General features: G+C 40.9%; 1 protein-coding gene across 2 annotated transcripts; it reads left to right on the forward strand.

The window, feature by feature from the left end:
* Positions 1-38,695: 38,695 nt before the first annotated feature.
* On the forward strand, positions 38,696-54,613 carry PAPD5 (PAP associated domain containing 5). 2 transcript variants are annotated; one of them, XM_004690329.2, is made up of 11 exons: positions 38,696-38,814; positions 40,376-40,422; positions 41,756-41,876; positions 43,356-43,463; positions 45,612-45,740; positions 46,717-46,930; positions 48,384-48,510; positions 48,608-48,711; positions 48,956-49,002; positions 50,759-50,923; positions 52,044-54,613. In XM_004690329.2, the coding sequence occupies exons 1-11, from the start codon at positions 38,725-38,727 to the stop codon at positions 52,218-52,220; spliced, it is 1,329 nt and encodes a 442-aa protein (XP_004690386.1). In that variant the 5' UTR covers positions 38,696-38,724; the 3' UTR covers positions 52,221-54,613. The 2 variants fall into 2 exon arrangements, with proteins under 2 accessions (XP_004690386.1, XP_004690385.1); XM_004690328.2 differs by having other exon boundaries at positions 48,815-49,002; positions 52,044-52,397.
* The last annotated feature ends 11,283 nt before the right edge of the window (positions 54,614-65,896 follow it).

Genomic DNA, 65,896 nt, shown 5'->3' on the forward strand with positions numbered 1-65,896 from the left:
TGAAAGGAAGGGTGGGGGGAAGGGCTACTAGAGAAGTTTAAGCACTGGGGAGAGTGTGTGAGAACAGTTCTGGTCCTGGAGTGCTAGCTATTCATATATCACAACTTCTTGCATGAAGCTCTATCAGTACATCCTCGTGTTGGGGATCCAGAAGTATCCACGGAGAGAAAATTCAAGGGCTTTCTTGATGCTACTGGCCTGGTCAGATAGTTGTAGTTAGGTACCTGCTGAAACTGGGGAAATGTGTTTTTTCTATGGAGACTAGAGCAAGCAGTTGTGTGATTTTGCTGAGCTTTCTATTGTTCCTTCTGTTGAATCCTTTAGAGTAACATTTAGTAGAAGAAATTAACTCAGATCATACCCACTGTACTGGAGACTGTATGTTTTAATCACTTGCAAACATATAGCTATAGAGAATTTTTGAAGGGGCTGTGAGGAAAAGAGGATGCTTACTTGAAGAATTAGGGTCCACTTGCCAGCAGCTGGCCTGAGATTTCTGTCTGTTCCCCCTATAGAGCTGTCTGGACGACTCAGAGCCTGCTTGAAGGCTGCAGAGGACTGCCAGTAGAATATTCTTTCTACCTCGCCATAATATTAGAGAGTCAGCAACTGCAACACTATAAAGATTCACCTTTACCTCTTTAAAGATGACATTAAATTATTTTTTTCTACAAGAATATTTATTAAAATCAAGGGTGGCTGTGATATAGACTTCTCAATAATTTAGATCAAAACAGCAGTTGATAACATTCCCCCCCCCCCATTTTATAGATAACTATGAGAGATTTTTGTATATTAAGGGCTTTGGACCTTATGTAAATTTATCTTTCTGGAGAAAATTAATATGGAGCCATTTTTGTTGTGCATGAGCACCTTATTTATTATTCACTTGAACAATTTAAAGTCTGAAAAAAATCTTGCCATGTGCTTAAGAGATTTGATGTAGTACCTAGTAACTAAATGCAGGAATTCTAGCTTAAGTCATATTTTCTGGCGAAGAATTTGAGCATTGTGTAGAAACCTGTTTATTCAGCTAGTCGATTTATTTAAAGTACTCAATAAAAAGTGCTCATGCGTCTTTCACCATGTTTCAAAGTCTGTTAAACCTTTACTATTTGTTGTATTAACTTTCTCATACATAAGCCCCATCTAATTTTTTTTTTTTACTTTTTATTTTGAAATATAGATTTAAAGAAAGTTGCCAAAAACTTAAGCACAGAAAAATCCCATGTCCCCTTCACCTAGTTTGGAGCAATAGTAACATCTTACATAACAATAGTTTAATAAGAAACCAGGAAATTGACACTGTTACAATCCTTGGCTTAGTACAGCTTCAGCAGCCCTCATGCACTCCTTTTATGGTGTGTGTGTGTGTGTGTGTGTGTAGTTCTGTGTGGTTGTGTATAAATTGATTTGTATACCCACTGTCACAATGTGTGTGTGTGTGTGTGTGTAGTTCTGTGTGGCTATGTATAAATTGATTTGTATACCCACTGTCACAATCAGGATGCCACCTCAGCTTCATTTTCACATATCTCTAATCCCGGCCAGTGACTAACCTCATTTTCATCTGTATAATTTTGTCACTTTGAGACTGTTCTATAAATGAAATCATACAGTATGTTGCTTTGACTTTTTCCGCTAGCCGTAATTCCACTCTGATCTCTACAAATTGTTAAATGGACTAATAGTTATTCCTTTTTAATGTCAGGTAGTATCTGTTGTATGGATACACCACAGTGTGTTTAATGATTTACTACCCCTTGAAGGACGTTCCAGGAGAGTTGTTTCCACTTTTGGGCTATTACAAATGAAGCTGCTGTCAGCATTTGTGAACACATTTTTATGTAAATGAAAGTTTTCTTCTGGGGGATAAAAGTTCAAAAGTGCTGGCTCCTGTAGTAAGTACATTTATTTAGTTTTAAAACCTCCCTTCATCTTTTCTTACTCTTTCCTTTAGCTTTTCTAATACTGTGCATTTATCGTGTTAACCTCCTCAGTTGTAACTCCACCGAATTTAAATTTTTCTTTTACAAACTTCTTGACAGTATTAAGGATTTCCTGACTTTAAAAAATCTAAGGAAAATTGCAGCTTAATGGGACTTTAATTTCCATGTTTTACTTTGGTTTTATTCTTAGCAGTGTCAGTTTAACTTATCTTTCTAGTGCTTTGTAGTGTGTTTATGTATTCTTTTTTCTTAAAAGCTCTTATGAAGTAGAGCTTTATTTTAATTTTCTGAAGGTTTTTTTTTTTTAAACTGTTTTAAAGACATGGGTATCGTCTTCACACTGTGTAGAATAAATACCTTCAAGTCTTTCATAGAATACGCAGATTCATTAGGACCATTTTCAGGAGCGAGGACTGTGGGACCTGGGACAGTTGTTCCCTGTTGGCCCCTTGCAGTCACTGTTTTGATTCTGTCAAAATAATTAGCAACATCAAGTATTATAATTTTCTGCCAAAATAAGAATAGGAACCCATTTGGATTGTGGTTTTGGAATTTTAAAAGTTAATTTCTAGTTATTTGGATTTAATAAAGCATCAGGTCTGTGATGAGGTTTAAAATGTTCATGTTTTTATTCCTGGAAATTAGTTCTTTATTCTTTATTTTATTCATGCATTTCTCTTAATTAATGTGAATCCTTAGTATGGGTATACTTTTTTTTTCCACAAATAATTTTTTTTAATACAAATTTATTCTCATAGTCTGGAGCCTAGAAGTTATAACCAGTTTTTGTTCTAAGATTGTTTTCTTCTTTGAGAGAAGGGCATACCATTTGACTTCACAGAGTTTATAATATTACAGGCATCTTTTCATATAAACTGTATTTCTGCAGCATTACTGGTTACATCTGACTGGTTACCTACTACGAGGGCATGCTCTTTCATCACTTGAATGTATCTTATTTCATCCCCACTTGGATATTACAGTTTTGTTTTCAGTATTGGGCTGCCATTTTTTTCTTGAGTTGTAAGCGTTCTTCATGTATTCTGGAGATTAGCCCCTTCCAGGTAAATGATTTGCAGATATTCTGCCATTCAGTAGATTCTCTTTATTTTCTTTGATGGTGTCCTTTGAAGTTCAAAGTTTGTTTTCTATTTTATAATTTTTAATTTATTTTTTGTTTGTGGTTCAGGTGGCACAGCTAAGAAAACATTGCCTACTCCAAGATCATGAAACTACACCTGTGTCTCCTTAGTGTTTCTCAGCTTTAGCTCTTATATTTAGGTCTTTGATCTAGTTTGAGTTCATTTCTGTGCACGATGTAAGGAAGATTACCAACTCATTCTTCTGCCTGTGGATCTCAGAGTGCCTCACTGCCATCTGTTAAAAGACTTTTCTTTTTCTTCATTGAATTGTCTTTGCACATGATTATTTCTTGAGGTTAAAGTTTTAGATTGGTTTTATATTTTGTAATACTTTCGCTAAATTTCCCAGTGGAAACATTGGGTCAAGAGTCTGGACTTTCCCTAAATCTTCACCACTGCTAAATATTACAGTTAAAAACAAACACCAATTGGAAAGAAAACAGTTTTATCAATTATGTAGGTGAAAAATAGTATTTTACTGATGTAATCTGATCACAGCTTCATATTTATTGGCTGTTTATTTTTCTTTTGAATTGCTTTTTTTCCTGCATTCATTGTAAGAGCTCTTGGTCTGTTCTATTTTATATATATAAATTTTAACTCATTTTCTAGTTCTTTTAATTGAGGTATAATTGACATACAACATGTTAGTTTCAGATGCATAATATACTAAATCCAATATAGTATAATTTTATGATTTTAAGTTATTATTTTCATTAGGGCTTAATTGATGTACAATAAAATCCACCCATTTTAATTGTATAGTGAGGTGACACACAGTTTTGTAACCACAACAGTTAATATTCAGGAAATACAGAACATTTGTATCATGTAAAAGCACTCGCATGTTTCTTTAGCTGATTCCCTTACACCATCCCAGACCCTAAGCTTTTTTCACCTTTTTAAGGATTTCGTATAAATGGGATCATATGTACTGTGAGGTTTTTTGTGCCTGACTTCTTTCTTTCAGCATGCTTTCAGAAATTGAGCCACATGGTTTTGTGTAATGTTGATACTTTTTAATGCCAAGTAGTATGTCATTGTGTGGCTGTAGACATGGTCATCCAATTCTTTATTACCTATGCAGTCTTTGACATGTCTTCTGCTTTTGGTATTATATCACTTGTTGGTTTTTCTGTTTGGCTCTGAACAGGCCAGAACTGACCCACCCATCTTTTTGGATGGATAATTAACTGCTATGTGCAGTTTTAAGTTAGGCTTTGTGTGGAAAATAAATACAGTAAGATGAATTTCTTGCTTTCTGGGAAATTGTGGTCTAGTTGGGTAGACAAATTTGAAAGATTGGCTAGGTTGTGGAGGATTGGAAAGGAAAAACTGATTGTATTGATGTGAACTGATGAGCCCTAAAGGGGCAGGTCGAGCAATACAGTTTTGGTATAACTGAGATAGGTGGTGAGCAGGGTGTGTGCTCTGACAGCTCCTATGACTCTGTCAAAGGAGTGGAGATCTGAAATTACTCCTGTTAATTTCTTAAACCCTTTTTATTATGGAAATTATAAAATACAGTATTGAAGCAGAGAGAATAGAAGGATGAACTTTTATGTACTCGTCATATAGTTTAAAAAGTAGTCAGCTCATTTCCATTGTACCCTGCAGACTTATGTCACCTACACCCCAGTCCATTTACACCTCATATTTTGAAGCAAATTCCAGGTGTCGCATCTTTTCATGTAAATGTTTCTGTATGTGTTTCTATAGAAGGATTTTTAAAGAAACCATATCACATTTTTAGTTGTGTCAAATATCTAATGCTTGTATTTCCTTCATTTCCCCCCATAATAATTTTAAGTCTGTTCAAATAAGAATCCCTGTGAGGTTTTTACAGTGCTATTGATTGAAGCATCTTACATCTTTCAGTATACATCTTTCTCTGCCATCTGTAATTTGTGTCCACCGTCCTCCACTAATTCATTTGTCGAGTAAACCAGGTTGTTTTTCCTTTCTACGGTTTTACTTTGTGTTTTGCTGATTACTTTCCTGTGATACCATTTTAATATGTTCTTTTGTCCCCTTGTACCTTCTATAAAAGTAATTTGTAATTAGATCAAAAGATTCGTTTAGATTTGTTTCTTTTTTTCCAAGAATCTTTCATACGTGGAGGTATGTACTTTTCCCAGAAGACACATTTGAATGTCTCCCTTTTCTGACTAATGAATGACATTAGAAACCATTAATCATTGTCTCTATCTGTAATTTATATTTTCTTGAATAAGATAGTATTCTTCTATTGCTTGTTAGCCATGATAGCAGAAATTTCCACTTCTCAGGTATTTGGTATCCTAAGGTCCAGTTCTTACAGGGGAATGGGATGAGAATGAGAATGGAGAAATAACTTGTAGTTAATGAACTGTCATCCCTAAGTGAAGAAGCAAGGTGAGCTCCAGGAAGTTAAAGTGGGCGTTGGGATCAGTGCCAGGGGGGCATGTGGAAAGGGCAGTTAATTCTCCCTTATTGAACTGTGTTTGGCCTTCGGTCAGTGGCTGGGACTGTCGAGGGAGCCTTTCGTTTCCGCCATACCTGGCCTTTGCTGTCAGCTTGTGGTAGCTGTAAAAAACCACGATGGATCTAGTGGCCTGTGAGCTGCTGCAGAGCAGAGTTCTCACAGGCTTTAAACTCTTCAGGAGCAACACATTTATTTTTCCTTGAAATTAAACTTGGATTCTTTTTCTTCACCTTGTGCTAGTCTTTAACCTTACTGTGAATTATTTCTGCCCCATAACCATATTGACAGCACTATGGGAAGGATTCCTGCTGGGAGAAATCTGTCAAGTGTCCCCCATCCCCATTAAATATTTATTTTAAAAGCCACTATTTACATATAAAAACTGTGTAGCAATTGTGGTAGCAGCTGTGTAAAGAAAGGTCAGTATGGCTTTGCAAAAGAAGTTTCAAGAAAATAATTGTACTGATCCTCTGGGTCATAATTTGGCTTCAGCTTTTTTAGGAGTTTGTGATAGCCCCTTTTAGGGAAATCAGTGGGCAAGGCTGTCTCTGGCTTTGGACTTTTCGATTCTGAAGTAGCTGTTCCTCTGCTGTTTTTTGGGGTTTTTTCCCCCTCCCTAAGGTAGGCATATTTTAATAGAGCAGTTCTAGGTTTACAGAAAAATTGACCAGAAAGTGCAGAGTTGTTTTATCACCCCTCATCCCCTCCACCCCAGTATCAGTTTCTTATTATTAACATCTTACGTTTACTACAGCTGATGAGCCAATATTGATACATTACTGTTATTTAAACATCAGATTTTTAAGTTAGGATTTGCGCTCTGTGTTGTTATAGCCTGTGGCTCTGGGCACACTTTCATCATTATGTATCCTTCAGAATAGTTTCACTGCTCTAAAAATCCCTGGCACTTGCCTATTCATTCCTCCCCCCCCCCCTTACATGCTCCCCAATCCCCACTGGTCTTTTTTACTGACTCAATAGTTTTGCCTTTTTCAGAATATCTAATTGTCGGAGTCATACCATATGTGGCCATTTCACATTGGATACTTCACATAGCCGTATACACATGAGATTCTTCGATTCCTTTTCCTGGTTTGGTAGCACTTTTTTCCCCCTTGAATAATACTCTATTGTATGGATGATCTGTTTGTTTATCCATTTACCAGTTGAAAGGACATCTTGATTGTTTCAACCTTTGGCATTGATGAAGAAAAACTATGATAAATATCTGTGTTCAGGTTTTTGTGTGGACATAAGTTTTCAGTTCCTTTGGGTAAATACCAAGGAGTGCATTTGCCAGATCACACGATAACAGTATGTTTAGTTAGAAACTGCCAAGCTGTCTTCCAAAGTAACTGCACTATTTTACTTCCCCACCAGCATATATGAATTTTTTCTGTTGCTCCACATACTCAGCATTTGGTGTTATCAGTGTTTAGGATTTTGGCCTTTGTAATAGGTGTGTAGTGGTAGCTCATTATTTCAGTTTGCAGCTCCGTATGACATTGAATTTTAAGTATTTTTTTTAAAGATTCACTTATTTATGCATACAGAACTGGGCAACAGGTCAGAGGCACAGGGGTGGTGAGAGGATTCACCAGAGACAGAGTGGGGAGCAGGACAGGCAGGTTGAAAAGTACACTGCTGAGGGGAGCAGTGAGCAAGACAGAAGAGGTCTGCTGTGCCCTGTGGGTCACCTCCCTGTCTGGGGATGGAACTTGTGCTGAAGCGGCTGCGGCTAGATTCACAGTGCCTTGCTTTAACCCAGTGTACCACCAGGAAGACTGTCTTTTCTATGCTGGATTGTTTTGTCAAAGATGAACTGACTGTTTTGTGTTGGTTCATTTCTGGACTCTATCCTGTTTTATTGATCTATTTTTCTATTCTCTTCATAGTACCACATTATCTTGACTTCATATAGTAAATTTTGAAATCAGTGGTGTCAGGCCTCCGACTTTGTTCTTGTCTTTCTGTTTTGCCCAGTTGCAATTGCCTAGTCTGTGTCTTTTGTCTTTCTATTTAAAATTTTGAACGAGTTTGTTAATTTCCTCAATATATCTTGTTGGAATTTTGATTCCATCACCTGGACACTTTTCTGCAAAGCATAAAGGAAGCTGATAATCCTCTTATCTCCTAGAGATTGTATAAGATTGAGATAATTTCTTTTTGAGGCAATTGCCTTAAACTTTTGTTGTTACCAAATTTCTCTAGTAAATCCATCTGGGTTGGTGCTTTCTGTTTTAGAAGGTGATTATTGATTGAGTTTCTTGAGTAGATATAGGCCTGTTGTGATCTTTTATTTTTTTCTTGGTCAATTATAATAAATTGACAGAAAATCACAAAAATGAATAAATAATTACCTTGAGTGTGATCCCTGGCCAGGAGCTAACCCACGTATAGTGCAGCAGCTGACCTTTCCTGTCCTGTCCACTGCTCCCCTTAGAAGTATATCTGAGTAGATCTGCCTCTTCTGCTCCCCACTCTATCTCCGGTGAATCCTCTCACCCCCCATACCTCAGGCCTACACCCCGGTTCTTCTATTAAGTAAATAAATGAAGGTTTTGCTCTATTCTGGGTTTTTAAATTTGTAGGCAGTCATTCATAATGTTCTTTTATTATCATCTTAATGTCCATAGGATCAGTTGTTATAGTCCTTCTTTCATTTTTGATACTAGTAATTTTAAGGTTTTGTGTATTTATTTATTTCTCTTTGGTTGGAGGTGGAACTTAGGCTTTCTCAGTGATTGCACTGAGACCTAACTCCAAGGCCACTAGGGAGGCCCCTGTGTCTTTCTTTTTCCCCTTAAACTGATTGGAAGTTTCTAAATTTCTCTAAAATTTTCAAAGAATTAGGTTTTAGTTGCATTGCTTTTTCTCTGTTGTTATTGATTTCTGCTCTACTTTTGATTTTTGTGTGTGTGCTTGCTTTGAATCTTTTTCTAGTTTCCTAAAGTAAAACTTACTTAATTTTCCGATCTTTTAAAATATTTGCATTAAATACTAAGTACTGTTTCTTTATCCCCAGAATATGATAAGTTTATATTTTCATTTAACTAGTAATGTCTCTTGAGAATTCTTCTTTGATTCATATGCTGTTTAATCTCCAAATATTTTAATCTCTATTTTGTGTTTAATCTCCAGGTATTATATTTTGGGATTTTCCAGATATCTTTTTACTGCTCTCTCTCTCTATATATATATGTATATGTGTGTGTATAATTTTAACTGCTATATATATATATATATATATATACACACACACACACACACAAATATATAACATATATAATATATCACACAGTCACATATGCACACATGTAAAAGAAGGAAATTCTAGCACATGCTATATAACATGGATAAGCCTTGAGGACATGCTAAGTGAAAAAAAAAAAAAGCCAGTCACTGTGGATAGATATTGAATGAATTATATTATATGAAGAACCTAGGGAGTAATCAAATTCATGGTCACAGAAAGTAGAATGGGGACTGGATGGAAGGGAAAATGAAAAGATAGTGTTTAATGGCTATAATATGTCATTTGGAGAACATTTTAAAAGTACTGGAGCAAAGTTTTAGTTTTGTAGTATAAATAAGTTCACCATGCATTAAAAATAAATAAACAAAAATAAGAAAATAGGGCAGGAGGAAACTTTAGGTGATAGACATACTTCTACCCTTGATGGTGGTGATATTAATGAGTATATATCCCTTTAGTTGAGTTGGAAATACATTAATATTTTCTATGTCTATCATACTTTAATAATAAGGTTAAAAAGAAATTTTGTGGATTGGTAGTGATAGTCACATAATAGTATGGTTTATACTTCTTCCATATGCTTAAAGATGGTTAACCTGGAGAAGTTTATGTCATCTATATTTTACTACAATTTAGAAAGCTGGAAAAGTCGTTTAAAAATTAGAATGGCATCAGTAAGGAATATGTAGAGAGTTATTTAAAATTTTTCTTTTACTGCAAATGTATGTATTTATTTTGGAACTTAGGCAACCTGATTAATCTCTACATGTGAATCGATCTGATAGAAAATAATTATGTTCATTTGGGATTTTTTTTGCAGTATGATGAGGAGTAAATTTTTATATAGACCAGCACAAAATTGTTTCCAGTTAGTCCTGGGATAATATTAGGTTCAGCGTTGTTCCATCATAACAGTGGTGAGGAAAAAGGTGGTGGTGGTGGTGATGAATGAAAGGATGTTATTCGAGGACGTGCTTTCCTTGCGTGCTGTTTCCCAGGACCTACTTGCCATGTGAAGTGTGCACTTCCTGCATATGACGGTGCTGATACTTGCAGAAGAATGTTCCCATGTGCTTATTGTTTAAGTCTGCTGTAGGCTTGACTCATTTGTAGCCAGTCATCATGAGATGGTCATGAGAATCATCATGAGAGCAAAGGATCTTTGGAGGTCACAAAACCCACTCCTTTTTTAAATTGGTCACTTCAGCCTCAGTGAGCTTCAATGACTCTCCCAAGTTTTACATGTTGTGGAATGACTTTCTCTTTACCTAAAACCAGGGAGGGCTTCTTAGTCTGTAGTGGGACCCTGAGTCCGGCCTGTCAGCCTAACCCTGTAATTTCCAGTCAAACTGGGGCTTGGTGTAGCACTTCCTTCCCAAGTCTGCCCCTATGTTCCCTACGGCCTGTGTGCATTATGTTGTTCTGCTTAGTGCTTTTGAGAAGAGTAACCCCTAAACTAGTTACTTCAATGGGGGGTTTTCAGTTTGAGGAAGTAAAAAAGAAATTCTTGTGACTGGAACCCTCGTCTTGGCGATTTGATTTAATAAGTAAGGGGATGGTAGCTCTCACATCATAATTCCAAAATAATATGTAGCACAGGTTGAGGACTACTGCTCAGAAGATCTTTTAAAGCAAACCTGACTGTCAACCCCCCTGTACAACTTCATTGCTGTACAGGGTGTTCTCGTTGGGGGTCCAGGGGAGATGAGATGCTGGAGTTCACTAAGGTCATGCCAAAGAGGAAATAGCTTTTCCTTCCCACTAACTTTTCTGTGTTGAGTAAAACCAGACCAAGTAAATGAAAGAACTTCAGAGTAGTTATGTGGGTTACAGACATTGTTTTAGTGAAATGAAGCTTGGCCCAAGCCTTTAATATACTGTGTTTTGAATTTAAAGTAAAGATGCTTATTAAGGAATTTGAGATTGTGTGTAAGAAATTCGTTTATTGTCAACATTGTTGGAGAGGCTCAGGAGAGGGAGGTGTGTGCATGTATTTAAATGAGTGCCTTCAGTGCCCTTTAATAAATAGGTTCAAATCACCTGCATTCATCAGGGTTGAAATCCCTTAATGGAATATTAGATAAATCACATGCAATTATGATCACAGATTTTTCTTTAAGTTAAAAGTTATTCTGGACCCTCCCTGATGGTGCAACGGGTTAGGATGCCGCACTGCAAGCTGGCCACAGCCTCTTCAGTGCGAGTTCGATCCCCGACCCCAGAGGTGACCCACGTGGTGTGGGTCTTCACCCTCCTGCTGCTCCCCTCAGCAGTGTACTTCCTCAGTTGGCCTGCTCTGCTCCCCACTCAGTCTCTGGTGAATCCTCTCACCGCCTCTGCACTTCTGGCCTTACCCAGTTCTGTATGCAGAAATAAATAAATCTTTTTTAAAATTTGAAAAAAGTTATTCTGGAAGCAAAGCATAATTTTGTTCTGCTTATAAAAACTTAAGACATTACAGAGAAGGCAGGAATCGTGTGATCACCAGTTTTCCCGCCAACCTCTTCTTCAGAGGTGGTGATTGCTCTCACTGCCCTGGGATCCTCCCAGGCCTCCCAGACTGTCAGGTAACTGCCAAAGAAAATGCACATCATTTTGCAACTTTTGTTTTTAGCCACATAATCAGTATTGGAAATGTTTTCATGTCCATTTATTGACTGTGTAGATTTAACTGTGTAGCTCTTTTCTGATTTTTTTTTTTAAAGATTTATTTATTTATTCATATAGAACTGGGGTACAGGCCAGAGATGCGGAGGGTGAGAGGATTCACCAGAGACAGAGTGGGGAGCAGAACAGGCAGATCTATGAAGTATACTGCTGAGGGGAGCAGCGGGCGGGTCAGGAGAGGTCTGCCACACCATGTGGTCACCTCCGGGCAGGCGGGGATCGAACTCATGCAGAGGTGGCTTTAGCTTCTCAGTGCAGTGCTTTAACCCGCTGCGCCACCAGGGAGAGCCATCTTTTCTGATTTTTAAAGCCACTTTCCTATGGATGAATCAAAGGCCATAGTGAACACCATTCTGGCGCGTGTCTATGTCTGCACACACGCGTGATTGCAGGTGGGGTGTTGAGTTGCATGTAACAGACATTGCTGAGTGGGCCTTCTCCAACCAGTGCTGCTGAGGTAATGGAGTCTAGGAGGGCTCTCAGGAGAATTTGTAAATAATTTGAGTAAAGACACAAGGTAGCAGAGCATGAGTCATTTTTTCCCCTTTGTAATTGTGATAAATGTGGGAGTGTTTTCACTTTGCCAGGAGATCCTGAGTGTCCGCATGCCCAGTGCCAGACTGCTGGCTGCTGATTTAGAAATGTTTTATAAAAATCCTGAATTAGATTAGTGATGTGGAGATGATTAACAGTAACAGCATCCAGAATAATTGTGTCAAAACATCAAGAAATAACAAGAGAATTTGATGTGTACTGTGTTTTCTTTGGTGCTTGCTTTTTGTAACTGTTAGAAAATGTAGGTTGTATATTTAATCATTTTTCTTTTGTGTTTGATTAACTTAACCATAAAATAACACCAAACACGCCATCTGAAAGTTCCTCATTAGAAAGCATCAGTTATTTATCTCCATAAACTCTTATTTGTGAAAGAACTATCAACATTTTTTTTCTTGTCAACATTAATCGTCCTCTTCGTTTCATGTTACATGATCTTTTCCGTGTATTTACATGGTGTGTAAGTGCCACTTGGGTAGGAGGGTGGTAAATAGACTTTCCTGAAAGAATATACTGAAGCTTGTGTCTGTTACATATGTACCTCTACAGCCCTACCCCGTAATCAGTGTTACAGGGCAGGGAGATAGGCACCCCTGAACCCTCAAACTTTCCTGCTCTAAATAGTCTCTGCCATCTGCTGCATCAAGACAATACATGTAAGACCTTTAACAGAAAAGAACTTTAATACAAGTAATGTTCAATACAGAAAAGACAAAGAATATAGTTTCTAAATCAAGTACCCACATTCATCGTGGGTGAATGTCCAGCCAAACAGGGTTGGCCCAAAGCAAGGCCTGAAAGCGGCCACAAGTCTAAAGCACCCATAGTAGAGGGTTAGAAACAACCAGACAAGTCTGGGAGGAAAAGAGCAACATCAAAATCAAGGTAAACGCTGCCATAGTCAACCTCCCCCGGATCTCTCACCCACGTCTGTTTCACCCAGTCCAAGACCAAGAAGTAAGCGCAGTTCTTCACATGTCTGTCTGCTCCCTGTGCCTCCTCCAGGTCTCCTGGCCTCCATCCTGCTTTCTTCCCTAGTCTCCTCTGCAGCTTCTTCTCCTTGTTCAGTTCCACCCTGACATGGGTGGGGTGGGAAGAGCCCCCCCTTTTGCTAGGGACCACCCTGTTACAACAGCACATGTGCAGACACAGACATACGTCAGAATGGCCCACTACAGCACTGGAACAGAAAGCACTGGAGACGGCCTTTGATTTATCCATAGGAAAGTAGCTTTTAAAGTTAGAATATAGCTCACAGGGCCCCTCCTGGTGGCTGGTGGCGCAGCGGCTTTAAAAGCCCAGCATTGTGAAGCTGGCTGCAGCCGCTGCAGCACGAATTCGATCCCCAGCCAGGGAGGTGACCCACAAGGCGCAGCAGACCTCTCCTGTCACCCCCATACTGCTCCCCTCAGCAGTGTACTTTGACAATCTGCCTCCCACTCTGTCTCTGGTGAATCCTCACCACCCCTGCACCTTAGCCTATACCCCAGTTCTGTGCACATAAATAAATAAACAAACAAATAAATCTTAAAAAAAGAATAGAGCTGCAGTTTAATTCTACACAATACTTACATTGACATGAAAACATTTCAAATCTACATTATGTGGCTAAAAACAAAAGTTACAAAATGATGTGATTTTCCTTGGCAGTCTGCCTGACAGACTGGGAGGTCTGGAACATCCCAGGGCAGTGAAAGTAACCCCAATGGTGGGACATCTCAGTAGCTTTTTTAGTTTTCTATACTGAGAGAAGCACAGGAGTTGTATACCTGTATAGTATTATTCTCTTCTCAGCTGGTTTCTCCATCTGTGTTCCTCAAAATAAGATAGCCAGGCTCTTATTATGTGCTCTCAGGAAGCTTGTGAAGGTTAACAGTGAAGCATGAGGGAACCTGTTACCACTTTCCTTAAGGTTCCCCAATGTCATTTCTTCTCCCCCTAAGTAGGCCTGGTTTTATCATTTTACTTTTTTTTTTTTTTGGTGTAGTGGTTGTGAGACTTTTGCCTCATGAGTGTTGCGTGTGTTTTGAGGTCTGTGTAAGTGTGTTTATTGTGTTGCCATTCTGGTTTGCAACTTGGCTAGCGTGTTAATGTGCTGTTTTTTCCTCATCTTATCATTTTCTTATCTGAAAGTGAGGTAATAGTGGACTTGGCACCATTAAATTAGAACATTGGCTGTTTGTCCTTGAACAGAAGATCACACACCCAGGAACTGGGTAAGGTGAGGGAGTCAGCAACTGCAGAAATGGTTGGTGTGTCTTCCAAGGGAGAAGGGTCTGTTCAAGAATTGTTCAGGGTTATGAAACTTTAATAATAAAATGAGATAAGACGACCTTAGTTCATGGTAAATTGAAGGACACATAATACTGGCAAGGGAGCTAATGGTGAGAAGAGTGCTTGTTGCTTTTGCCTTCCATGGGTGCTGGAGACTCTGCTGTGAGAGCCATAGCATCGGGAGGCACTGAGGTGATCAGCTGTGGATAGGCTGGCGGGCTGCAGTGGCCTGGTGCCCTGGCGGGTGTTGCCATTAAGGGCTCTGAATGCGTAGATCAGTGTGACCCTGGTATTCCTAGACATCTTTTGGGTTTTAATAAACGGTGGTCTTTAAGTGTCTGCAGTATGTCAAAAAGAGCAACAATTTATTACCTAAGTCCACCTGCCAACTGAAATGTCAGGTGGTTGCGTTGTGCATTGTGTTAGTGTGACATCACCCGGCGTCCAGGCTGCCCTTGCCGAGGTCTCCGCTGCCTGCCACCGTGCTTTGCGGCAGTGCTGGTTTAGGCCGTCTGTCAGCGGCTGTGGCCGCGGCTGGTCCTGCCTCTTTCTCTTTTCAATGGCTGGGTCATCGAGATGTAACTCACTCACCATGTAATTGACCCATTTAAAATGTGCAGTTCAAATGCTCCTTAGTGTATTTCGAGGATTGTGTAGCTATCACCGGAATGCCTTAACAACTTTCTTTCAATGCAAAAAGAAACTTTGTGGCCACTGGCAGTTACGCTATCTTACCCTCGAATCCGCAGCCCTGAGACAACTGCCTCTCTACGGAGTGACTCCTTCCGTTTGCCTGGTCTGACATTTCATATCAGCAGTAGCATACAATCATATAATGTATGTCTTTTGTGCCTGCCTTCTCTCAGCATGTTTTTGGAGTTCATCCTCATTGTGTATGTGCCAAGACTTCATGTCTTTATGTAGCCAAATAGTATTCCATTGTACAGATATAAACACTCTGTTTATCCATTCACCAATTGCTGGACACTTGGGTTGTCTAATAGTCTAATAACCTAGTAGTGTCTGATAGGCACAACTGTTACAAATAATGGCTGTTATGAATATTGATGTTCAATAGATGGGGCACAGGCATGCATCTTCAGTTCTCTTTGGTAAATGACTAGAGAAATACATCCTTGAATAGATGCCTCCTTTTTTGAAGGAAGAGAAATGAGAAATGCTTCAGGGTTTTCCCACCCTAGTATTTGTATAGTCTTGATGTAACTGGAAAGCTTCAAGTTGTGGTTCCTGGTTTCTTCAGGAGTTTTTGCCTTTTATTAATGATGGTTTTCAGTTACCTGAATAATTATGAACCAGGTTTAATTCTTACAAGCCTGATAAGCCTGATAAGGTAATTCTTACCTGTACATTGATAGAAATGTGGCAGTTTTTACATTATTTCTAATGAGAATTGGCTGTTTTATTTGCAGTTTCAGAGGCAAACAAAAATTGTAGGGCCAGTTGTGGTCTCAGGGTGAGCAGTTAAGTATGGCCTAGCGGGTGTCAAAAATTCAGCCTGTTGAAGGAGAGGAGGGAAGGGACCGAGGAGAGGCATTTTATGGCATGTTGGGTGACGTTACCCTGTCACTGGTCTCTGCTCACGGTGTGAATGGCTGTTTTTCATCATTTCAAATTTTTCTTATTAACTGTTTCAAAAAACATGTGAAGAGCAGATGGAGTGACACAATGGACCCCTTAGGACCTGCGTCCTGGACTTAGCAGATTTGATTTCCACTTCCTCCCTCTTTCCTTTCTTTCTTTTTTTATTTTTAAGTTTAAGGAATACAACTTTCAGATGCCCTTGAACACCCACCGGTCTACCTCCCATTACATCTCTCCTTTTCCGAAGGTAGCACTCTTAGAAGGTAGATATGGTTCCTTCCCATCTGTTTACTTCCATAGATGTAAACATGCTCGTCTCTGTTTAAGCCATAGAATATATGCTCTTTCTTTCTATGTTTAAATATCTAAATGTTTTAATTTTTCATTCTAACCCTATAGCAGTGTTTCCCGAATTCACTTCTTCATAAAATATTTTTGTCATATACCCAGTGTTAGCTCAAGTTTTCTTAACTGTGGTAAAATGAGGTTAACATAAAACTTGCTGTTTAAATTACATTTACATTGTTGTATGATTATTACCACTATCCACTTGCAGAACTTTTTACCACCCCAACGGGAACTCTCTACCCATTAAGCAGTCTCTTCCTATTCCCCTTCCACCAACCCTAAACCCCTGGCAACTAATCTATTTTATTTTCTCAAGGAGTTTGCCTCTTTTAGATACTTCATATAAATGGAATTCTATAATGTTTACCCTGTGGTGCCTGGTTTATTATATCATGTGGCATCACATTTTTAAGGTTCATGTGTGTTGTAGCATATAGCAGAATTTCTTTCCTTTTTCAGGCTAATATTACATTGTGTGTTTATACCACATTTTTGTTTATCCATTCACATGTTGTTGGACAGTTAGGTTGTTTGTACTTTTTGGCTGCTGTGAATAATGCTGTGATGCTATGAATACTGGTGTTTAAATATCGGAGTTTCTGCTTTCAGTTCTTCTGAGTATGTAACTTCTGGGTATGTAACTATGGGGCATTGCTGGATCATGAGGTCAGTTCTGTGTTTATTTTTTGAGGAACTGCCAAATTGTTTTTCTGCTACAGCTAAACTGTTTAATATTGCCATCAGCAGTGCATGAGGGTGAGGGGCCATATCTTACCAACACTTATATTCTGTTTTTTAAATAATAGTCACCCTAATGGGTTGAGATAGTATTTCGTGGTTTTGATTTGCTTTTCTCTAATGACTAATAATGCTTAGTATATTTTCGTAAGCTTTTTGGTCACCTGTATATACATCTTTTTTGGAGAAATGTCTTTTCACGTTCTTTGTGTTTGAATTGGGTTGTTTGGATTTTTGATGTTGAGTTATAGGAACTCTTTATATGTTTGGATATTATTCCCTTCCCAGACACATGATTTGCTTATATTTTCTCCCATTCTGTTATTGTCTTTTCACTCTTTTGATAGTATTCCTTGATACCCAAAAGTTTTCAATTTACCTGTGTGTGGCCCACTTTATCTACTTTTTCTTTTTAAATATTTATTAATGCATACAGAACTGGGATACAGGCCAGAGGTGTGGGTGGTGAGAGGATTCACCAGAGACAGAGTGGAGATCAGGACAGGCAATTTAACTGAAATACACTGCTGAGGGGAGCAGCGGGTGGGACAGGAGAGGTCTGCTGCAACATATGGGTCATACGGGTCATCTCCCTGGCCGGGATGCTCTGAAGCTGTGGCTAGTGTGAAGTGCTGTGCTAATTTAACCTGTTGTGCCACCAGGGAGGGATATATCTACTTTATCTTTTATTGCCTGTGCCTTTGCTATTAGGGGCAAGAAATCATTGTCAAATTCAGTGTCATGATTCCTCAGTGTTTTTTCATAAGAATTTGTAGTTCCAGCTATTAAGCTTAGGCCTTTGATCCATTCTGAGCTGATTTTCGTGTAAGGATCTAACTTCTTTTTCTTTTGCACATTACTATCTGGTTTCCCCAGCACTATATTTTTGTTGTTGAAAATGCTCCTTTTTCCACTGGCTGCCTTTGGCATCTATTTTTAAGTATACACAAGTATAAACTTCTTATGCTTAAAAGATTATAAAAATAAAACAGATTTACAAATCACATAAAAATGACAAAGCCAATACAATTAAAATAAATTTTATGGAACAGATGATGTTTTACACAAATCAAATTGCTCCTCAGTATGAACATGGGATTGCCTGCCGCGGTGCTGGGGATGCACTGAGAAGCCCTGTCTTACCATGTGATGACTCAGCTCTCTCGTCACTTTCCGTTGTTCTGAAAACTGCAACACCTCGCAGGGGTGATATTGGCCCATCACTTAGAGTATCTGTGTTAGGCGCATGTCAGATCTGCTCTGTTGTTAATGGTTAGTGCACACCAATTAATATCCTCTTGTTTGGCCTGAGGTGGATGGTAAACACAGCAGCACACATAGGCTAGGAACATACCCCTGGGCAAGCTCTGTTTCCAGGGAAGCATCTGGATGATCCAGAGCAGGCTTATGCCTGTGTTTTTAGAGAAATATTGAAAGGAGAATTTTTAAATTCTCATACAAAATGTATGGACTCAAAGTGTCTGCAAGACCAGTTTGAGGAGAATAACTCAATGTCAAAGGTTGGTTTATTTCCTGTGCTACTTATACTTTTACTTTTTCTCCTTCAATTTTAAATAATTAAGATAGAGATGCTGACATTCACATTTGGCAGCGGAGCTTGTTTTGGTCCCCCTCCACCGCCTCTTCTTCTGCAGTAACCAAGTAGCCCTCCCCCTTCACAGCTTCCTGTATGACCACTGTCCTGCAGGCTGACGGCAGTTAGGCTTTCTTACATTTAGCTGAAGTCCTTCTCTGTGTCTTAATTGCACTGTTATTCAGTTTTTCTTACTGCTTATTTATTATCTTAGAGAGTTTTTTTTTCTCCTTAACTACAACTAAATAAAAGCTTCTTTCTTAATCTTAGATCATGATGTATGTGTTTAAAACTACTTTTTACTGCCCAAAATTTTTGTTTTGCTTTTTTGGTTTACACGACCCTCAAATACACATCTTCTCACTGTTATAGTCTCAACTGAGTTGTCCTTATTTAAAATGTGAGGCTACCAAATGTTGAAGGTGAGTTATGATGAGATATAGCTGCAAAGAAAGAACCTTCAGGTTCCTTTGAATTTGAATGTCTTTGTCATCTGTTTCTACTTAAGGATAACTTTTTCCTACTGCCTTTTTGAGCAGAGAATGTCTCTCCTCACACAGTTCTGGGGCAAATGAGTAAGTCATTGTGATGGGATGGTGGGTAAGGGGAGAGAACAACCCAGTTTGTGTGCCTTCACAAACTGTATGCTCAAGAATATTGGACACGGCCCTAAAGCAGACACACAGCGAGAAACAGAAAGGGTTTATTTACTTATCAAATTGTGAGGAAAAGGAGAATTAAGAGTGGAAAAGGAAAAGAAAATTTGTTAGCCAGCATGGGGCCAGATGCTGCCTGCCCTATCCCAGATAGTGTCTGTTGAGTAAAGACCAGCGTGCAAGCAGGAGCTGCACACAGCAAAAAAGGGGCCAACCTGTGTTCCAGCCTTCAAAGCCCCCATGGGGACTCTGCTCCAAGCCTAGTTCTGCTCAGGAAGTGGACGGGGCCGGGAAGTGGTGTACAGTGGAAAGATCCACCTTTCCCTTGGGCCTGGCCACAAGCACTAAAGGCTGCTCTTCGGACATTATGAACCAAGGCCATGAGCTGTCTCCTGTCAGGAAATTCCTTTCACACTCCCCTCAAGTGTTCCCATGTGAGTGCATTTCCTATTGGTGAGAACTCTTATTTATAGCATGGAAAATGAAATCGATACTATGAATTACTATGAATGTCTATGAAGCAGTGGACTAGTCAAATTCTAGACTAAGAGTAGATATTCCTACTAAAAATATGACAGCTTTCTAAACTTATGTCAGAAAATAACCCGAGGATCATATTTAATAAGAAAATACATTTTTGGCATTTCTTTTCACGAGGGCTAACAACATTTATGTGAAGCAACATATTGCTGTACTTGATAGTAAGTTAGGATCTAATTCCTCTAGTTTCTCCACAAGCAGACAGGACTCTGCTTATTAGCTGCATGGTAAGTGAACGGTTAGCTACTTGTTCTATAGAATTATTTATGCATGCAAAAACAGGGGTACAGGCCAGAGGTGTGAGGGGTGAGAGGATTCACCAGAGACAGAGTAGGGACCAGAACAAGAGCGTTAACCAAAATACACTGCTGAGGGGAGCAATGGGCCAGACAGGAGAGGTCTGCCCCTGCCGGGGATTGGACTCAGGCTGGGCAGCTGTGGATAGCTTCATGGTGCAGCTCTTAACCCCTGTGCCACCAGAGAGACTTACCTTTTTTTAAAAATAATGCATATTTAAATGCTTTTTAAAAAATTGTGGGAAGTATGCAAAAACAAAATATATCACTGTGAACCTTTTTAAGGGTATAGTTAAGCACATTCACAGCATGCAGCCGTGGCCACTGTGTGCTTTCAGACTATGTTAACATCCCTGTTAACAAGCCTCTCCTCATTTCCCTCATTCACCTCCTCCCATCCTTCTAAGCTAATAATTTGTCTGTGGCTTCGCTCCCTGGCGGTGTCTTTGGACTTACCTGTCCTGGACATCTCACACCGCTGGAGTCACTCGCTCTGTCTTCGTGGCTGGCTCATCGCCCAGCAGGATACTCTGTATGTTCACCCCTGTAGCAGGTGTCATGTTCACACTTCCCTACACGAGAGTATGGAGATACCACATTTGATTATGACAAGGTTTTTTTTTTTGGTCAATTATTGCTTTAATTGTAAAATACATTTAAGATTTGCCATTTTGACCATGTTTATAAATGTCACTTCAGTGGCATTAAGTGCATCCCCTCCTTGTGTGATTTTCTTCGCTCCACTCCTCTCCATTTCCAGAACCACATCTTCCCCGGTGAAACTTTGTGCCCATTAAACTACCTCCCCATCCTCTGCTCCCTATGCCATCCCTGTCTTGGCAGCTACCATCCTACTTTCTGCTCCCCGAGAGAGACTTGACTGTTCTAAGTGCCACACTCAAGTAGAATCAGGGAATATTTGTCTTTTCGTGACTGATTTATTTCACTTAGCACAGGGTTCTCTGGATCGTCCTTGTAGCCCCCGCTAGCTATTCCTTTCTTGTAAAGGCTGAGTAATATTCCCTTGTGTGCTCCCACATTTCCTCTCTCTTCATCTGCTGTTGAACACTTAGGTTGCTTCTGCCTTTTGGCTGTTGCAAACAATGCTGCTATGCACGTGGGTACATGAGTATCCTTTTAATTTTTATTTATTTATTTATCTATTTATTTTTTACAAGTATCCTTTTTAATCCCAGTTTCCAATTTGTGTGGGGGGAGGGGGCTGTGAGGGTAGGGAAAGTATGTACTCAGAGGTGAAATTGCCGGATCGTATGGATAAATTATTTATTCATGTATTTATTTTAGGGGTCAAACCTAAAGTCTGCTTTAAACATGTATTTGAAGTTTTAACTATACCTATAAATTTAATGTTTACCTAAGCACCTTAGCAATTAGTGTAATATTTTAAAAAGATTTATTTACTTATGCTTATAAGAACTAGGGTGCAGGCCAGAAGTGGGGTGTGTGTGTGAGAGAGAGAGGATTAACCAGAGACAGAGTGGGGAGCAGCACAGGCAGACTAAATGAAACACCCTGCTGAGGGGAGCAGCAGGAAAGACAGGAGAGGTCTGCTGTGCCATGTGGGTCACCTTCCTGGCTGGGGATCCAACTTGGGCTGCAGTGGCTGCAGATAGCTTCATGGTGCTGTGCTTTAACCACTTGTGCCAGCAGGAAGCCCCCAACATAATTAAATATATATATATTTACACACACATATACACACAATTAAATATATATACACATGTATATATATCTCAGTAACAAGCATGACCGTAGCTGATCCTTTGATGTGAACTAGAATGGAAGTGTGGAAGATGTTGAGGATGTTAATGCTAGTACTTTTAAAACTTTTTCTCTAATTCTATACATTTCTTTGTCCTTCTACCCTCCCAAATACATAGTGTAACCCAGAAATACATGGAGTAACTTAATAGACTTGATCTGTCAAGTTATCTTTGTATACCTCATGGAACCTACCTGTTGAGCAGGCATAAACAAGCTTTCTATCATGATAGTAAATATTTAAGCTTTGCTAGTTTTCAGGTCCCTGTCTTAGCTACTCAGTTTTGCTGTTGTACTACACAAAGACAACATTGGCAATATGAAAAAGTGTATATTCTGTATATGTGCCTTATAACCTGAACTGTATTTAACTTACACTTACCTCAGATATTGTTATTATTTCAACCATTAAAAATGTAAAAACACTCTTACCTTGTGGGGTGAGCCAAAGTAGGGAGAAGGCTAAGTTTGGCCGCTGGCTCTGGTTTATTGACCTCTGGCATAGAGGACTCTGGATATTAGAAGCACTGTGGTACTGTGTGATACTTGATTATTTGTTGAAATACTTTGGTGGAGGTTTTTTTTTTTTTTTTTGGACCAAGCAAAGGCCAAGGGTTAAGGGAGTCAAACTGCTAGTGAGGAGTAGTTAGGCTCAGGGCAGTAGACCCTGGAATCTCAGACAGAGGATGTGTTTGTTTTGTAACAAAGATTAAGGAGATGTGTTTTTTTGTAACAAAGACTAAGTGATAGAGCCAACATCTGGCTCAGAGCTTGGCCTTCCGGACTTGTATGTGAGAATGAGGAGGAGTGCAGTGTGGTCTGAGAGGATAAGGGTGGGGGTGCCTGGCAGCTGCTGTGTGAAGCAACGGGGTTGGGCCTGAATTAGGTCCCCGTCCTACCTGTCGTCACCCCAGGCATGTGGGACGTGTGAAGACCAGAGGTGTCTGAAGCCAAAGGGTCGGTAGGGGCTGTCTATTTCAGATGCAGGCACTGAAACCGAGGGCAGTTGGTGACTTTTGAAAGGTCACTCAGCCGGAAAAGTCGGCGTCTTTTAGTTAGAAAAGACCCTCTGCCTACTCTGCCTCACAGAATCACTGTGGATGAATGAACCAGGGAGTAGGTAAGAGCCCTTTCAGAAATACGAAGTGCCGTAGAGATGAGGTGTTTTGTCGTGCCCATGCTTGTATCCTCAGTGCAGCTCTCAACGTCTAGCACCAGAGCACTTGATTCTTTGGAGAAAAACCCTTAGGTTCTCAGGAAGTTTATTTTCCTTTATGCCCACAGTAGGTGGGATGGAACTCAGAGAAGTAAGAATGAGCTGACGGCACAGCAGGACAGCCTTCACTCAGACCCCCAGCCGCTCTGCGTGACCCTGGGCAGCCATGACTGCCCAGTAACCTGGTCTGAGCACAAAAGAAGGGCTTTCTGTTATAGTTAGTCTAGTGATCTAGTATATTTTTCTCTTTAGTTTTAGCCTGCAGAGAAGGAAGTTGCCAGTATTTGCGTATTTCAGTTTTTATTAGCCAAGACTTATGTGAGACATAATTTTATTATCATTACAGGGCCTCTAAAGTTATCAAAATGTTTCCAGTGTCTTCCCCAAAATGTATAAATACTTTAAACTGCTTTCAAGGGTTAAGGGTAAATTCAGTGTGAGTCCTTACAAAGTCAACAAGTAAACATTATAATGAAATGCTGTATGGCCCCATATAGACAAATTAGAAACAGTCTTGAAGTAGGAATCATCTCAGGCCTCACTTAGTGGGAGGAGGAGTCACTTAGGAATATCACAGTATTTTGCAGATACATGTGAATGTAATAATTTATGCAGATTTTAAGAGAACTTAATGTAAGTGAGACATGGTATTCAAAGTAACTTTGGTCTGAGAGATTTAACAAGATGGAACATTCCAGGGTTCAGATAGTTTTTATAATGTGATCAATTTTATTTACAGCTAGAAAACGTCTTCTGTGATATGCTGGTTAGTTTCTCCATGAAAGTATTCGATGTATTGTTTTTGTTTTGTTTTATATTTATTGGGAGTATGGAGAATATGGAGCAAATGTGTCGCTGTATTAAGGTAATTGGGTGTCTGTTTGGCTTTAAACGTTTCTCTTGTTACTATAATACCAATGGCTGGTCAGTGAGTGGCTTGTTTGTGATACTTGTTTAGAGGAATGCCACATATTTAGAATTGTCACTTTTAGTTTTAATCACTGCTATTATTGCTGTCATCATGAAAGGGAGGGGTTACCATGTTGCTTCATTCTGGCAAAAGCTGTAAGCTGTTTGTTGAAAATATCTTTACTGAGGGAAATCTTAAATGAAACATGCCTGTTAAAGAGTACAACTGTAGTCAGGTAACAGTACCACATACTTCTATGACTTGTTTTTTTTAAAAAGTGGCACTTTCAAACCAATCTAGAGCATTATGTGAACCACTAGAAGTGCTTCCTGTTAAACAGGAACAAGATAGGATTTCTTGCCCAGTATTAACAGGCCTTATCTTGGTAATTCTGGCCACTACAGCAGGACTAGAAAACTGGGTGGTTATATGGTAAACATTCAAAGGCATTAACTTTTCTGATATCAGAAGATATCATTTTAAAAAGGATTTCACTCAGTAGTGCTTCAGCCTCCCCCAAATAATTTAAAACAAAGCCAGAAATGTGAAGGGAGAAAAACTATTACTAGCTGGCATAAAAGCCTTGGAGAGGACGCTAGTCAGCCCACTAATTTGGTGACTAATGCAATCGCTTAAAGACCCCAGTGAATATCTTTTGAGGGGGTAGAGTGACTTGTTAAAATGATTCTAAAATGCATCTTGAGGAATCAAAAGGCAAGAATAGCCAAGAACATTTTGAAAACTAAAAATGAGTTTGGGGGAGGATTGGCTTTGTACTATGAACTATTTATAGATTTATACAAGAAATTTAAAGGGTACTCTGCACCCTAGAATAGACAGAAGTTGCAGTAGATCTGAAAAGAAAGCCTAACCTGATCCAGCTACACATAGAATTTAATATATTAAGTTAAGCCTTTGTGTGTAAATCAGGACTTTCTTCAAGTGCAAGGGAAATCTATTATTTTGGTTCAAGCAAAAACCAGAAGCATCATTTTGTGTCAAGTGCCTAGTGTACATGCGGAGTGTGAATCTTCTTTCAGTTACTCGAGGAGTCTCAATGCCTCGTCTCTTGGTGACTTTGCCCCTCACTCAGGACTGTTCTGTCCTGCTGCTGATGAATTTCCTTTTTGCAGCTAGAGGAAAAGGAGGTGTGGCTGTTGATACTTCCAGACTTCTATTTTTACATCTGGAGGTCAAAGAGGAAAATGACCTTCCTTAGTATCAGTATATAAAGTCCTAAGGAAGGACACCATGTGGGCTGCTGTGGTCATGTGCCAATTCCTGGGCCATGGCCACAGGATGCTGCCCTGACAGAGCCACCCCGGCCTGCTCCTCTCCAGAGAGTCAGCTGACTCTGCTGTGCAGCTTCTCCGGAGTCACATGGAACAGTGGGGACAGATGTTGTCTCCAAGGGGAAGGGGTGGAGTGGTAGAATTACTGGGGGAACAGGAGACAGGTCAGCAGATAGACTGGAGTAGTGTGAACTGGAATCATTGAGAAATAGGATGCTAATATTTTACTATTTTTTTAAAAAAAAGTTATATCCCTACCTGTCACCACATTCATTTAAATTTAAAATGAATGTGATAATTCAATAGGAAGAAATTTTTTAATAACCAAAAAAAAGGTAAAAAGAAGTAATCATTATTATTATTATTATTATTATTTTTTAGCAGTTGTAGGTTCACAGCAAACCTGAGGAGAGGAAGGTACAGAGACCTTTCCCTGTAACCCACCACCTCGTGTTATAGTCTGTGACTACATTGATACCTCATTACTACCCAGAATCCTTAGTTTACATTTGGGGTTACTCTTAGAGGTGTACATTTTGTGGGTTTGAACAACTGTGAAGTGATATATACCCACTATATCATCGACCAGAATAATTTCACTGCCCTCAGAATCTCTATGATCTGCCTATTCATCCCTCCTTCTTCCAACCTCCCCAACCACTAATCCTTTCACTGTCTTCCTGGTTTTGTCTTTTCCAGAAAATGGTACAGCCAGACTCAAACAGTATATCCCTTTTCAGTTTGATTTTTAAGAAAAAAAAAAAAAAAACCACAAAACTTTAAAACATCCTTATTCATTTTGACAGATATGTTCACCACAGTTTTCCTGCTAGCAAAGCACCCATGGCCCTGCACGATAGTCCATTGTGCTCTCCCTCTCCCCCAGCTCTTCATTCTTCTCTCTCTCCCCATTTCCCTCCCGCCTGAAGGCCACAGGTTTATGGTCTGCTGTCAAGAGTTGGTCTTAGAGGTCGTTCGGTTTCTCTAGGGTCTACATAGGAGTGAAACCATCTAGCTTGACTCCTTTCACGTAGCAATGCGTGTTTGAGGTTCTTCCCTGTCTCCTCTTCTCTGTCTTCCATGCTCATTTTTTTTTTTTTTTGCATTGAATACTATCATTGTCTGGATGTACCATAACTTAGAACAAATGAATTTGAACAATTATGACTCAAACTCCTATGAGCATTGAGTTTTGTATGGACACTAGTTTAAGTTTATTTGGGTAAATAACAAGAAGCTTGGCTGCTGGATCATACGGTAAGAGTATATGTCTAGATTTGTAAGAAACTGTCAAGCTGTCTCTCAAAATGGCTCTACCATTTTGCAGTCAACATCCCCAATGGCTTTTGATACTTGGGTTTTAGTCTTTTCAGTGGGTGTGTAGTAAGATATCACTGTTGTTTTAATTTGTAATTCCCCAGTGACATAAAACATCAAGTATCTTTTTGAAAGCCGTTTATTACCTGTGTATCTTACTTGGTGATCTGTGTTCAGGTCTATTGCCCATTTTTCATCTGGGTGGTTGAAGTTTAAGAGTTCTTTGAATATTTTGGATAATAGTGCTTTGTCATATGTTTTGCCAGTATTTTCTCCCAGTCTGTAATGTATCTTCTCATTCTCTTGATAGTTCAAAATTTTTCTAATCTCAAGGTAAAAAAGTCTCTTGAAATATAGACAAAGGGACTCTTAAGAGGCAGAGAGGCCGCTGGCCTTATGAGTTTGGATTTTTGGCTTACCTTGAAAAAGGGATGTGTGGGCGATACAGGGTTCACATTCCTAGGTGGCAGCCGTCGGCCAGCGTGAAGGGGCACTGTTTCCTTTAGAGAGGGTGTGGGCTTTCTAGGATACTTTTCTTCCCTCTCAGCATTGAAGTAGCATGTGAGTTGCCCTCTCTTGTTACAGTTATATTCATTTACTTCAGCTGTTATTTTTAGGCAAAGGTTCATAGGTGTAAGTCCACTAAAATGAGAAAAGAACTTATGCACATTCAAAAAACTTAACAGAATAGGAAGGACTAACAGGAGTATTTATGGTCTATGATGAGAAGTTAATAGCTATAATATATAAGGAATACTAATGAGCCAACGGGAAGGAAGACAAGCACATACAAAAGACAAAAATATAAAAGTTTTTAAAGATGTACTTTATTTATTTATGTATATAAGAGCTGGGGTGTAGGCCAGAGATGTTGGGGGTGGTGAGAGGACTCACCAGAGATAGAGTGGGGAGCAGACCAGATGGATCTATTGAACTAGACTGCTGAGGGCAGCAGTGAGTGAGACAAATCTGCTGCAGCTCCCGGGCTGGGGATCGAACTCAGGCTGCAGTGGCTGTGGACAGCGTCATAGTACCGAGTCTTAACTAACCCCTGGGCCCCAAGGAGACCAACAATATGAAATTTTAAAGATGAATTCCCAGCACTCCATAAACTTCATGATGGCAGAGATGTGTTGTTCAGTATAGTAATTTGTAGTATTTAGTAAACATTTGTTAACAACAATGATAGCTGATATTTATTGAGGGTTTAGGTAAACAGTAAACTCTAAGCAAAGCTCTTTCTAAAAACTCTTGGATAAAAGCACCTATCCAGTTAGATCCAGTGTGAGGGGTAATATACAGTGAGTTGATTCCAGTTCATGCACTTTAAACTGACACCTCAGTTCCATTATACTAAACCAGCTTCTTGAAATGTGTTGAAAAAGAAAGAATACGAATGTCCACTACTCATGGAGAAAATTCCTGACCTTATTAGGAATCAAAGAAGGAAACCAAAGCACTCTCCACTGGTGTAGAAGTTGGAGAAGGACCCTCACAGATTTCTGTGGGAAATAGACCAGCACACTTTCTGGAGGGTATTTCAGGAATATTCTTCAGAAGTGTTTAACTGCTGATACATGAAATCTTGGGATTTCATTTCCAAGAATTGTTCTAAAGGAAAAATTAGAGATGACGACAGGTTTATGAGTAAAGATAGTATTAGGCTGTTAATCATAGTGAAAAATGGGAAGCAGCCTACACGCTCAGCAGGGATTGGCAGTATGAGTGATGGTGTCTACGTATACTTGGACATCGTGCCGCCTTCAGAGATTTCATTTTAAAGTGTGGGGTGGCAGACACAGGGACCTGGCTCAGCCGCTGCATTTCCTCTGGCCAGCACGGCGTGTGCACAGAGTCGCGGGAGCACGGGCTCGGTGCGTGCGTGCGTGTGCACAGCCACCACTGACGGTGTCTGCTGCCGTGAAGGGGGTCAAGGTGGGTGAGTTGTATGTCTCCTGCATGCTTTTCCAAACTTTCCAAAGCTTTCAATTTCCCTCTTTCTTTCAGAGTTTATTTTGTTACTTGAAAAAGCATAGGACCTCATAAGGTTAATGTACATTGTGTTCTTTGTATGCGTGTACATGGACTCTTTGCAAAGCAATTTGTTTTCACTTAAGCTCTTAAAATTCTGTAAATAATACCAGCACTGACCGAAAAGATCTGAACAGTACCGAGAAGTAAAAAAAGTGAATTGTGCAAGTTTTTCTCCAAGTTAGCCTTGTTCCCAGTGCATTAGCAAGGTAATCACTATTTGTAGTGACATGTGAAATATGTAGTGGACCTTTGCCCTGTTCAACATTAATTGTTTATCAAGTGAATACTCACCTCTCTTAGAGTTTGGATATCTGGGCTTTTTATGTAGAATCCTCCACAGGGAGACAGCCCCTGTTGGTCCCGGGCCTCTTCAGCACTTCTCTAACAAGGGAAAGCATGCCTTTTTACCTAAGCCAAAAAAGAAGTCAAATTGGGTGTTACAGTTGCATGGGTTTGAGGCACATCCATGCTTCACTGTCATATTGAACAATACAACAGACTCCTATAGAAGGAACTATTCTCACTGGCATTTGAACCTATAGAGATACAGAGAGATTCAACCTTGTTGGGTTTTTTCAACCAACAAAAAATTAAAGAACTCCCATTTGGCAATAAATTTATTAACTAAGCTTTTATTTCGAGAGATTTGATCTTAGTTGAGGAATGCTATCAGCTCTTTTGGGCTTCCCAACTTTATCCAAATTTGGTTAGTGTATTCAGAATGGTGGCCGCGGGGCAGGGTGAGGTGCTTCAGAATTTTTTCTGGAAGGAGAAAGCATCAATGACTAGAATTAGGTAAAGCAACTCCTAGGTAACAATTTCTTCCCACTTTTCACTCTTTTCCTTTATCTGTGATCAAAAGTAGTGGCAGGATTGGGCAGTAAGTGAAAGAAAGAGTCTTGGGGGTAGAAGTCAGATGGTTTTCATTATTTTCTTCAAAGTAATAAAGAGAGGAAATCAAATGAAATAACCATGCTCTGAAAGTATTGGCCAGGAAAAATATGTTCCAGAACATGAGACAATAGATGATGGCTTTTGAAAGGAATGCTCTAATTTCTAGGAAAGCTGGTGTAGACACCTGGAAGAAGAAAAAACATGACGTCTTTGTGACCTAGGACACACCGGCGAGGACTCTCTGTCTGCACTTGTGCTCACGCGGCTCATACATGGGTTTGCCACAGCAAACGAGACAGTCCTTAACTGCGAAAAGTAGTTTTCAGTGCCTAGAAAGTTTCAAAAGTAAAGATATGTGGGCTCTTTTCCTTTTAATAATTTTACCTCATCATCCATATTTTTTCTCTTGTTTTCTTTCCAGTCTTTGGCTATATGAGGACTATGTGGGTTGTGAATACGCTTCTTGTTTATAAAAAGAGGCAGAGCGACCCTTCTCCTTTTCACTGTGATACTGGTGCTTGCTGGGTGCTCAACTTGCTGCGACATGGTTTTCCCAAGGGGCCTTGCCAGCACTCTAGAAAGTGAGGCACATTGTGCAGGCTGGAAAGTAGAGAGACAGTCGGCCATGCCATTTTTTAGATACTTGGCTTTCCAAACCCTGGCCTTTAAAAAAATTCCATGCTCACTCTGGATGTTTTCTCTCAGTCCTATCTCTGTCAGCCCGCATACTTACTTCCTTAGACTACGTGCTGAGAAGTGGAACTGCCTCTCCTGTTACTCCAAAGCACATCTGTATTTCTTCAGGCAAAGTGCCCTCCTTTCTGTTTGTCATTTTTCACCCCCATGGAAGTGTTCATTTCCTTGGGTCCTGCCTGGTAGCAAACCTCTTATGACCGTGTGGATATATATATGTGTGGATCAATGTACACATGTGAGCTAAAGTTCCCTTCCTTAAAGAAGCAATTCTTTTTGCTGCATCCCAGATCTGGGAACACAGAGCGGAAGCCAGGGAAGTGGGTATGAGTGGGAAGGCCTGTAAATGGATTGATTGCTAGGCAAAGAGAAGGTTGAGGCCATTAATAAAGTTACTGCCACTGGGAGTTTTGCCGTGGAGGTGGTATTTGTGCTATGAAAGGCTAAGAAAGAAGGCACGTGGGTGCAGGGCCTGCCTGCGTGAGGACAGGGTCCTTGGAAGGCAGGCGTGGGCCGGCACAGCGCTGCGTGGCTACTGGGGAGCCGAGGGGTCTGCTAAGTGGTCAGCGAGGTTGGTAGTGCACTGATAAGGGCTTTGGAAATGACAGGAATCGGTTTAGGAAGGGGAACCTGTCAATCATGTGGGAGACAGCCTGGAGACAAGTGAGGCAGGGGTCCCGGACACCAGCTCGGAGGCTGCTGTGGTGTCTTTCTGGAGAGGTGAAAGGACTAAGAACTCTAAGGAAGGGGCTTGAAGGCCTGTTAGTGCCAGAGGATGAGGAAGAAGGATGAACCGCTGAAAACTCTTGACGCCTCCTCTTGGGGAAACAATATTACAGGGAGAAAAATACAAGAAGGAATAGGTTTGGGGTACAGATTTGGAAGTTGGTTTTGGCTCACTGAGATTGAGGTGACATCTAGGTAGAGCTGCGTGTGTGTGTGTGTGTGAGTGAATTTCTTTGTAAAAAATCTAATTCTAGAGTCTCCTGAAGATGTCCTCAGTCACCCCCGGCCTTTCCCTTACTCATTTCTCTTGCTGCCCACATGCATTTGAAAAAAATCAAAAACTATAGGGCCCTCTCTGGTGGGGCAACGGGTTAAAGCACTGCACTATGAAGCTCTCTGAAGCCACTGCAGCACAAGTTTGATCCCTGGGCAGGGAGCTGACCCACGTGGTGTGGCAGGCCTCTCCTGACCTGCCTGCTGCTCCCTTCAGCAGTGTATTTCAGTAGATCTGAAATCTAATGTAGATCTGCTGGTTCAGCTCCCACTCTATCTATCTCTGGTGAATCCTCTCACCCACCGCACCTCGCCTGTACCCCAGTTCTATAAGCATAAATAAATATTTAAAAAAAAAATCAGAAACTACAAAATGGCATGGAGCCCTGCACCTCAGACCACAGTTCCATTCCCTGAAAGACTCTCTTGCCAGAAGTTTTTTGTAGTCTTTCAGAAACTTGTCTTGCATAAACACATCCATTTAAGTCTACAAGTCCCTAGAGAGTGAGTTAAACACCACCCGAAATTCACTATGCTCACTGCATTGGGCGCACAGGAACTTTGCACGTGTGCTGCTGGGAGGGCCTGCCCTGTCCTGTGGGCTGTGCGCCACGTCCCTTCTGTGGTTGCTCAGGTTCTTTGGTTGCCAGGTGTGTATGACCATTTGGTCTGTGAGGTCAGATTATTGGAAAAAGGAGGCTATCTCCCTTAAGTGTCTTTATGCACATTTTACATTGTAATAAAGATCTCTTTGTAAGTACATGACATTAATTTTTTTAAATACTATGATAGTTTATTTTTACAACATTTTGTGCCTTTTTCCATCTCAGTTGTAATCCCCGGGGGCTTCCCATCACCAAATCACCCGTGTGCCATCACCATAGTCCAGTGCATTTCCCTCCCTCACCCCCACTTTTGATCCCATTCCCCACTCCACCCCCGTAAAATGTCTCCGGTATATAGTTGTTCATTATTATTGTTATTTTCTCCCCTGGTCCTTTATACACCTGCTAGTGAAGCCATCCAGTATTTTTCCTTTTCTTTCTGGCTTATTTGACTAAGCATGATCCCTTCCAACTCCACCCATGGTGCTACAAAAGGCATGTGCTTTGTTTTTTTTTTTCTTTGGTTGCTGAATAATATTTCATTGTATTTAACAGGACATTAATTCTAAGTATATATATATAAGTATATACTTATCTCTTTTAAAAAAGATTTATTTATTTGTGCATACAGAACTGGGGTACAGAGGTGTGGGGATGAGAGGATTCACCAGAGACAGAGTGGGTGAGATGTACAGGTAGAATACTGAAATACACTGTTGAGGGATCAGCAGGCAGGTCAGGAGACCATGTGGGTCACCTCCCTGGCTGGGGCTCGAAGTTGTGCTGCAGTGGCTGCGATAGCTTGATGGTGCTATGCTTTAACCCACTGCGCCACCAGGGAGGGCCAAGTGTATGGTGGTTATCATGTAGATCCTTAAAAGATAGACTGTATAAATGCAAACAATTTTAAAAAGTGAAACATCTCCCCACCTTTCTACTCCAGCAATTCATTTTTCAGATTTAATCACTGTAAACAGTAGTAGGTAGGTCTTGTTCTGTGGGGTGGAGTTGGAGGAAATGCACACACGCATACACGTGAAGACATGTTCTTTAGTGGGAAAATATAAAGAAAATGATGAGTGGTCTGTAATCTCTCTAGACAGATAATAAGCCCTATTAGAAAAGGAGACAAATGGACACACTGCGCAGCATTCGAAAGCCGTGTGCGGCCACTGGCCCCGGGAGCTGACCCACACGGCGCAGCAGACCTCTCCTGACCCGCCCACTGCTCCCCTCAGCAGTGTATTTCAGTCAACCCGCTATTCTACTCTCTACTCTGTGTCTGGTGAATCCTCTTACTCCCCTGCACCTCTAGCCTGTACCCTAGTTCTTGTATGTGTGAATAAATAATTTTTTTAAATAATAAAGAAAAGCTATAGGACAAAGTTATGTGAATGAATGTTGAAGCCTCCCTAACTCCTGCCACACCCTGTCTCTAAGGTAATCACTATTAACAGTTCTCCTTCCACAAAAACTTGCAGTGCAAGTAGGAACACACATGTCTACTGCACCTAAGGGGTCCTGCTGAACATGTGCTTTTTCCTTTCAACAGAAACATCTTAGGTCTTCTCAGTACATCCAGCTCTGCTAGATTCTATTTCATGGGTTCTTGGCTGTAATATAAGGGAGTATCAATGAGTTCCCCTGTGATTAATGGGATCCTGTTGATGGGCATTGAGGCTATTTATAAAATTTTTTTTTAGTATTCCAGATAACCCTAGGGTGATTATCCTTGTTCTCTCATGGAATTAGTCCTGGGGGATGAAAAGAAGAGGGTTGTTTTTAAACAGTTTTTATTGAAGTATCATTGACTGCAAAAATTACACATTTAATGTATTCAGTCGGCGAGTTTGGACACACATGAAGCCATTGCCACAATCAAGATAACAGACCTCTGATAGCCCCTTGTGCCTCTCTGCCCCCCTCTGTAGTAAGAGCACAACGTGAGATTCACTCTCTTAACTTTGTCACTGTACAGTGACAGCACTGTTAACTCTAAGCACGATGCGGTCCAAAAGATCTCCCAAACTACGCATCTTGCATAGCGGAAGCCGTCCTCCCATTGACCCACCCCAGCACCCCAGCACCCCAGCCTTGCTAGTCCCTGCTTCTGTGAGTGACTTTTTTAGGTTCCTCATGCGTGGAATCATGCCGTGTTTGTCCTTCTGTAACTGGCTTCAATATTTAACTCAGCATAAGGGTACATCCAGCATAAGGATTGCAAATGGCAGGCTTTCCTTTTTAAAACTGAGTAACATGTCGATGTAGGTGTTCCCACTTTTCTTTTTAATCTAATCATCTGTGGATGGATGTTTGGGTTGTTTCCATATTTCAGCTGTTGTGAATAATGAAAGTACAGATAGCTTATCAAGATCTGTTTTTAATGAAAAGGGCAATTAAATACATTTATATAAATGTTATTAGCTGTTGATATAACTGCCTCTGGAGAGTAAGTTATAGTGACTTATACTTTCACACATACTCTGCGATTGCCCTTTCCGTATATCCTTGGCAGAATTGATTATCTTAAAATATTTGGGGGCGGGGGAGGGAGGTTATTGACTGTCTCTTGACAGTGATTGAATGGAACTTTATGGATGCCTTCATCTAAGTATGAAGTTACCAAACAATGAGGCTTCAATGATCAAAACTGAAAAGCTTGGCCGTGACATGGAGGTGACCTCAGGTGTGCTGCCAGCCGGCAGGTGCCCATTAGTGAGTAGGGTTAGCTCTTAGCAGCTGGATGGGCTGCAGGCGGCAGTGCTGAGTGAGGGGCAGCCCTGGGGCATCTGCCTGCTTCGGTTGGAGTTAGCAGGTTGGAGTTAGCTACGTTCCCTCTGGTTTTGAACTCACACCACCATCCCTAAATGCACCTCCACCCCCAGCATGGAGGAAAAGGTGTGCACTGGGTTCTTTCATAACCAGAGAAACCCAATATTTGAAGGCTGTTTCTTTACTCCCCACACTCTGCCAGTGATGAGTGTGATAAAATCCATTTCTGTGGTAGAATTCCTCAGAGCAAAAGTAATCTTTTTCATGTTTCTGTTTTGAACTATCTGGGATCGACTTATTTAAATATAGAAGCTATTTTTTGATGGTATCTCCTCCTCACATTATATTTTTGTGTTGTCATTAACTTTACTATTAATGTAAACTTTATGCTAGCAAATTAATTTTGAATCTCTCTTTTTTTTTATTTTTTGGTGGGGGCAACCTCTCCACTTATTTAATCATATTTAATCAGTTTACATTTTATACTTTCCCTTTATTCGCAGAGCTGGTTTATTTTCCTGCTCACTTCTCCTTTAATAAAGAAAACGTTTATATCATAATAGAGGGTACTATGTTTTGGTCAGATCAGAGAAGAGTTATATTTTTTAATGTAAAATGAGAAACTGTTAGGCTAGGTATGTAGCCTTCAGTAGTGTTTATTAATCACACTGAGTTTTGATCCACATGTGGGGAAAGCTTAAACTTTGTGTAGTTGGATGATTTCAGAGACAGTCTGTCTCTGACATTAACCCTGGCCCATCACAGACATTACTATGTGAAAGCAAACTACAGTTTGTCTAGTTTTCAGCTTTTTTTAGGACCTCATGCCCTCAGGCATGAAGCAGGCACTCCATAAACTGGATTCAGTTCCTTCAGGTTTTTTTGAGCACTTACATATAACATAGCACTGTGCTAGTAAAATCATGCAACCCACGGGGGGGCCTTGTCAGATAGCTTAAAACCTGTACCAGAAGTTATTTCCTGAATGTACAAGATTTCTTAATTCATCTTGCACTTTGCACTTTGCTAGGTACGTGTGGGCAAGATAGGTGCTGGTGTCGGTGTTTGATGTGGGTAAGGAGATGACCCTGGCAGACATGACTTGGTGTGTGTGTGTGTGTGTGTGTGTGTCTTTTAATCATGCTCTGTATGTGTATGCTTTATATCATCTGTTTACAGAATAGCTTTTTGCAAAATACAAAATTACAGTCACTATGTACACCATTGACAAGGGTTTGCTGGATGTTTTTGCTTTAATATTCATAGGTCTCCTTTTTCCTTCTTTTCCCTCTTCCAGTGTGGCAAATGCACATCAGTAAGAAAAACAGGGTAATCTGTGGAACTTTTTTTTCCTAAAGAGGAGGAAGTTCCCATGGAATGCTATATATAAGGTGGTCTTGTTTTAAGAGCTTGTCTAGCAAACTTGCAAAAGTTTGCCTCCAGACTAACTAGAAACCTAGAATCCTGTTGATAAATGAGATTTTAGAATCTTCTCTATTTTTTACGAAGTTCAGAAATCTCTTATTACCTTTGTTTGCCTCCATCTAGTGCCCAGTCAAGTGTCGGGACTCCCCACAGGGTGACCCAGTCCCTCCCCTGCCCCCCCCCCAACTCTCCTGTTCATCTGACACCTGCCTGTGGGCCCACGGGTGGAACATCCTGCACCTCAGAACTGCTTTAAATGGGTTTTTTCTTTTCACTTATGATGAAATTGCCTAGAACAAGGATCATGTTTGATTAACCTTTTTGTTTGAATTTAGGCACTCAGTAATGTTTAGAGAATGAATTCTTACTCAGCTCCTTATGACTTGAAGATTAACTAGAAGTTGGACTAAATACTTTTTTTCTGACCTGTATTAACTTAGAAAACATGTAGTGGACTCCAAAGAGTTGCCGATGGTCAGATTTAGGGGCTTTTCCATTGATTACAGGGGAATTTTTCTGCAGTGATGTCCTTTCTGATAATACGAGACAAGTGGTTTTGGTTAAAGAAGAAGTGTGTTTCGCTTCGCTGTTTGTTTATTGTCCTCATCCTTGCCCAAGGACTGTACAAAGACTTCTTTTTTTGCTTTGTTTTGTTTTTATTTATTTTTTAGTAATATAATCGTTTATTTTTACATCATTTTGTGCCTTTTTCTATCTCCGTGGTAATCCCCGTGGGCTTCCATCACCAAATCACCCGTGTGTGTCGTCACCAACAAAGACCAATTGTCTTAGCTGTTGTCTTCAAGAAGCAGAAGGGAATAACCTTAGAGAATGTATTAAAAACTGGTAAACTTAAAATCAGCAGGTAAAGATCTGAAGGCCCCAGAAGCATTAAGACTGCAGGTTCACCTGCAGAACCCCTGGAGTTGCAAAATCTGGATTTCCTGCAGTATTACACTGTTAACAAATCATTCCGTCCCAGAGGTCCAGGTTTTAGAAGTAAGGCCCTGAAAAGACTCCTGGTTGCCAGCTTTGATGTTGTGACCAGGGATGTCAAGTCCAGAAATTGTGGGTCACTCTTCAACATGAACACAGCTGCCCTCAGGCCGGGCCTGAGGCTTAGACTTAAGTTTTTTAACTGTCTGAAAACCAGGCATCAGACGAAGCCAAAACTTAATCTTTTCAATGTTATCCAAGTTCCATGTAAAGAAAGTTACAACCTACAGTAGGCCTGGGACTTTCTCAAAACCACTTGTGGTCTCCTGGTCCTGTGAGTCCTGTCCCCTGCTCTAAACAGGTCATGCGGTCTTGGGCCCACGCCTTCGAAGTCCTCTCACCTCGAGAGCCCCTGCCTGACCCCCAGCCCCAGCCACGCCCCCCTGCCCCTCAGGCTCCCACAGCACGGGCACCTGCTGCTATTAGCGCCCTTCTCCTGACCTCCTGGCCCTCACAGTCGTCATGCTGGAAGACGTGAGGTGACCCCTGCGCACCTGGCTCCTGGAGCCAGCGCCCACCTGGTCGGGTGTAGCGCGAGTGTGGCTGGTTTCCTTTCTTGTTGCTCTTCACAGCTGCACCGGCTTGTGAGGAATGCCGCTTCCATGTTCTTCTGTTGACTGCATTCAACTCACTAGCCAGCTAGTTCCTTTCTCCTTCCATCTTCTCAGTGCTGCCTTGCCCCTCCTTCCCCAGCCTCCAGTCACCAAGGCTTTCTCCCTCCTCTCTCAGTTGTCAGCCGGCTCTGTCTGGGGTCCTGCTGTTGAGTCTGTGTGTGAGGTTTCTGGAGCCCATTCCGCTCCTGCCACCGTCCTCAAGGGCTTTATCCAGTGCTGCAGCTGTAATGATTTGTGAGCTGTTCTCCCTGCATTCAGTCTTGTCTCTTTGCCAATCCATTGTTTGCAGAGTTGCCAGATGAATCTTCTTAAAATGCTTTATTTTTAAAGTCAGTCCCTAGACACTGAGAAACATTTAAATAGGCCCCATTGCCACAGGGAAGTCTGGACTTTGAGCTCATCATTGAAAGCCTGCCGTCCTCTCCAGGGGCTTCTCCCTACCCAAGGCCTGTGCAGCCTGCTCCCTGCTTCCTGGGTGTGTGCCTCTAAGTCTGGAAGGCTTTCCCTCCTTCCTGGAACCTTTACTGCCAGCCTGTGTTTTCAGGTCTTTCTGTTGTTCTTTGGCTCACTCGTGCATTTGACGCTTATTTCACTAAGCAAACATTATGAAATGCACGCTGTTTTGCTCCTTGGAGGGACAGATTACAGAGGGGTAAGAGGTCAGTTCCCACTGCCAGAAAGCTTGCCCGTATCCCCCCGATTCCAGATCTTCTGGTGCTTGTGTCTGCTGGGTCAGCAGTGCAGAGACAAAGGCTTTACCCCTTAAACTTTGTAAAAGTCACCACCAGCCAGCCAGCGAGTGCACAGCCGGACAGAGGATCCTATGAGGGCTGTTAATACACTTCTGTTAAGTAAAATTCCTTATTTTACTTAATTATTTTGCCTTTTTTGATTAAATTCTCTGCTCCCATTTTAGCTGAGCGTGAGCTATAATCAGGGTGGAACACTGACTATAGTCATCTGCTGAGTTGTAAGACTTAATTAGACGAGATTATTTAATGAGATCACTCATTACATTGGCCTTGCTCATATTAATTTTTCTGCTTCCCCCCCCCCCCAGTCTGCATGAAGAAATCAGTGATTTTTATGAATACATGTCTCCAAGACCGGAGGAGGAGAAAATGCGGATGGAGGTGGTGAATAGGATCGAGAGCGTGATCAAGGAGCTCTGGCCCAGCGCTGATGTGAGTACTGTGTGGCGGGGCCACAGGTGGTTCGTGTGCTCACGCAGTCCTCGTGTGCAGGTGTGGGGCACCCGTAGGGTTATGGCCTAGCTGCATTTTGTTAAAATTTGGGCTTCCTGGTTATTTGTATTGCACTGGATGACAACATTTTTTTTTACAGTGTGGAATCGCGGTCTCCAAAGGCAAACTATATTGAGTCACTAGCATTATTAGCAAGAGAAATCAAGCCGCCTTGCAATGATCTGTTAGTTAGTGTGATGATCAAAGCCCGATTTCTATTCTGTTCCAACCTGCCTGTATAAATGTTATGTAATTGTGTATGACTGAACGAAAATGTCAAACAGGAACTTCTTACATCACTTGAAGTTCCCGTTTGTAGGCTGGTGCAGGCATGAATTGCTCTGTCCTTTCCTGGAGCTGCTGCTTGCTTCTTTCTGTGGCCACTCTTTGTCTTCCACGGTAAACCTCCTCCAGGGGACACAGCTTTGCTCAAGACAGCCTCTTGCTTATCTGTGGCATTTAGCACTCAGTTAGCACTTCTCTTTTTAGGGTACTTTGGTGGTTCAGTTTTATAATTTTGTTCATTTAAAGAAGCAATTCATTCAGAGAAGTTGTGCTATATAGCTTTTCTTTAGACTCTGTCATGGGGTCTATGTAAAGGGGAGCCAGGAACTTTTTTTTGTCCAGTGGCAAAACAGAGATGCTTCAAAGTAGGTAGTTTGTAAAGGGTCAGATGATTCATGGCTTCCCCTATGTGGTCTACATCTGGCTCTAAACTGGGGGTGACTTTGCCCCCCAGGAGACATTTGATGGTGTCCCAGATGTTTTTGATTATTGTGACTGGGGAGGTGCTCCTGTCCCGTACTGACCGAGGCCATGGATGCCGCTGAGCGTCCTCCACTGTACAGAGCAACCCCACACAACAGAGTCACCTGCCCCGAGTTCTGTGGCGTGAGGGTGAGAAGCCCTGATGTGATTCAGCCCTCCTCCTCCATCAGTCCTCCTCCTGAGGTGGGGGGCTACATCCGTGCTTGTGGTGCATGAGGAACGCGTGACTGTGATTAGGCCCCCAGGCCGAGCTGTCCGTCGCTTTCTTCCACATTGCGTCTCCTCGCATGCACACCTGCCCAGCACAGGCTGGTCCCAGGTCTGCGTCCAGCGTGATGTCGTCATGGCACTGCCTGGTGTTCTCTGTGGAGCGGCCCACAGGGCAGCCTCTGTCCTGTGATTGCCATGGTCTGGCCCCACTTTGGGAATCTAGTGAGGAAATTCCTGTTTACAGAACAGAGAGTAAAACTTTGTGATCATGTCTCTGGACTCTAGGGGACTATTAGACTTACCTTTGAACATTTCCTCTTTTAATCTATATATTTTGGGGTTGAATCTTGTTAGTTTAAACTATATTCCAAAGGTCTGCCTAGAGACCCTGGATCCCTGCTTCAGTGTCATAAAAATGCTCTTGTAGTACCAAAAAGTACCAGTAGAGGGTAGCAAAAACCAACATTTCTCTATAAATTGGGGGCTTTTTCTTCTGATATTTTAATACTTTTTTCTGTTTCAGGTCCAGATATTTGGAAGTTTTAAAACTGGCCTGTATTTACCTACTAGGTTAGTACATTTTTTAAGCTTTCAAGATTGTGCAGTTTTCATTTTAGCGATTTGAATCTGTAAGAATAAAAACAAAACAAACAAAATTCACTTACCTGTGTTTTATTTGAAATTCCTTGAGATAGAATGTCACTTCAGATCGCCTTAGACTGAGGTGATACAGATAGGTGAAAGGGAGCATGTGGCAGTGGCTGAATCCGTTTGTTATGGATTTTTGCAGTTAGCTGTAGCTTGCTGGGAGCTAGTCGACCCTGTACGGTAGCCCGCTGACACAGATGGTAATACTGTGTAGACTCTGGATGCCAGGTCCCACTTTTAAAGATCTCATATACTGGCTGCTGGCCCAGAAATTCAGGGCACAAAACTCTTCTCTGAGGAAGATCTTAGTCTTTTCAGGACCCTGCTTTTATCAGCCCTCGCAGATGAGCAGTAACCCTTTGGAGCTTGGAAGTCTTCCCTGGGGTGAACACCTGTTCCCTAAGAACTGGTCCTTAAGAAAGGAAGACATTCCATCTATTTGCATTTGTGTTTTTGTTATGGTAAGAACATTTACTATGAAGAGAGCTAATCTTACACTTTCAGGTGCACACTACACTAAGATTAACTATAGAAATCCATGTCATTTGATTGGAACTTGATCCTGTTAGGTCCCATTTTAAAATGTCTTGAGGAAAATCCTAGACTAATAAAAGCCATAAAAAATCCATTTTAAATTCATTAATAGTGACCCTTACTTAGAGTCTGAGCTTTAGCAAAACCCTAAGATTATACGTTTTCTAGAAATTTAAATTAAACTCAAATATATTATTTAAATATTAATATATTCAGATAGTTAAGATTTGAAAAACCTGCACAAAGGAACAACAGTGAAAAGCCCAGACCCCCGTCCTTCTCCTGAGAGGAACCACTGTTAACAGTTTCACGCTGTGCACGTGAAGAGAGGGCGTGCCAGTGTGTTTTCTTCTCTTTGTGTACAGCCACTGTTCTGCATCTTGCTAGTTTACACTTAATGATCTAAGCCACAGTTAATCAGTTGGTCCCATCCACATTGGAAAGCCTCACTGTTTTCAGCATCAGAAATATTTATGAGCAAAAGTAACTGGTACTTTTGAGCTTCTTTGCCCCTTTCAGTATCACTGTTTCCTGAGACCTGACTTCTGTGAAGTCACTGGAAGGAGGAAGTAGCGAAACTTACCATCCTTCTCTTCCCTCTAAAAAACAATCACCACCACAATTAGTCCTCATGGAACACAGTGAGATATAATTTGAAGGCTTTGAGTGTGAATGTAAGTTTCTAGCTTCTTCACCTTCTGTTCACGTGTTCCATGTTCAGTGACATCGACCTTGTGGTGTTTGGGAAGTGGGAGAACCTACCCCTCTGGACCTTGGAAGAAGCTCTTCGGAAACATAAAGTTGCAGATGAGGATTCAGTGAAAGTTCTAGACAAAGCAACCGTAAGTTCTTGAGCATTTTGTCTCAAAATCTCTACTTACTTGTGTATGAAATTTATCATATTAATTTTGATGAGTGAAACTTTTCTTCTGTTAATGATCGCAGAGCTTGTGAAATTTCTGAGACAGATAAGCTTGTTCTGGTTACATTTTTCTTTAAAAATTAATACTCTAAATGAAACACTGAGGACATTTTTTTCCACATAAAAATATGGGTGACTACTGGACAATTTATAGTTACACAAAAAAAAATGTTACTGTTCTGTCTTGTGTTTTGAAAATTGTGCATGATTTAAATTTTCTAAGTCAAGTCATATTTTAATTTCATCTGGGATGTTCATTGAAAAACCTTCATGAAAACTCATTGTAGAAGTAAATACATCTGTTTCAGAGGATTGGAGTTTTGCGTGTTAGATTTTCTTAAAGCAAAACAACTTGTATTGTTGCTTATGGAAATATAGTTCTGCATACAAATTTTGCTGATCTGCATTTTTCTTTTATTAATTTATTATTATACATGTATTTTTTATGTCATCCTTCATTTTGTACATTTTTTCATCTCGGTTATGACCCCTGTGGGCTTCCCACCACCACTTCCCCATGTGCCATCACCACAGTCCCGTGTGCTCTTCCCACCTGTTTTGATCTTGTTCCCTCTCTTCCCCCATAGATTGTCTCTGGTTTATAGTTAATGTTCTTTTTTACGTATTACAATTACAATATATATTTTTTGATTGCTGAGTAATATTCCATTGTGTATAGGTACCACTTCTTGATCCAGTCATCTATTTTTGGGCATTTGGGCTGATTCCACGTCTTCTTTATTGTAATAGTGCAGCAGTAAACATGGGGGTGCAGGTGTCCTTTTGAATCAGTGTTTTTGTGTCCTTTGGGTAGATAGCTAGGAGTAGAATTGCTGGATCATGTGGAAACTCCATTTTTTAGCAGATAGAAAAATCTCCGTAACCTGCATTTTCTAATACCTGGTGCAAACAGCATTTCTTTCCCTTAAAAAAAAAAAGACTTTCTACTATCTTATATACCATCCTAACATTTTTAATTTGAGAATAACTTTTATAATTTATCTTCTTGTTGTTCTTTATGGTATTACAAAATGGATCAATGCCAGTGGATTATTATATGCGACTTAAGAATCTAGCAATTTCCATCAGAAGGTTTCATGACCCTTATAATTCTGACACTCATAATTCTTATACAGAACTATTCTCTGAAGTATGTAATGTTGAGAAGGATTTATTTCATCTGTTTTCAGATTTCTTAACTAATAAAAATACAAAATCTATGAGGTAAAGTATAACCTGTAATGTAAATAAATCATCTAGCAGGCCTAGTCAGCTGTCACATGTTGTTTGCAGTGTTTTGTGTTCTTGGGAGCAGGTTGAGACCTCCAGGTTAGCCATCTCCCATCTATCCCCTGATGTTGTTTAAAGTATTTTAATTTTACCTTTCTTCTCTTTCTAGGTACCCATTATTAAATTAACAGATTCTTTTACTGAAGTGAAAGTTGATATCAGCTTTAATGTACAGAATGGTGTGAGAGCAGCTGACCTCATCAAAGATTTTACCAAGGTGAGAGACTTAATGATGTTTACTTGGTGAGGCTATTAGGAATGAAGTTTTGTTTTAAGACTCTGTGATGGTGTTTCGTTACACTTTGCTAGACTTGTTTGAAATGCATGTTGCAGACAGACAGTGCTTTTCTGTGCAGTAGTTTTACTCTCCTTGAATCTTCTTGGAATAACCAGTAACTGATATAGAATGTGACTTCAAGAAAGGATTGTCAAAAATCTCAAAAAATTCTCTGCTCTAGATCCTCTCCCTCAAGGAGATGAGGACTGAAAGGGTGCTGCCAGAATAAGAACTTCCCCAGGAGCGTCTTCTAGACTGAACCCTTAAGTCCCCCATGAGATAATCCTGCAGATTGCCTTGCCTTTTTTTTTTTTTTTTAAGATTTACTTATTTATACATACAGAACTGGGGACAGGCCAGAGGCTCAGGGGCCAGAGACAGAGTGGGGAGCAGAACAGGCAGATCAACAAAATACACTGCTGAGGGGAGCAGCGGGCAGGCCAGGAGAGGTCTGCCACGCCATGTGGTCACCTCCGGGGCAGGCAGGAATCGAACTCATGCGGAAGTGGCCCTAGCTTCTTAGTGCAGTGCTTTAACCCGCTGCACCACCAGGGAGGGCCCAGATTGCCTTGCTTTTATCTTGAATGGTTTAACTCTGTTCCTACTTGCTCTGTTTTCTTATAAGAGAGGAAAGAAATTTGGTCAGCATCATCACCAGAACATTTCAGAAGGTTTAGATGCTTGGCAGCCTTCTTCCTAAAACTAAGACCATTAGCTGCTTTGGCTTATGTGGAGTATCTTTTCTATCCATTCAGTTTTTTCATTAGAAGTTCTTTGGGTTCACCCTTTTTTTTTTTTGGTAAGAAAACTTACAAGTACTTTCTTGTTTATGCTGTAAACATTCTATTTTTGCATAAATTTACAGAATGCAGAAAAGAAAAAAGATATTATCCACAATCCTACTCTTTTAGAGGTATATTTACATTTTCTTTTTGCCAGCAAAGGAATTTTTTAAATTGTAAGTAATATGCCTGATAAAAAATTTTCCAATTAAAAGGCAGTGTACGGTGAGTTGCCCTTGTACCTTAAATGCTTAGATTCACTTGATAGGATTCACCTTCATGAACCAGTCTTTTTTTGCTCATTTATGCTCTACTTGGACTTTTTTTTTGTTAAGATTTATTCATTTATGTATACAGGACTGGGGCACAGGTCAGAGGTGCGAGGGGGAGGTGAGGGATGAGAGGATTTACCAGAGACAGAGTGGGGACTGACTGAAATCCACTGCTGAGAGCGGCAGTGGATGAGACAGGAGAGGTCTGCTGTGTGATGTGTGTCAGCTCCCTAGCCAGGGATTGAACTCGTGGTGCAGTAGCTGTGGACAGCCTCACGGTGCTGTGTGTTAACCCTTTGTACCACAGGGAGGGCCCTGTAATTTATTTTCCTATGGAAGCAGTATGTGTTCACTGTAGGGGTCTAGAGAGTAGAGATACGTGTAGAGACGAGAATCTCTAGTGACTGTAGTAGCCCCCAGCAGCAGCCTAGATGCGTGCTCTGCTTGTCCCCCTCAGGGTCCCTATGCGAAGCTCTGGCTTGTAGAAGGTACTGGCATGTGCCTGAGTGACAGATGGACTCTCACTGACCATATTTCTCAGCTCAGGTCTTGTCACTGTTCTCTGGAACGCATGGCATGTAGGTCTGTGTGGTCATGCTCACGTAGACGACAGCAGGGAGCTTGCTCCTGTCATGGGCTGTACAGAATAGCTGAGGGACCCCAGTCCTACAAAGAGTGAACCTTTAAATCCCATTGGTTTAGCGCTTTAAGAATTTCCTTTGCCTGTTGCTGTTTCTGTTAGCTGTCTACATATGATATTATATAGCTGCGGCGTTAAATGAGTGTCATCAGTGCATACTGCTGTGTCTCTCTCTGCTCGGGTGTTTGAGTACTGTTACCAGTAGCTGCATGTTTTAGATTCTAGATGTGAGGGGGAAAACCTTAATTACGTACAGCCTTTTTTATTACTTGATCTTAAAGTAGAAAATTAAGTACATTGCGCATCTTGACCAAAGTTTATAATGTAAGGATACTATGTTTAGCTATTATTGATGAAAGGATTTGTTGCAAATGTAATTTTATTTCTTTTTCAGAAATATCCTGTATTACCATATTTGGTTTTAGTATTGAAACAATTCTTACTACAGAGGGACCTTAATGAAGTATTTACAGGTGGAATTGGTTCTTATAGTCTCTTTTTAATGGCAGTCAGTTTCCTTCAGGTAAGTAATATGGGAACACTTTGCTAATATACTGAACTTTAATAAAGGGAGTCTATTTGGGGGTTATTTTGAAATAATGTACATCATGCTTTACTTAGAATATTTCCCTTGAATACTTATGACTTTTCTATTTTAACGGGGTGTTGTTTTACAATTTAACAAATGAGTGTTTTGAAAGTCTGCAGAAATAATATTTTTTTGTTTTTATATTTATTATTTTTTTTAAAGACATACATACAAGAACTGGGGTACAGGAGAGGTGTAGGGGGTGAGAGGATTCACCAGAGACAGAGTGGGGAGCAGAACAGGCAGATGGACTGAAATACAAGGCTGAGGGGAGCAGCGGGCAGGTGACGAGAGGTCGCTGCACTGCCAGGGTCACTGACCTCCCTGGCCTGAGTTGCAACTCGTGCTGCAGTGTGGAAGCTTCATAGTGCTGCACATTAACCCCTTGTGCCACCAGGTAGGGCCCTATTTTTGTTTTTATCCCCATATGTTTTCATATTTTTGAGGCTTTCACTGCATAGTTTAACATGCAGAAGAAGTATGGGTTGGTTTCCTCAGAGCATACAGTAGTATAAACACCAAATATAAGAATGTCTTCTGAGCAAATACGTTTAGGTAAAACTAAGACCTGCTGTCCAGGGAGGATGAATCAGAAGTCTTAATATTGTCAGTGCATGGGTGTTGTGGCACAGGGTTGCCAACAGCCTGACGTTGGTCGCGAGTGCAAATGATGTCCTGTGATTGTGCCAGCAGAGCGAGGCAGCCTATGAACACGGCCTGCCAGCTCCACTCTGTTAGGACTCCCGGGTCGTCTCAGCCACAGACAGCCTTTCCTTCCGTGCCTCTGAACTCAGCTAAACTAGAGTCACAGGAGTGTTGTTCATAAAAATCAGAATGCCTGTTATCCCCACTTGAATTAGAAAAAAGTTCAATATATTTTCTTTTTTTCTTTCTTTCTTTGTGTTTTTAGTTACATCCCAGGGAAGATGCTTGCATCCCCAATACAAACTATGGTGTTCTCTTAATAGAATTTTTTGAATTATATGGAAGACATTTCAATTATTTAAAGACTGGCATCCGGATAAAGGATGGTGGTTCCTATGTGGCCAAAGATGAAGTACAGAAAAACATGCTGGATGGCTACAGGCCATCGATGCTTTACATCGAAGATCCTTTACAACCAGGTACTGCGCTTTGGTGGATGTGTGGGCGTCCTGAGAAGGGCACTGTCAGCCCCCACAGTGTAAGCTGAACTATCTTTAAATGGAAAATGAGGGTTAACTTCCAGCTGCAGTCATTCTTTTTCATCAACATAATTTTTTTTTTAAGATTTATTTATTTGTGCATACAGAACTGGGGTACAGGCCAGAGGCTCAGGGGCGGCGAGAGTCTTCGCCAGAGACAGAGTGGGGAGCAGAACAGGCAGATCGACGAAGTACACTGCTGAGGGGAGCAGCGGGCGGGTCAGGAGAGGTCTGCCACGCCATGTGGTCACCTCCGGGGCAGGCGGGAATCGAACTTATGCGGAGGTGGCTTTAGCTTCTCAGTGCTGCGCTTTAACCCGCTGTGCCACCGGGGAGGGCCCCATCAACATAATTTATAAGCAAACATAACCAAAGCCAACACAGATTCCATAGAAAAACATGGTGTATGTTCCAAACAGGGCAGTAGTAGAATCCATTCAACACGGAAAGACACAGAAAAGGGATTCACTGCTGGGGCTTGTGTGTGTCTCCAGGGTGGTGACCATTCTGCTTTACTCTGGTGTCCTCCTTGCTCGTGATTCCTGCTGCTTGTCAGCCAAGGCTTTGCTATGGGATTCTGAGGAACCGGAGGCAGAGAGAACAGCGCTCAGCCTCCAAATTAATGAGCCAAGGGCTCGAAGAGACCGTTTTTTCCTTTGGTGGTGCTTCTTTCCTTTTGAATTTTGCTTAGACTCTTTGCTTTTTCCAGCTTTAGTTGGCCTGAAAGTGGACAGAATAAATTCCTTGCATGCTTTCCTGAAGTTAGATGTGCTTGTTTGTATGCTAATTTTTCTGGGCAGTATCTCTTCCTGATATAATTATATACTATTTTGATTATGCATTATCATCCTTCAGCTAAAAATGTTTCAGTCCTTTGCTTTAGTGCATGACTTTGAAAAGGAGTCAGGAAGAGGCTATGGGTAGTTGCCTCGAGCCCCCCGCCCTGTCAAGTCTTCTTACAGATAAGGATATTTCTGTGTGTTGATTCATTGAACAGATACTCACTAGAAGCCTAGACTGTGCAAAGGACACAAAGATTTTACAGCAAGATAGTCTTTTTTTAAAAGAAGCTCATAGTTACATATGGGAAATTTTTATATAGCTAATAGAAAGAAAAAATCAGGTATGTTCAATTTAGTTTGGTATCACTCTCAGGAGAGACTAGGCAGTTTTTTCTTTTGTTTGCATGACTGTGTACAGCAGTTTATATGCCATAATAATGTCCTCACTGTGATCCTCATGTAAGAACCTGGGGATTTGTGGGGTGACTGATGGCCTAGGGCAGTTTGACTGGAACAGGGACTGTCCTCACTTTCCCCAAAGAGGGTTCAGAAACATGTAGTTCATATTAAGCAGAGGGTCAAGCTTACCGTTTTACTGCATTTTTTTAAAGGCAATGACGTTGGAAGGAGTTCCTACGGGGCCATGCAGGTGAAGCAGGCCTTCGATTATGCCTACGTTGTTTTGAGTCATGCTGTGTCGCCAATAGCCAAGTACTATCCCAACAATGAAACAGAGAGGTAAAGATTTAAAACCACTGGTCATGTCAAAATTGGTTGTGGCTTTTTATCTTCAAATTAACGCACCTCCCTCCCCCCTTCTTTTTGAAACATGCAGCATATTAGGTAGAATAATTAGAGTAACGGACGAAGTTGCCACGTATAGAGATTGGATATCAAAACAGTGGGGCTTGCAGAGCAGACCTGAGCCCTCATGCAATGGTAAGAGCGTTTTCTTATTTGACTGACTGAGTTTTAGAGGCTTTTCTGTATTGTGTGTGTTTAATGGGAAGAAACGTTTTCCAATCTTTTGCCACTCTTTCAGGAAATGGTGTTACCTTGATAGTAGATACTCAGCAGTTAGATAAATGTAATAATAATCTATCTGAAGAAAATGAAGCCCTTGGAAAATGTAGAAGTAAAACTTCGGAATCTCTTAGTAAACACTCTTCAAACTCTTCATCAGGTCCAGTGTCTTCCTCCTCTGCCACACAGTCCAGCTCTAGCGATGTCGTAAGTATGCGGACTCGGCTTTTCTGAACCAGGGCATAGATGTTCTGCTGCTCGGTTATTATTCAGCTCAAGTCTAGAGATGCTCTGTCTAGCTGAGGGCAAGCTAATTTCCTCCCATGCAACTGGGAACCTCAGTAACTTTCACAATTGTACCTTTTCTCGACATTGTGTTAGCATTTTCAAGCATACAGCAAAATTGCAAGAATTTCAGTGAACATCCACGCATACCCCTAGATTGTACCACCCGCCTTCTGTTTCTGACACACAGCTCACCACCCAACTCTCTGTCCCTGAGTCCATCTCATTCTTTGATACATTTCGAAGTGATCTACAGATACCGGTATACTTTCTTCAGATGACTGAAAACACTCATCATTAACCACAGTTCATTATCTGTCTGAGTTTTATTCTTTTGCCATAAAATTGACATATAAGGATTAAATTTTAGCAAATACATGCATCTCTTTACCCTACAACCCTAGCTGGGTGTAGAATGCTGCCATCACCCCAGAAAGTCCCTCGTGATGCTTGCTTTCTAGTCCGTCCTCAGATCCACCTCAGAGATTAATCACTATGATGATTTTCTTAACCATGGATTAGTTTTGCCTGCTCCAGAATTTGATGTTAAGTTAATCATAGTATGGGCTTTTTCATATAAGTCTTCATCGACTCAGTAATTTTTTGAGCTGCTTGATTTAATGTTTTTAATTGAGATATCATTCATATAACAAAAGTTCACCATTTTAAAATGTGTGGTTCCGTGGTTTTTGGTATATTAACAATATTGTACTACCACTATTGTACACCACCACCTAATTCCAGAACATTGTCATCTCCCCCAAAAGAAACCTGGTAGCAGTCCCTAAGGATTCTTCTCTACTTCCTATCTCTCTACCGTGATTGAATAGTTACTTTTTCTTATCAGGCTTGATTCTAAGTTTATTTGAAATTTAAAATGAACTTACCCACTTCTTGAGTTTAGACTTTATTAATAGTATGTGACATAAAGTGTCTTGAAATATGGGAGGGGCATTGTTTCATGCTGTTGATGAGGACCATGGGTATCCTCATGAGTCATAACTCCTCATAGGCAGAATCTGCTTCTAGAGCAGAGGTGTGGAAGACACAGTGCTGATCTGGCTGTCGCAGACATGGTGGGGCGGAGGCCTCGGTAGGGACTGTCAGGACCAAGAGTGAGTGTGAGTGTGAGTGTGAGAAGCCAGGGAGAGTGTAAGAACGAAGGGTGAGCTTGAGGAGAGACAATTAGGAGAGTGATTGCCCCGATGGCCTAGAGACAGGTGGGGCTCATCCCACTGACCATTCAGCATATCCACACAGTGTGTTTGGTTGGAGAGGTTACTCACAGAGGTTGAGCCTCTTCAGCTGATGGTTCAGTGTTTGACAGACAGTAATCTAGTCTGTCACCCTTTGCTCTTTCTATTCTACCATAGTTCATTTTCTGTAAGTGATTTGTAAACATACTTGTACTTCTGTGAGCTCCCGCAAGGCAGATTAACAAGGTCAGGCATGGACAGTGGTTTGAACAGCGAATAGAAGCCCTCTGATAAAATTAGCTACTCTACATCCTGGGAGGAAGAGTCCAGCAATCTATTTTATAAATCCCTCAATGTGCGTCCCTTAGCTCCTAAATGTTTAAGTTTAATCCAGAGAGTACCTGGCAGAAATAGTTTTCTTTCTTAATATGGAATGTCTAAGTTACTAATTGTCACATTATAATTCATGTGACTTGTGTTAGGATTCCGATGCGACACCATGCAAAACCCCGAAACAGCTGCTTTGCCGTCCATCTACTGGGAACCGAGTGGGGTCACAAGATGTGTCCTTGGAGTCATCTCAGGCAGTTGGGAAAATGCAGAGCACCCAAACCACTAACACATCCAATAGCACCAACAAATCTCAGGTGGGTGGCACTGTGTTTTTAATTGTCAGTATTCAATACAAATTACTTAGACGTATTTTCACAAGTGGTGGGTTTGAAGCATACTTTTAAGTGAGGAGGTTCCAAAGCATGACTGTAATTTTAGTGATAGGCTGCCCTCAAACTCTTGTGGAACACCACTGCATCATCTGCTTTTGTGAAAGGTCAGTGACTGGCCCATGTAAGATATGCCGTTCCATGCGCCTGTTACAGGTTCAGCGTAAGAACTTGCATCAAGTTATGAAGAGGTTTCAGTTGTACTCAAAGTATATGCACATGAAACTGTTGCATGAACTCATGGCAATGCTGTGCATATCTGGGAATAGCATGCCCTTTCATATACCTGGAGGCCTGCATTGTAATTATCAACAACAGTTAGCCAGCCAGTAAATTAGTATCAGTTTTGACTTAAAAAAAAAAACCTCACCGATGCTGTTTTAAATCTTTCAGTTGCCTAAAATTTTATTAACTGCAAGTGATGAATCAAAGTGAAGGGAAGAAGCCATTTCATACCAGGCTCCAACCTAAGACCGTCTGACCCTCTGAGTACAGGGGGGTAGATAGGTAGTAGAGCTGGCCCGCAGTCGACCCTACAACCTTACCATGTGCCCCAGACACAGGCTTGTTCAGAAGGGGCAGTTGGTGTGACAGGTGACAGCAGGAAAGCTCAGTACACCTGCCTTTCCAGGAACTTCTAGTGTTGCCCCACATTGTGAAGTATATTGGACGATAGGTTTTGGTTTTTTTTTTAAAGGACTTATTTACTTATGCACACAAGAACTGGGGAGTAAGCCAGACATATGGGGGGTGAGTATGGAGAAAGACAGGCAGATCTACTGAAATACACAGCTGAGGGAAGCAGCGGATGAGACAGGAGAGGCCCACTGTGCCCTGGGAGTCAGCTCCCTGGCTGGCGCTGCAGAGAGCTTTAATCTCTGCACCACCCTGGAGGCCCATACTGATTGGTTCCCTAAGAAAGTTTTGCATTCCATTTCATTGTTTTCTGTCTGCTAAAGAAATCTGCGTTCCCGAGCCAGGTGTCAGCGAGTGTTCTGTTGAGTCCACAACACTGATGTCTTTGTGACCACTTTCCTTTCTGCAGCATGGATCAGCAAGGCTCTTCCGTTCTTCCAGCAAAGGCTTCCAAGGTACAACTCAAACAAGCCATGGTTCCTTGATGACAAACAAACAGCATCAAGGCAGATCAAGTAATCAGTATCACCATGGCAAAAAGAGGAAACACAAGAGGGACGGCCCCCTCTCAGACCTCTGCAGATAGTCGGCGTCGCGCTGGGCTGTCTTCTGTGTGCAGTGATCTCATGCTCAGGACAGTCGCATAGGGACTCCTGGGACACATCCGGAGCCTTACACTGTTCAGACATTGATTTAGCAACTGCGTTTTTTCCCAGCTCGCCACGGAATGGATCATGAAGACTGACAACTGCAAAAACAAAAAGCAAGCAAAAAAGGGGGAAAAAAAAAGGCTGCTCATTTGATAAGTCATACATATGCCTCAACAGGGTCATTTTAAGATTTAAAGCTTGAATGTAAAATAATTATATTTCTCATTGGCTTTATGCAGAGTTATAGAGAAATAGTATTCAGTGTGGATAGGATGATAGAAACAAAAGTAATTTCAGAGGATGGGGTGGGAAGGAAAACCAAGGTATCTTATAGGAAGCCCAGATTCCAAGGGGGAAAGTGATCTGTGCATGTTTTTTTTTTTTTTTAATATTTTTGCATATATTTACCATTTTATTGTGTGTATATATAGAAGAGCATATAGGAAATTGATATTTGTAATAGTGGATTTGTTAATACTTTTTACATAACATTACTGTTTAAATTGTAAACAGATTTTTCTCAGGATTAGTTTAAACAAAACTGAATTGTCATCTTAACATCCATATGTAGGGAAGTGATTAGTTCTATTACTCAGTTTGTTTTCCTCAGCATAGAACCCTTGTGACCTGCTGCAAAAATTTTTCCTCTCTAAAGAAAAGGTTTATGGTGGCAAATGACGTTTATTTTATTTTGTAAAAAAAAAAAATGTACGATGTACTTTTGTGTAAACACTGAAAAACACGTAGTCATCTCTAAGAATGAACGTGCAACTGTTCTCTCTAGTGCTGTCGTCTTGGGCGGTGACACGGCTCTGTGTTTCCTTCGCAGTCCCCCGCCCCGGTAGGGAAGAGGCCCCGCGTCTGGCCCCACTCCCGGGGCGGTGACGCCTCGAGTCCCCAGACTTTGCATGCTGCTCCTCTCACCCTGTGCTGCGTGTGCTGGCTCCTCATCTTCTGTTCTTTTTTAAATTCACGCTTAACTCCTTGCGGGAGAGAACTGTAAACAGCTTTAATTAAATCACACTTATAAAAAACTATTTTCTTATACTCCACTTTATGCTTTTGGTATTGTTGATCTTTAAAAATTAAATGGTCTTTGATAATGGATCTATTTTGTATTGCCTTATTAAGACCAAATACTTCTTGTCATCCCATTCTTTATCCTTTCCTTTCATGGAATTGTTATCTTTAATTAAAACTTTTTTAAACATTGACTTGTTTCAATCATACTGTAAATTTTGGTTGTGGTCAGCTTTGAGTGCAAATGAGCTGTATAATTTTGTTATTCATCACATGTTGAGTTTGAAACTCACCTGGGAATATTTAATCGAATAGAATGTAAGTGACATTTCTGAAAATGCTTTCTTCCAAAGTGAAAGCTCTTATGTTTAGCATCAGTGTGTGTGGCTCTGTTAAATACAGCCATTTCGGAGATGAGATTCTTTTATATATATACATATAAAGTACTATTGGCTTTTAGGAATTTCTTTTATATACATTTATGAAATACTGAAGACCAATCAGACCATAATGGACACTTAGTGCAACTTTTTATAAAGAAAATAATGCTAAAGTAAGACCAAAACTGATGTCATCACTGAAATCAACAATTTTCAATGTGTTCGTATTTTAATTCACAATGGAAAAATGTGTTCCAAAACTGGAAACTCATAATACTTGTGTAAATGGTGGACGATTTTAAATGTGATATTATTTTGACAATGTTTTAAATTTTAGAGTCACATTTTATTCTGATCAGAATTTTTATCAAGATGTTGAGCTTTTGTTTTTTGAAACTAGTTTGTCATAACATATTGTGCATAATCACAGTATTTATTTTCTAGGACTATTGTGAATGTGTAGACTTATGTTTACTGCTATGGGAACAATTATTTATAAAATAATATTAAATCCAGTATTAGCTGCCTACTTCAGACACTTAATACTTGCCGAGATCCATGTTACATTAACCACACTGAAGTTTTTTTTTTAAAGAATCACCCTCATTGTTGAAAGTAAATGTACTCTTAGGGTGCGGATATTAGTGTTCCAATAAGCATGTGATTATATTAAGGTGGTGGTAGCGGGAAGATAATCTTGATTCCATTGGGAATCTTAGGTTTTCGTAAATTTATTGGGAAAATAGTTTTTCCTGTACTGCTGAAGTTTCTTTTTGGTAAACAGTATCTTTCTAAAAGAAAAAGCATGAAGGAGAAAATTGAGGTGTGTACATTTCCTCAAATTACCAGCATTGTATTCGTGAATACTGTGTATCTTGCAATGAACAGTGTGGAAGCTGTTCATTTTTCAATCTGAAGTAAAATACTTTCAAGAACTTTTAGTTTGCCTGTTCATTTGTTTTGTACATTTCATCTCCGTATTTGACTCCTGTCTTTTATTTTTTTGAGTTTTAATGCTTTCTATGAAGGTTTTATGAATATATCAGAAATATGTCATTCAGCTATTACAGTTCATCCATATCCATGAATCGTGACCTTCCTTTGTTAGCACTCGTAGAGGGAATCTTAACAAACCCTGCCTCCCTGTGGGGCCGTGTGCCGGGTTGGTATTGCAGCTCCTTAAAGTGTCATAATAAACAAACACTAAATGTTTTTGGAAGTGCTGATGGGCCAGAGAGGTGTCAGCAAAAACCCTGAGTGGTTATGTGTCGATGATTAAAGATGAATGCCTTTTTCTTCCAGATTCACGATGTCCGTGAAGGTGTCTGAATTTTAGTGTCTTTGTTTTGTTTGGAGAAGTTGTGCAAGGTTTTAAGATGTAGCTTTCATCTCTGGGCACTACTGGCTTTACGTCTAGTTGCCCTCCAATCTTTAATGTCTAATCATATTTTATTTTTGTGCTATTTTTAGTATTTTTACCTTTACTTGATTTTGAGGCTCATTAATATTTAGGTCATTTGCATTGGCTCCAGATATTCCTGGATGAAGTCTTCACAGAGCGAAACATGGGCAGTAGAGAGAGCATTTTTAATAGTCTCTTTCCTTTTTGCCTTTGAAATCTTTTATCTTCATGTGTTTTCTTCTCATAGTGTGTGTCTGTGTGTCTCCCCCCTCACCCCATCCCCACCCCAGGTAATGGTAAGTGTGAGCTGTGTTTGCTTTGACTTATGGCGTCCTCTCCAGGATTTCTAGAACTGTAGGTAGGTCAGAGCAGGGTACGACTGGCTGTGTGCCCTTTGCAGAAACTCCAGGGATTAGGAAGTAGTTGTCAAGATTGTTCTGTAGAACTCCCTAGGACTCATCACACCAAGTACTACACTAAGTTTTGCTGCCATAAAAAGTTTTAATTGTTGATGACCGCACCATCTTAACTGTATTTCAGTATTGATCTGTAGTTTGAAACTGATCAAGTGCTTCAATTAGAATCATATTTTGATTTCTTAGTGTTTCACTAAGAAACACTAGTTACTAACTTGGATTGATGATAATAAATTGGTGGATATCAATTAACTTTTCAAGAATTAAATTATAAAGAAGACATTCCCAATTTTGCTGTTATAAATATTGAAATGTTAAAATTTATAAGAATTTATTCTTATCCATCAGGTCTTGCTCTCCTTGCTCGTTAAACTATTTCAATAAGTAGGAAGCAACATTTTATAAAGTGTTTTGTAAGCAAAATAGTTTATAAATGATTCTGTTGAACTTACGTGAGTATAAAAGTTATTTAGTAGTTACCTCTATACCAGTTTTCATCAGTGACATATTTATCGAATGAAATAGAGAATGATGTATATAGAATTAAGGTGGAGGCAAAGATATGTAAATTACTCCTTATACGTGGGTACTTAGCCTATGTCTGCACCTTGCCTCAGCTTCTAAATCTTGCTACTTGTCATTTGACAAAGCTTTTATGGGTGGAATTAATGTTAAAGAAAATTTTTTTTTTTAAAGATTTTATTTTATTTGTGCATACAGAACTGGGATACAGGCCAGAGATGTGGAGGGTGAGAGAATTCACCAGAGTCAGAGTGGAGTGCAGAACAGGCAGATCAACGAAATACACTGCTGAGGGGAGCAGCGGGCGGGTCAGGAGAGGTCTGCCACACCATGTGGTCACCTCCGGGGCAGGCGGGAATCGAACTCATGAGGAAGCGGCTTTAGATTCTCAGTGCTGTGCTTTAACCCACTGCGCCACCAGGGAGGGCCCTGTTAAAGAAAATTTTAATGTACTACTTGTTAACTAAGAAAAAAAGCAGGATTTTACCTTGAGAATAGTTTATAGCAGCTCAAAAACTTGGCCCAAAAGCCTATTCTTATACCAACTTCTTGTGAGCCCTCTTGTTCATTATGCATCATTACAGCTTACGCAACTTTTTCTTTTAGTCAAAGATAATGAGCTCAATATATGAGTTCTGACAAAATTTTTAACCAGAAGTATTGCTTGCAAAGTGCTGATCTATTTGATATCCAAACCTTAATATCTACTTAAAGGATATTTTTAGTCATTAATATTTGGCCTTTACATTTTCTACTAAATATTTGGCTCACTTAAGTATTGTCTTACTAAGTTTAACCTTTCATAGTCTATGGGCCTGAAAGAGGTGACAGGTGAGAAAAAGGTGAACCAGAGAGGCGATGGTGTGTCCCCTCTGCAGTGTCTCCTGGATTTCCTGAGGCAAATGTTAGCCACACCAGTAAGAACAGATGGTGCCTGGAAACCAGGTGTTCTCAACAGTGTACTTGAGAAAGATTTTATTGATGCTTACACATAATCTTTTTTTTTTCATTTTAGCTTAAGTTGTTAGGGTTCTGCCGAGCCTTGGCTTCTTGTCATTGATCAGCTTCTACTGGTCCCAGTACCGGGATGCTCCCCACTAAGGAAAGAGTCAGGATGAGTTTTTCACTAGTGTCGTTTTATCTTAAAGATGCCATAGTAACAAGTGGTGACCACTGATCATGAGCTGGCCCTGGGGTAGGTGGGTAAAAAGAAGAGGCCTCGGAGAGGCACTCCCAAAAGCCAGTCATTTGGTGAAGTTTATTTAGTCTTTCTCTTTTAGTGTCAGCTTGCCTTTCAAAGACAAATCACTGGTGTCAGCCGTGTCCTTTGAGTTTAAATTTATCTTCATCTTAGGGTTCTGTGCAATTCATAGCTGTTTCCTAAATCATTTTATGACTACCTTTTACATTTAGTTGTTTATCATACTGTCACTTAATCTCTGAATTTTAAGATTCTCCTCCACCTGATTTTTATATATTGAAATTTTCAAGAGTCATTTAAAAAAATTATTTTAGGATTTTAGAAAGTCCTATTTTAATACTAAAATAATCCAGACTTGTAAGTATGAAAGTCTTCACATAGTATATACACCATTAAAAAGATCTGATTGCATGGTGTGAAAGGTGGAGAAGTTAGTTAGGCAGTGTAGTTTGTGGCTATAAAATGTGAAGGACTATTGAGATAAACAATTTTATTGGAAAATACATGTGTGTTGAAATTTTGGTGACACCAGTGTTTGTTCATAATAACCTTTTTATTTATTTCCTTCTTTGACTAGCATTGCCTTCTGTGTTAAGAAATACGGACTCCTGTGAGGTGCTGGAGGTTTGAATCATCTTGAGAACTTTCCAATCTTGTCTAGTTACTGCTGCAGAGGCACTAAGGAATTTACCAGAAACAAGAGATTTGATACAAATGATTTATGAAATCTCGACATTTCCTGAGGTCATATCACTGGGCACCGGTTATGAATACTATGAATAAATTGCACACCTGGAAGCTTTTTTTTTTTAAGCTAACGGCGATTTCACAGAGATGTCAATTGTTTGCCTTGAAAATTTTATAAATTGCATTTCTACGCACATCTGCCCCCAGTGCCTACCATTGGGTTTATTATTCATAATCTGCAATTCAATAAAGGCTTTGTGCTTTCATTTATCTTCAAAACCTCTGGTATAAACCTCTATGTAAAACTTGAATGACTGCTTTTTTTTTTTTTAATGATCTCCTAATTCTAAAGACAGTTCTGTTTAGACTGAAGGTTTTCTTATATAGAGATAGCTTTCCTGTGAGTTTTCATTCTTTTCAATGCCAGCAATAGTGAGCACTCTTTTTCTCCTGCCCCAGACTAGCCAAAGCCATCCCTTTGACCTTACCACAACGATTACAAGACTGAAAACTGACTCCCTAGAATTTGGTTATTTGGAAATAAAACCTTCCGTGTAAGGGGATATGCTTGCTGGATAAGAAATCAAGATTCTTTGCCATAGTTTTACTGGAGCAATAGTTATATAAAATAGGATAATGCAAATGTTTGGTTTGCCAAAGAACCTGGGAAAAGCAGGGCTAATTATCAAGTGTGGCCAAAGAATACTGCTGCTCACAGGAGCAGAACTGGCCGTCCCTTGGTTTGGACTGAAGGTGCCTGCCCAACCCACAGAAGAAAATCCTGGATTATTTCCTTCAAGATAATCATAAGCTGCTTGAGAGTGAGGAGTCACTCAGCAATGTGTAGATAACTCACTGGTGAGGCCAGACTGTCCACTCCAACCTGACTTCTTCACTTTATACACATTTACTGAGATGTTCTCTTAAAAAAACAAACAAACAAAAAAAACCCTAATCCATGCCAGAAGTTTCTCAAATGGAAAGTGAAAAAATGAACTAAATATGTAGGATAATTGTATGCGTCTACCCAGCGACAGTGAATTGACTTACTCTTCAAGTGATACATGAATGCATGTTTCATTGTGAAAAAATGCACGTAACAGGTAAATGTCTCATAAAAGGATTTAATCTTCACTCTCCCCTTCAACTTAGCTTCTTTAGCTGCTTTAATATTTTGGAGTGTCTCCCCAATTTTTAAAATGCAGTTACATACACAGATACCTACATGCCTATCATTTCAGGCTCTTTTCCCTTTCCATGCAAGTGGAATTACTCTGTCATACAGCTCCCCTGTCACACTGCAGACCTATTTCATTCTTACTCTGCCTTTTGCTTGCACAAAGCTTTGGTAAATGAACATGTCAGGCAACCCAGGACCCTTGTAAACACAGGTTCTTATAAAACGGTCTTTTTCAGCTTATCTTGAATCAGAATTTTTAAAAATGTTGGTGTTTGATGGCACTAATCTGAGTTTGAGAGGAAAACATTTTTCCAGATTTATTTTCTTTGAGGTGAATTTTTATGAATTGCTTTGAGACGTGTTTCTTGGTTTTTCTGCTAGGATTTAAATGTTCTAGTCATGTAAAACTACACCCTGCTACTTTTTCTATATGTCCCTTTTAAAAATTGTTTTTGAGGGCCCTTGCTGGTGGCACAGTGGGTTAAAGCACAGCAACGTGAAGCTATCTGCAGCCACTGTTGCACGAGTTAGATCCCCAGCCAGGGAGCTGACTCACATCCACAGCAGACCTCTCCTGTCTTGCCCGCTGCTCCCCTCATCATTTCAGTAGATCTACCTGTTCTCCCTGCTTTGCCTCTGGTGAATTCTCTTACCCCCTGCACCTCTGGCCTGTACCCCAGTTTTTGTATGCATAAATAAAAAATCTTTTTAAAATTTGCTTTTGGCAGAACTGATGATAATCAGTTGTATTAATGTATACCTGCCCCCTAAAATCTGACTATTTTAATTTTAAGCTCCTTCAATCCCTGCAGGAACAACAATTGAAACTCTCCTAGAAATAAGCTGTGTGTTAAGTAGGATGCCTTCTACAGTGAGTAAAGAGGAGAGGTCCAGACGAGTCTCAGATTTTGTTGGAAAAAAATCACTGGAAAATGTATTGGAGAAAGAATGAAAAGGTAGTAATGGGAAATGCCAGTGATCTCCTAATCTTTGGTATAGTGATACCATTTTTAAAAGGAGATATTTTTCTTGCAATTGGTCCTTTTAGGCACTCACTTCATGATTGTAGAATTTCTGCTGTAACTTCTATTCCATTAATGTTCAGTAAAGTCTATTATGAAATGTTTTACACTTACCAGGTTAATTTAAGAATGCAACAACCACACTTACCAGGTTAATTTAAGAATGCAACAACCAGGTTAATTTAAGAATGCAATGGGGTACATTTTTCACCTTTTAATACAGTGCTTTAATTATGTAGTCTAAGAATTACTTAAAACCCCAAACTAATCTGTGAAATAATTTGGGAAAGAGCATAAATTTGTATGTGTTTAAAGTAAGTAATTCCTATTTGAAATCCCAGGATTATAATGTTGGAGCCCATTAAAGATAAAGTATCAATGTTTAATGTCAACATTAAAAGGAAAGGAATTTATTAAATGTATCAAGTGACCTATTTAAGTGGCATATCCATTTTCAAAAGGACTATTGATCAGTTTGAACTGCAAACCATCTTTGTACTTAAATCACTCACAGGTAAGTCAGAATGTGATTCCAGACAAGCACCACATAGTTGTAAGGTGGATTACATCATGCATCTGTTTTTTTTAAAAATCTAATTCAAGAACTTACTGTCATGTGTCAGGCATACTTAACAAAAACATCTCCACTGAACATCCTGAGACGAGGGGTGTGAGGCAGTCAGGCGGGCACAGGAGGCCCAGAGGGGAGTGGGGCTGGGTCCTGCCAAGAACGTGAGAAGCAGGTAGGTGGGGCAGAGCAGAGATGCTGGCAGTTTCAAGCCAAATAGTTCTAAAAGTTTGTCTTCCTCTCTCCTCTCATCAACACTGTATCAGCCACTTCCAACTCTGGGGTTTCTATTTTGGAGGGGTGGTAGAGATTTTCGACCACGTCTATAAATAATATAAAATATACCTCTAATTTCACTTCTTGAAAATTGTGTTCCCTTCCCACCAGCCCTGAACTCCTGTGCCTCCAACCTGCCAAAAGTTAGATGGAGTTTTATTAGCCCAACATTCAGTGTCTACATTATCATGACAGGGTAGTTGTTATTCTTATCAATGAAGTATAAAAATGATTTCTTTTTCTACATACGTTCTTTCTGGTTTTCCTGGAATTTGTTTTGCTCTAGTTTTTCACTTACCAGTAACCTTAAACTCTGCCAGTGTTCTAAGTCTCTCCAATGCATAGGTGTAGAAACACATATTTTATCACTGCCATCTCAGAGGAGCTGTCCAGTTGAGGAGCCTCTGACCAGTTGAGCCTGGCACATATCACCTGCCAGGCTCAGTGGTCATCACCTTGTCTGTCCATCTCCAGCCAGACATCCTGTGTTAAAGTTCCTGTTCTCTGTGTCTCTTGCAAATGTTCTTCATTAGTACACATCTCCCACTAGCTTCCTGGGAAAGGGTACACGAGTAGAAAACATCTGAAAATGTCATTATTCTTCATGTTCAATCGTTTGGCTGGGTATAGAATCCTGGGATTGAAAACATCTTTTCCTCTAGAATTTTTTTTAAAAGATTATTTATGCATACAAGAACTGGAGTACAGGCCAGAGCTGGGGGGGGGGGCGGCTTGAGGGAATTCACCAGAGAAAGAATAGAGAGCAGAAGAGGCAGATAGACGGAGTACACTGCTGAGGGGAGCAGTGGGCAGAGATGCCTGCCACACCATGTGGGTCAGCTCCCAGCCTGGGAATCGAACTTGCATTGCAGTGGCAGCTGCCAGCTTAGTAGTGTTGTGCCTCAACCCGTTGCACCACCAGGGAGGGCCTCCTCTAGAATTTTAAAGTATTGCGTCATCATTCCAGTGTTGTCTTGAGAAAAGATAACTTTTTTCCCTCTTGAATTTGTAGGCTATTTCCTATGCTTCAGTGTTCTGAAATTTCAGTATTACAGAAAACAGATGAGTGTTTTTGTCTGTTATACTGGCCCCTTGATGATGGGGTCTTTTCCTTTTGCTACTGCATTGCCCTTCAGTGTTGAGAAATCTTGAATTCTAATTTTTGCTTCCTTCTGTTTTCTCAAGAATCCCACAAATATCCAGATATTGGGTCTCCTGGATGGATGCTCCAATTTTCTAATCTTCCCTATTTTCTGCTTCTGGCTTTTTATTCAACTTTATCTTCCAACCCTTCTGTTGTTTTTCACTTGAGTCTTTTCCCCCTCAGATGTTCCTTCTTAAAAAACAATATCCTATATGGCTTCATGGTTACAATATATATTTTTAATCTGGAAGGATATTAATAATATAATTAAATGTTGGTTTGCCTGCATAGTCTCTGTTAACTTTCTTTTCTGTTTGGTTATGTTGGACTCCTTTGGGCTAGAGATAGTCTTCAGATCACTGGTGTATCCTGGTTGCCTGTACCTGTGTAAGCAAGGGCCTAGCCAGCTCCTGGAAGTCTGTGACTCAGGGTGCTGTCAGCTAGCTGTTTGCCGCAGGGTGACCAAGCTTGCTGGGTATGAGGAGAGGAACTTAGGAATTGGCTAATGGGTTCCCCAGGAAACCCAGCCAGCCTGGGGGTAAGGATCTAGTTGCCAAAATCTTGGAAGCTGAGTAGTTTGGGAATGGTCAGGATATGCTTCCACTTCCCACATTAATTTGCCTTTTAGATTTTTCTCTTTTATCACAGCTGGATTTGTGCAATCCAGAGACTATCTCTTTATCTTTTCTAGAGCAAAACTCTGCATACTTCAGCTTTATGATGGGGGTGGGAGGTGGGGGATGACATTCTTACTGGCTTCTTAGGCTTTCAACCTACCTTCTTTAATTCAGTTCTACCTGGGACCTCACTCTGAGTTTTTGTAACTTACCCAGTGTAATTGGGAATGAATCCTCATTTTCCCAATTTTTTGTTTAGGATTCAATTTTTTTGTATCTGCCAAGTTAGTGCCACTGACCCATCTGTTCTCCATGTTCCAAATTCCTGTTGCTGTAACTACCTCTCATCTTCTCCATCCATAAGGGCCTTAAGAAAATCCTTTCATTGCTGTTTTAGTGGATTTTTGGAAGCAGCAAGAGTAGATGAATTCAATCAACCATCTCTTAGCCAGCCTTTTTTTTTTTAACATTTATTTGTGCACACAAGAACTGGGGTATAGGCCAGAAGTGTGGAGCATGAGAGGAGTGGGAAACAGAACAGGTGGATCCACTGAAATACACTGCTGAGGGGAGCTGTGGGTGAAGCAAGAGAGGTCTGCTGCACCATGTGGGTCACTTCCCCTGGCTGGGGTTAGAACTCATGCTGCAGTGGCTGCAGATAGCTTCATAGTGCTAAGCTTTAACCCATTGCACCACCAGGGAGAGCCCTTGGCCAATCTTCTAACACAGAATTGAATTGGAGAAGAGTGTTGAAATTGTATGTCCCAAGCCTTGTGATTCAGTTTTCTCAGGGAATGGCATGAAGGAGAAGGTAGCGATTTCTAAGTCTTAATATCTTGGGATTGCTTCATTTTCTATTGCACATATTCCCTTTCTCATGAAGAACCAGTTATTATCTTCCCACATATACACAACTATTCTTGGCTCAGATCTTCCAGCATACTAGAAGAAGTGAGGGAAAGAAGGAAGCTCCTTCCGCCTTAGGGGTAGAGGACAAGGGTTGCATGACTGCTGTTAACACTACTCCATGTAGCGATGAATGAAGAAGTGCTCCCTGGACTAAAAGACAAACAATAACCTTGCTAAACTTGTGTGCCATTTGCTCAGCTGTATGCCATTCCTGCTACAGAAGAGAGTTAAGTTGGGTTGAATTAAGTTACTTTCTCTTTATTTTAGGTTTTCCCAACCTCCTTGCAGTAAGAAAACAAAGTTCAGGGCTGTTACCCACCACAGAAATTCAGGCAACAGGTGCTAATTCTTAGGTGGCCAGTGTGAGCCCTCTGGGGTGGGGAGCCATTGAGGGATTCTTTGGGCAAATATGTCTGGATCTTTTCAGCCCAGTGGACACTTAAATAACAACACACTAGATGTGGACATTGGAGACCCCCTCGCCCACATAAAGGCATTTAACATTTTATTGCATTCCTTCTGCGTGTATTTGATTTCCCCTCAGCCTTCTCCATTCTAAAATTCTGAAAACGTCGTTTCTACGTTTTGTTTTCCAACACAAAGATTGCTAATCTATTATTACTCAATGGCTGTAATTTAGTATATGCTGTGAGGGAGTATCCATATCTTTCTTCAAATGGTAGCCATTCTCTCCAACACAATTATTGAAGTAGTCATTCCTTTCCTCTTGGCTTGAGTACTAGCCTGTCACTAAACGCATCTCGGTTGTAAAGTAACAGATCATCACTGCCGCCACCCCAGGGACAGGGTCTCTGGGAGAGCACCCCAGCCATCTTTGGAAACCAGTGCCACCCATGCCACTGAGGACCAGCAGCATCAGCACCACCTGGGAGCTTGGTAGAAATTAAAATTCTTGGTAGCCACACTAGATTTCCTGATTTAGACTCACCAAGTAGGACCCGGAGATGTGTGATGTCACTGGACTTCTGGGCAATTCTGATCCTGGCTAGAGTTTAGGAATCACTCACTGGGAACTGAGCAAGCCAAGAGCTATGGTGGCTGAGCAGGTCACAGCACAAATGTGCCTCCCATTTCATGGTGAACCCTGTGGGCCTCCCCACTGTTTCCAATTCACTTTCTCCTGCTTGATTTTCCAGTCCGGTGCCAAAGAGTTAGTCATAGATTTGCATAAAGATGACACACAGGACAGGGCTTCTAGCGTTCTGCATGGAGGGGCCAGAGAAGGTGGTAAGCACAAGCCCCAGCAGGCATCCTGCTCCCCCAGCCCCGGGCTCTTCACTCTCACTGTGGGTAGCCCTGGCGGCTGGCTTACCTGCCGGCTTCAGGCCTTGGGGCAAACAGGTGGGTTCGTTCTTCACTTCCTGCCTTCGCTGAGAGGGGGCGGGGCCAGTCCGGAGTTGCTTTGAAGTGGACACAGTCATGTCCGCTGCCTGAGCAGGGGTGGGGGTGGGGGTGGGGGTGGGGAAGCCCCTGCTGCCCTGATACTCTCCGGTGACCCCTCAGACAGCAACTGACTTCTCCACAGCAGGTAATGGAGGAGGGCTCGCCCGGAAGGCCAAGTACCATCTTTCGGAAGCTCAGAGGCTGTGAGCCCGAGGATGGGCCTGACCCGTCTGAGGGGTCAGGGGAGGCTGGCCCTCAGGGGCTACAGGTCTCACCTGGGACCTGCTCACCGGCCACCTGGGACACCCTAGCTTTTCCTCCCTTTAGGGCAAGCTGCAGTGTCCCCCGGATTCCAAGATAGCCCCCACCTGCTTGTCATGGGATCACCTGGGTTCTCGTGAAGCCACTGATTACCAGGACTTCCCTGGGCCTCAGGCTAGGGCCTGCGGTGCTGGCCCTGAGAAGTGGGCATAACTGATGCCCACCTAACCCTTCTCAGCAAAGTGGCATCGGTCGGATTCCACAACGGGCATCCGAAGGTCTGGACAGGTGGTGAGGGACAGACCCCTGAAGGTCTAGAGGAAAATGCCCTCTGGTCTTGACGGCTGCCCTTCCCCTCGGTGACTCAGGGCAGAGCTTTATTGCTCCCCGGGCTGGGTGCCTCGGAAGCAGGACAGACATTTTTGCTGCCAACTCAGGAGCCCCACCCTGAGTTTCAGGCAGCCGTGAGTGGGGTCAAGAAGAGGTTACGCCGCCTACTTTCTGGGGACACCTACTTTCTTGGGTGGGCTCTTTCTCCCTGGTGCCAGGGAAGACGGTCAATAAAGCTGGACTGGGGCCCGCACCAGAACTTGAGGTCCTGAG

Source organism: Condylura cristata, unplaced genomic scaffold, assembly GCF_000260355.1.
Source record: "Condylura cristata isolate star-nosed mole 26May11 unplaced genomic scaffold, ConCri1.0 scaffold00028, whole genome shotgun sequence".
NCBI classification, from domain to species: domain Eukaryota; kingdom Metazoa; phylum Chordata; class Mammalia; order Eulipotyphla; family Talpidae; genus Condylura; species Condylura cristata.

What these genes read in the sequence shown, in the direction of transcription:
- PAPD5 (XM_004690328.2), top strand. Translation starts at nt 38,725, where the DNA reads ATGTCTCCAAGACCGGAGGAGGAGAAAATGCGGATGGAGGTGGTGAAT. An exon ending in AAGTTCTAGACAAAGCAACC is followed by an intron (nt 41,877 to 43,355) that starts GTAAGTTCTTGA and finishes TTCTCTTTCTAG; the next exon opens with GTACCCATTATTAAATTAAC. An exon ending in TCATCAAAGATTTTACCAAG is followed by an intron (nt 43,464 to 45,611) that starts GTGAGAGACTTA and finishes TTTCTTTTTCAG; the next exon opens with AAATATCCTGTATTACCATA.